Below are 61,435 nucleotides of genomic sequence, written 5' to 3' on the forward strand. Positions count from 1 at the left end.
ATGCATGTCTGATAGTATCTTGAGTGCACATCAGTTTACATAACAGCCCTCATTTTCTTCAGCATGCATGTTGCTCATGTTTCCTCAGCCCTGCATCAGACATGAAAACACACACTGATGAAATGAGTTTGTCATGGTGATTCCTTGAATCAGTTTTAAGACGATTTACAGGAATAGACAATTTTGCCTTCTTTAATAGAAAGTACTTGTTGGAGGACTGCCCTCTGCAGGCTGGTGATCACAATGACAGGACGCCGTCAAACACTGGAGAACAACAACCATAAACTTACATAATTCGGTGCAATAACAACTTATCCAGTTACTACTAAATATGGCATTGGGAACTGTTTCTGAAAAAACAAAATAAAGTTCATGAGAACCATGAAACTATGATGAGCCATCAGATAATTCAGGTACTGCTATGGTCTTAATGACATCTCTGTTCCTCAGGATGCCCAGGACAGCAGAGTCTGTCTTCACTCTTTGAGCTACGTGGCCCTTTTCATGCAACAATGGCACACCCTCTTCTGGAGAGTCAGCTGATGAGGGAAAACAGGAAATTACTAATATGAAAAAAATTACAAATGTGACAGCAATAATGGCAAAGGTCAGCTGCTACTGTATCACATGCTTACAGTCAAAAAGAGGTCTGTTTGGCAGATGGAATCTTTTCAGGGAGAGGCTTTCATTTTTCTCTTGATGGTTGGACAGAGCACTGATCAACACCTGAAGCACACAAAAAGTCCACATGGTAAATGATTTTACATTAGAAATCCAAACATCCACCACTGAATCAGAATCCAAACTCCTGTATAATGTAAAGTGATCAAACCTGGGTGGTCGCACTGACCCCTGTGCTGCTCAGTGCCATGTAGATCCCACATTTATTCCAGGCTGGCACCACTATTGTGGGCATGACAGATGACAGAGGCCTCTTTCCTGGCTGGACTCCATTTCTCTACAGCACAAATGAAAAGCAGATTTAAGTCAATACTTTGTAACTGACTGATTTTATTAGGTGAGATTTTGAATGTTTATGCACCTGGTTGGTTTGGAATTGCCCTCTGGTTTTATTTGGCCAGGAGAAATCAAGCATGAGGCTGTTGAGAATAACACCTGACGGAGTTATGAGTCTGCTTCCGAATGGTCTGCTTAAGGAACTACAAGATCATAAAGACAGGAGATAAGACAGAAGAATGTCAGTGTACCCAGCAGCACATACCACGCATAACCTCCTCGTGTGATCATTTATGTCAGACTGTAGGCAGTAACACCATCACCTTGCCACCGACACCATGAGGTCATCTGGTCCCATGACCGCTACCTGTCCAGCCTGCAGCTCAGGCTGGAGGGAGTGGATAGTGGAGTAGTGCTTGTGCGGAGATGTGTGGGAGTAATCGATCATCTCGGCCTGAATCTTACTTTATCAAAAGCAGGGAGGAAATGAACAGGGAGTTCGCTGAAATGCCTGAGGTAATGATTAGTTAGTTTGGTGTCGTGCAGTAGAGTGGTCAGTCAGTTACAACACAAAACAATGGCACAAAAAATAGAGATGAAAATAAGCAGTTATAGGCAAGTGACACCTAAATATCAAAATATTAAAAATGTCATTTGTGATAGTTTCAAATGATTTAGAGCTGAAACTATTAATCAGCAAAAACATTATTTTGATCATCAGTTCAGTTTCACTTCTCTCTGGTTTCAGTTCCTCTAGTGTGAAGAAGGTTTCATGCTTTTCCTTGTCATATACGATAGTAAACTGAATATTTGGGGCTTTTAGACTGTCGGTCTTGTAAGATATAAAACATTTAGAGACGTCTCTGGGTGTAATGGAAACTTTCTCTACTTTCTGACATTTCATAAAGAAAACTATTTACTTATTTAATTATGAAAACAGTCAGATTTATCAGCAGTGAAATCATCTTTAATTGCATCACTATTTTGATCCCTTAGTGTAGTTTACCTCAGCATGTCAGAGAGCAGCTCAGCCAATGAAGAGTTATATTTAGGGTCACCCAAACCACTGGTCATAGCTAAAGCTCCTTACAGGGCCTATATATATATATATATATATATATATATATATATATATATATATATATATATATATATATATATTTATGTATTTTCATGTATTAGCACTACCTTTTTAACTCGGCCATAATATAAAAAGTCTTGTGATATTAAGGTTAAGGTTGCAATCCTGTACCTCAGCAATCCAGCGGTCTGTTTGATTTTCTGTGTTATTGCTCTCACTGAGACGGAAGCCCTCTAACAAACTGAGAGCTGATATCAGTGCTGCACCAGCAGACGGGGGAGGGGGAACCTGAATTATAAACTCTGAGACAAAAGTAACACAAAATAAATGAAGGTATCAAGAATACATACACATTTGTTTGGTATACTGGGGGAACAAAGTTTAGTCTATACCATTATACAGGCCTTCCAGTGGTTGTTCAACTTCTACAGAGTAGTTAGAGATGTCCTCTCTGCTCAGGACCCCTCCATTTGATTGCACCTTTGTATGAAACCACAGAGACGGCTGGTAAACGACTGAAAGATGTGTGATGTCTTTCCTAAACTCAGAGCAAAATGAGATTTCACACCAGCTTGTTTAATATCTGGGTGTCATTTACCTCATCCACTATCTCTTGTGAGAAGTTCCCATCATAAAAGTTTGACAGATCGGCCTGTAGGACTCCTGCCAGAGTGGGCGTCCTCAGAAATGAACCAGGAAGTAGAGCTTGACCGCCTGGGAAGAACATTTCCCTGAAACGCTGTGGTAGCTGCTCACCTTTTACCTTTGATATAGCCTCAGCTGTAGAAGAAGACAAAGAGTTGCGTCCTGGTATATCATCATCAGGTGACATCATCAGGTTATATTATGTATGTGGTTAACAAGAGGTGGTTTGACTCACCGAGACTGAAAGACACACTGAAACCTTCGATGGCGACGGCAGCTGCTCTGCTGACCACATCCTCCCACGATAGACTGCAGTGATTTTGTGGTAAGACATGTCTGACATGTTTGACATGTTTGACATTGAAAACTAAACACTAGGAAAAAACACCAGTAAACAGAAATCACTTTATCCACACTCTTTTACCTCCCATACAGACGGTGAGCATGATGTAACCCTCTGAGCATACCTGGCACTCCCACTTGTAGACCTGCCTGAGAGCATATTATAGGTGTTTACAAGCTGAACAATGAAATCAACAACATTTAATGCTCCGAACCTTCCCCAGCTTGTCCCCACCTATGTTACCTCAAGCTCTGACACATTTTGCAGCACCGCCTCTGTTAGTGCTTTAGGCGCAGTTCCCTGAAAATTGATCACCTTGGTTTCATTCTTATGGATGTCATGAAGCAGAATCACCCCACCTCTATAGAAAGAACAAGGGATGAATTTCAGATGAGACAGTTGTGGTTATTTTACAGCAAGTATATGAACCACCAGTCAGTTACATACCCACCAATACCTGACCCGTGTGGATGCACAACACCCAGACACAGGGCAGCAGCGATGGCTGCATCCACACTCGATCCGTGATCTTGAAGGACTTTTTGACCGAGCGCAGTGCAGCGCTCATGGTCCGACACCAACGCACCTTTAACAAACACCTGAGAAGCAACAGGGATGAGAATAAATAATGCAGTGGTGTTTTAACTTGTGTTATACGACATGACGTACCATACTTTCCCCCAGATAACAACGCAGGATCAAAGCAACGGTCACTCCAGTGGCAAAGATGATAGACACAGCACACAGAGGCATGAGGCTGGAGCTGTCCTTGTCCGTCTCTGTGAGGCTGGACAGGCTTTGTCCAAACAGATTTGGGCTACCAGAGGCCATTTCCTTCAGAGGGATCTCTTTTGGGAGATGGCTGAGATCTGTGGCAGCAGCAAAGTAACAACATGCAAACCTTTAGCAGTGGAAATGTGATGATTTTGCCAGGCAGATCTTGATTAACGTTTTCAGCCCAGGTCCTCAGGACCCAGAGATACTGCCCGTTTTCTCCCTCAACATCTAATCAGGTGTACACCTGCAGTGCTGCAAATTAGCATCATGGCAGGTTCAAATTGGAAAGAAATCCAGCAGCATCTTGTGTGTTGAGAGCTAGGATTGTAAACCATCACTTCACACTGTACCTGTATCCTCTCACCGTGGTTTTTATTCAGTTCACAGCTGAAGTCACCGCCTGATGAGCCATCAGCCAACTGACATGAATCAGCAAAACTTCTGTAACTACATGTTGATTGCTTGTTAAGTTTTGTTTCAGGAGAAACATCCATCCTCCCTGTATTCACTACAGGGCAAAGTCCATTCAAGAAAACAGGAACCTTCCTTATGGTACACTATTGTGCCACATGAACAGCACTCCTCCCTCAGAATAACATGTGATTGAGCACAGCAGGTGCAATTACCTCCCAACCAATGAGATCTCAACATTTGCACCTGTCAACTGTGGGTAGTTCAGTGTCATTTGGACATTATGATTTGACTCATAAATGAAGCACAAACTGCAAAGTCATACTTTTTATTGCTGTATAAAAGGTTTTAAACCAAGTACATTTAGTAAAGTAAATGCATGTCAATACACAAATCTAATCACTTTGAGGATACATTTTGCATAGGCTGCACTTTTCTCGTCCACATGTATAAATTCACATGCACACAAACAAGAAAACATCTTCCACCCAAATTCATATACAGTACAGGTTATAATGTAGCTGCCTAGTAACTGGCATCAGTTGTCAAGTGTTATAATGAGTTAAATCTAGATCAGATCTATAGCTTAAATCAGCACAAAACTTAAAGTTTGTAAACGGATGGAGTAATGCTTTTTTGGTCGACTCTAATGTGTGTTTGTGTGTGTGTGTGTGTGTGTGTGTGTGTGTGTGTGTGTGTGTGTGTATTATAGTGTGTGTTTATTGTGTATAATGTACACTTAAAGATTATTTCCTGGTTTATAACCAGAGCTTCAATGGCTGAGGTTGCGATGCCCTGGCTGTTGGAGGTGGAAGGAATGGTGTTGGACACCTTGGTGAACACGGTTCTGGCGCTGAATGGCGTTACGGGACATGTGGTGCCGCTCTGCCCAGGCCTTAGCCTTCTGGTTGCAGGTTAACTGTGTCAACTCTGCCAGAGCTTTAGGCTGAGAGAAAGGGTCAGAGATGGCTCCACTGGTGGTGCTGCTGCTTTGAACTGTGGGCTCTGGATCTAATACACTGGAGAGAAACACAAGCAAGTTTGTGAATTTAAAAACCTTGAGAGAAGTGAAGTTAAACGGGTGGGAAATTGAATAAAGTTGCAACAATTTTCAATTTCTTGAAGTTAAAATTCTACCAGGCCTACAGAGAGCAACATCTCTCTTGCCTCCTCACCTTGTATTAGTTTCCATGTTGGCAACTGCATTGCCATGAGGAGCAGAGTTTGATGGTTGGGTGTCAGTCAGCTCTGCATCCTGGTTCTCTGCTGAACTTGTCTCTGTGGACACACGAGGAGACAGTAAGAATGTATAACATTTAGATGCACAGCTCTCTGGTTGAGCAAATAACAGGTCGATTACTGAAAAATGTGGTATGAGCCAAACAGACCTTTAGGAAAAAGATTTTTCAGTTTGATTATGTTTCTGTTTAGATCCTTTCTTGGCTTAAAAGTAGGTCCTCTGTGACGCCATCAAATGTGACATCAACATGATTGTGATGTATAAATAACATTATGTCAATAATAATATGTAATAAGTAAGTCTTTATGATTACTGTGATCTGATTTCAACTGTACCTACCTACAATTACCTACCTACCATTCAAATTGTAATGATGAAAACATCAGTGATCTACAACAAATGCCTGTTTATTTGTATTTATTTTATCATATTACAGATATTCTAAATATAAGAGTTTCTCTGGGAAATTAAGTGTTTTTCAGTTACATGGCTGACCTTGATGACTGACAACAAGCCACTCTTCTTCCACCACTTCTCCAGACTTGACTTTTTCAGGGGTCTCCTCCTCTCCCCCAAACAACAGACGGGTGATGGTTTTGAACATCTTTCCTTTGTGTTCCCTTGGTGTGTTTTGTCCTCCTTCCTTTCTTTGTACAGCAGGACGCTCAGGTGTTTTTAGCTGCTTCAGACAAGAAAAAAACAGTCATGGGCATGATCATAAAGCATCACTGCCTCGCTTCAGTAACTCTTAACTAATCCATCTTTGACTGTTTGGGAGTAGGTGATGCCATGAGACCCTTCCTTTATAATTATGTTTCAAAATTCAGGCAATGTTTGGTCAGCTGACTGGGACGTCCAATGAAATTTCTTCAAACGCATTGGTTTGAATAATGATTCCCAATCCCCCTAGAATTTCATTGTTAGCGTCCATCTGGTTCTTGATATGTGGGGGAGGGGCTCCCTTTATCAAACATCTTGTCAGTGCAAAGCTGGGTCTGCACATTTCAATGGCTCAACGTTGAGCCATTGCTCTACAATTATAACTGACACTGAATTCATTTCCGCAGTGCACACAAACTGTAATGGTGTTATATTGCCACTGTGTTGTGTTTACACTCAGTAGCATGCAATTCGGTGCACATCTCATAAATAATGGGAGAGATAACAGGATTAAAAAATACTACTAATTGTAAATTTAAACGCATTTCATACATCCTGTGTTCAGCATCATAGTGTCCTCAGGGATGAATTAATAACGTTATAATGCTGCAGCTGCAGCTGCAACCAAACTAACTCAGACAGGCAGTGACAACCAGCAGTACACAGCACATCACATTTAGGTTAATACGTGAACAAAATGTGTTCAATATCTATTATAGTAATGCTGACAACCTATTGTTTTGTCTACCGTATGTATTGCTGTAAATTAGCTGCAGCTCCACAGCGTCTTCTTACCTGCCGTCTGTGTCTCTCAGTTTGACTCGCAGACCATAGTGGAGTGTCAAATTTTCACAGATATCTCAAGGTTTTTAAAAGCCCAAAGATTATAACTGCACCACCCAAACAAGGCTGTTGTTTTACATTTCAAATATTCAACCGATCTCTGGAAACAGAGGAGCCGCCCATGTCCCCGCCCCCTACGAACAAAACAACCAATCAGAGGCCGCGGAGTGAGTGTGCGGTTTAGTTTGATTCTCGTCAAAGAGCAAACTGTGCTCTCAAGATAGTTCCCGACAAACTTCTTTGGTTCTTCGCAGCTGCCAGGCACAGGAATGGTAACTACCAAAGTACAACGAGATATTCCTTAATAACGGAGAGTATGTAGTACATAAGTAGTATCAGCCTCAAGATACACAAAAAGCATCAAGGTAAGAAATGAACCTTTCACTGTTTGGCTGTAAGATCATAGTGATTACCAGATGCCACTGTGCAGCGTCTTTTGCACCAGTTTGCCAACAGTTATATGTTGTAAGCTGTACAAATAAAACACCAATTTTTCCCATATACACACTTCTTAATCTTTATCAGAAAAATATATGACACTCCTGCAATACTCTGCTTTGAGTAAGAAATCCTCAAAATGTTATACTGGACACAATACGTCTCCTACATCACTGAAAATCAGTTCTCAGTCTATGTGCACTGGTGGCTTCAAGTTTCCACATCACACGCATTTAATTTGACCATATGGTTTTCAGCAGCTCCAGTGTCAAACTCTGCACACACATCATTCTGCACAATGGTTAAACATCCAAATGAATGAGAGAAGGGGAATTTTAATGATTTTACTGCTGCTGTGATTAAAATGTTTTGTTAAAGTGCTGCAATTTATTATTCATCACAGTATTTTGAAGTTCAGTCCATATTTCATTGTTAATGAGGATGAGGAGAGGACAGTGAGGACGGATTTTTACTGTATCTGTTAGAACTTTTTAAGTCACACTTTGTTTAACCCTCTGAGGTCGAAGGGTATTTTCTCAATTTCTAGCCAACATTATTTCTTAAATTTGCCTTTTAAAAGGTTGCATACATCATAATGCCCAAGTGTTTATATTACAATTTTCAGAACTATCTCAGCTCTTTCTAAAATGAGACCTATTTTTTTGACACTCTTTGAAATATGCAAAAGAATAATTTGTTATTTTATTTGTTAAAACTGAAGCCCAGTTTTTTCGTGTGAAAACATGGATGATGTGGATGAAATGTGTATACCAAAGTCTTAGGTTCTTAGGTTCATAAAAAAAAGTGCAATATATGAATGAAATAGTAGATAAATGTTTAGTAAATGCCTAAAATGAGATTTTGTAAAATCACTGAGTCGAAGCGTTGTCTGTTACTCTGCTTTTAAACAAAATTTAGAGGCCTGCTTAGAGGCCTTCTGCCTTTGGCTTTGATTCATGTACAATCTGAAAGGGAATATGAATGAGTATGAAACGGAAATTTAGGAGTCAAATGATTCTAACAACATTCAAACCATATTTCTAATATCTATTATCGCAAAGATATTAATAGAAACATCCGTTGACCTCGGAGGGCAGATGTAATTTCACATTTGAGACAAGCCTGAAACCCTGCTCTGATTAATTGTGAACATCTGTCATAGACCGCCACCTAGTGTTTCTTAGCATGAACTGGTCATATGTCATTACTCACTTTCTTCCAGAAGATGGTGCAGTTACTCTAATGAGGCTGTTGAAGGCTCTGCAATTGATACAGTGGCAAGTGCATCAGTGTGTCATATTAATAAATGAAGGTGGCAGGTCAAAGGACTGATGAGACCGGGACTCCACCAAATGAATAGTCACTTTGTTAAAACATGGCCCAGTCTTATTTCAACCAAAGAAGAGTCAGTGCCGTCCTCTTAATTAATTTCACTTTAATGAAAGTTACAATTAGGCTACACATGTAACACCGGTAACTGGCTGTGTGATAAAATGGGCACAGGCCAGTGTCATCCTCACATCCAGACATGCAGGTTAAATTAACTGCAGACTTTGAATTAGTCACGTTAGACTAGACTGACGAATAGTCCAATACAATGGAAGGATGAATGAGTGTATGTTTCTCGGCACATATCGGAAACAACATGAAGTCCTAATACCAGTGTTCACACTATGAGCCCCGGTGTTGTTTTAATCACATTTCCATCCATCCACGTCTGGATAATTGGAGCACACGGTGCCACAGTGTGGGGCTATACTTTATGACACTCACGCGGTCAGTTTCTTACAGTAATTAAAGTCATTTGCTACAGTTCCTTCACCTTTTCTTGTCTGCGGGTCAGCGCCGCTGGATTCCCGTCTTTAAACGCTGTGAGACTCATGTTTTTGTTGTTGTAAAGTGTGTGAGCAGAAAGGCTTCTTCCTGCGCATTTGTGCGGTGATACGGGAGGTGGGGAGGGCCCTCGGGGCGAGCACACCCCTACCGCCTGTGTCAGAGTATTTCAGAACAGAGGCCAGCATTTAGTCATTCTTCATGAAAGCTGCACTCTCAGTTGTCTGCTCAAGTCCACCGTAACTTGTGGACCACAGGAGGATATATCTCTGTTCACCACGGATCCGAGGACCACGGTTTGATCTACTTCTTTATTCTTCGGTGAAACTTTTTGCGCCGTGACCACAGGATAGCCTACTTTTTACGCACAGTTATTTGACGCTCAAAAAGGACAATGCCTCGATCTTTCTTGGTCAAGAAGTACTTCGCCAAACAAAAGCCAAACTACAGTGAACTTGAATGTCAGAATGGTGAGTTGAGAAGTTGTTTTATTCTTGAATGGGTTGTGGAGGCATCTTTACATAAGTGCGCAAACCAGGTTAAAAACAACAAAAAAAAGTTCTCTTGAGTGTATTTGTTCGTTTATAGTAAAATGAAACTACATTTTCTAAGTTGAATGTATTTGTGCCTGGTTCAACTACAAACCAGGCACCTCCCCGTTCAAGTCGGGGCCCGTTAGATGCACTTTCCCCCCTTTCTGCAACCAGACAGAGCACCATTCATGTTACAAGCCCTTGTGAATACGTGGGAGGAAACGGCCCATGAAACCCTCCCATGGCTCCAGCTCCATGCTCAGTAAATGTAGAGAAAAACAAGAATTTACAACCAAAATAGGTACAAACAGAGTATCTGTAGTTGTTGAAAGTATGTGAAGTGTCATTCAAATGGAGAACCTGTTGTCTGTTCTTCTATAATTCAATCAAATGTTACTGAATTTTGGTTTACCGTCCCACACCAGCTCTGTGTTTTAACCATCCTCCTCCCTCTCTTCTCAGACATTTCACTGGAGATATATCCTCTTGCTGAGCTCACATCAGGAGACAACACCTCTGCTGCCACCTGCTTCACAACAGGTCTGGTGTGGGACCTGAGTGTCCTGCCCACCCTCTACCTGCCCACCTCCCAAACAGAGCCCTCTGTTGCCCCAGGCCCCCTGGACCTCAGCTCCCCGTCCAGCCTCAGTAGCAGCGCCAGCAGCAGCGGAGAGGAGGATGAAGGACGCACATCAGACCCCCCCAGCCCCGAACCCGTACACACATATGCCCCTCGCCAGCGGATGAAATGCACTGGCGTTATGGCTCACGTCAGTCCCCCGGAGGAGGAGGAGGAGAGAGAGGCCCCCGTCACAGCAGCCAGGCCAGCCTTCCTCTGCAAACACTGCCCCAAAGAGTACACCAGCCTGGGGGCTCTGAAGATGCACATCCGCTCACACACCCTGCCCTGTGTGTGCACCACCTGTGGAAAGGCTTTCTCCAGGCCGTGGCTGCTGCGCGGCCACATCCGCACACACACAGGTAAGATTTGTGTTTACAGAATTTCTACTTTACACACCCTCCCTCGTCTGCTAAGTTTCCAATTCATGACTGAGGAAATCAGTGTACGTGTTGCAGTAAAACAGTGAATCTACATCTGAGTTGCTGTCATTGTGAGTCACCAGGTCACTCCCTCATCACTGGGGCTGTGAAGTAACTGCGAGGGATATCCATGACAATCAGTTTGATGAGCTCAGCACTTGATCAGCAGACATTGTCACATAGGGAAGCCCTGTGTAGACCCTGTGCTCATTGATCACCCATTGTGTTTAATGTCCCAGCAACAATGACTCGTCAGCTAATTATCTTATCACGGCTGGCTGGGGAAGACGACAAAATAGAGGCACATGAGTGACAAAAGGTTTACATGAGGCCCTGAAGGCTCTCCACTATCTGTGAGCATTTAGTACCTGCAGCAACTTGTCAGAATGCTAATCTCATTTGGCTCTTATTGAATCATGCTAATTCAGTCAGGCTCTGACCCCACCAGCCTACCACGTGCTTCTTCATTATCTCCAGAATGTGTGTGTGTGTTCGTGTGTGTGTTTGTCTGTGTCTGTGTGTGTGTTTGTGTGTGTGTGAGGTGTTAATGGGAAGCTCTTGTGAACTCAGAGGCGCCTGACTGTTGTTACTATGACGTCAGTCGTTATAGCCACATCTAAAGAGAGTACCACTGAAGTCATATGACATGTGTTTACACCCATTTCTGTCCAGGTGAGCGTCCGTTCTCCTGCCCCCACTGCAACCGGGCCTTCGCTGACCGCTCCAACCTGCGGGCTCATCTGCAGACCCACGCCGAGGTGAAAAAGTACCAGTGTGGCGTCTGCTCTCGCACCTTCAGCCGCATGTCATTGCTGCAGAAACACAGCTCCTCGGGGTGCTGCTCCACCACGGTGTGAGACTTCATGGAGAGAGACAGAGGGACCCATTCAGAGCTCAGGGCAGTGGAGGGCCGGTGGACACAGAGAGGGGGTCTACACAAGCCCAGCTGGCCTGTTGATGACCCATAAGGCCACAAACAGCGTGAAATGGCCTGCTTTAAGAGACCTGGAGGGAATCAAGCCTCATTATGGATCTGACTTTACAAGCCTCTTAGCTTCTCTGTTCCATGAAAAAAACAGCTGAGGAGCAGATTTTTTCTTCCAAGTCTTGAGGCTGGACCAAATCTGAACTGAGCAATGCTGACACTCACTTGATATCAGCCCCTTTGTTGCTATTGTGCCCATTCCAAAGACCAAATATGTAGTGAACTCAGAGGGGTAAGAGGTGTTCTTTCCTGTCTCTGTCCTGGTGCCGGCCAACTCAGGATCATGGCCTAGACACAGCTGCTGAGAGGTAGGGGTGCGTGGGTGGAATAAATCTCTCAGCGTGCCTCAAAACACACACGCACACACACACATACACATACATACACACACACACACACACACACACACACACAAAAGCAAATGCACACACAGCTGTCCCTGGTACTGTGGTGTAGATAGACGAGGTGCTAACAGGTGCTACAGCCATGACCTTCGCCGGTTGATAGCAGGTGACTTCCGATGCCCTTGGTTTGCTTAAGAAAAAAAGAGGAAGCATGTCATCACAAAAGAATGGCATCAGTTAGTCTTTTCCACCAGTGGGGATCCTTTTAAGCTTCTATTTTGACTACATCCAAACCTTGTCTTTAATCTGATAAGTTTCAGAGATAGGAAAAGCTGTTCTGTCTGTTGTTATTTTCCAAAGAAGCTTCATTTTTGCAGCTCCACTGCAACCTGGATGACAATATAAGCCATGCACTCAAGGTTACCACAGTGTTAATAATACCAGCCAAAGCCATATTTTGTAACTTAAATGAGTTTGTGCCTTCAAATTGTTTTGCTTTTGAAACCAAAACTGCCTTTTTTTTTACCTCAGTTAGAAAACCATTGATTGCAGTATTAGTAGAAATTAGCACCAAACTGTTTGAAAATGCAATAAGGCTGGGACCAAAGATTTTTAAAGTTTACACCATGAAGACATGGTTTCCTCATATGTGATCAAACCCTGTAAATGGACACTACAAAGATGAATTTTTAACTTTACGAAACAATTTATGGCAGTGTTTTATAGTGCAATGTGCAAATGTGTTATTTCAATTTTGTACTATGCTTGTGTGTTCATCTATTTCTTGTAATATGTAATTGATAAATTTTCATTCAATAAAATAATTTATGTTTATTAAAACTTGCCCTGTCATTTGCATTAGTGTAAAAAGTCCACACTGCTACACCTTTATCTCCTTTTTGATATGATGTGGAAATGGGCGCCCTTGATACGTTAGTTATAAAAAGTTCTGGTTGCTCATTAACTGCTCAGCATCATGACATTAGGTGTGGCGCGTGAACTGACCATTGTATTGAAGTAAAATTGCAGATGTGCAGGTGAACACACCATGTGATGGATGGGAACAAATGAATGCACCTGCTTCCAGTTTCCACCTGCCATCTACTTCTCACTGTCACTGTGCAAACACTGCTGGGAATGTGAACGTGAGTGCACGTTTGCATGTACCGTTAAAAGAAATCTTGACTGAAAGTCAACATGTGTTTTCAATCAATCCGAAGATTTAATGTGGATTCATACGTGCTCTCTGTAGCTCTTGAAATGAACCTAAAGTGGAATTCTAGTAAGCTACGTCCATGATTGCAGTGTGTGTGTGTATATTTTTTTCCTCCTCAGGGAGAGTATAACATTCTCCTCTTCCTCCGCCTAGACAGTGAGTCAGAGTCTGCCCAGACTGGAGCTTTAGGTTCCCATGGCTCCTCTTGCTCTCAGTCAGTAAGTCAAGCCACTAGTCAGTCAGTCTGTCAGTGAGTTAGTTGGTGTGCGTGGGCTGAGGCCCAGTCGAGCCAGCACAGAGTGAGGTAAGCTGTTCCACGGCACAGTTCCTTATTTCCCTCTGAGTCAGGGAAATGTGCACACACCATTACCAGCCAGAACCACCACTGTAGGATGTAGCAGTGACTCACCTCACACACTCACTGCTTCAAACATAACGGCTTATACAGATTCTCAAACATCTGTGCACCAACCAGGTCTAATGTGGAACTAATGTGAGAGTTCTTCATTGTGGTTCCTTCTTGGCCATTATGCTCTTGTGTCTTTTACCCAGGATGCTCTTGGATGGATAAAAGCGCCATTAAAATCTCAGCTGTTGGATGTTAGCTCAGTCCTATTTTGATGATGTCAGCTGGTATGTCCAGAAGTGAGGGTGTTAGCTCTGCTGAGACAATAGAAACAAGTCTCTCGTTTACACTTTCCTCTGAAGTTCGCTTGTTGTTTGACCACCTCCGATGATCTTCATCTGTACAGTCTCTCATCACCTCGTTATTGATGAGGTGCCGCGTCTGCAGACTAAGTGAGGGGTTTTAAAAAGAATGTATATTCTTACATATCAACAATTCTGCCCATCTTGAATTCATCTTGCTAGTCTTATGAGGTCAACACTGCAGCAGAGCCACATTTTGCCAGAATAAACTCATACATTTCAAATCTTTGCTGCATCACACGTCGCTGTACTTATTTCTGCCTTTTTATAGAGAAATGAAAACATAACATGCTCCCCTTCTTGTTCCTTGGGGAGAGTGGAGGGTCTGGATCTGAAATCTGAGAGCGTTTTCCTGCTGTGTGCTTTACAGTGCCAGAGCACTCACTGTAATTTACCAAAAGTGGCTGCTATTTATGCCATAAAGCATGTGTTTAACATTCCTGAACCCCACTGTGTTTGTGTATTCCTCGCTCTCTCACTCGCTTGCACTCTCCCACTCACTCTCTGCCTGCTGTATTTCTATTTATGTGTGTGTGTGTGTGTGTGTGTGTGTGTGTGTGTGTGTGTGTCCCTACAGAGCAGCAGCCTTTTCCTTCTTCACAGAAGGATCATCTCTCCCCCTCTGAGACTAGGCCGACAGGAAGTGGGAGTTTACATTGGCCTACTTTACCCAAAAAAGCAGCCCTGGGCCGAGGAGCTGCAGAACTCAAGTGCTGTTTCTGCTGCTGCTGCTGCTGCTGCTGCTGCACTTTGCCAGTGCCAGCGCCATGTCCCATCCCCCCATCAGCTGTCCCACCCATGCTGCTCTTTTAGCCAAGTTTTCGGGGTGGAGTTGGGTGGCCAGGAACTAAAGCGTGGCCTTCGGTGCAGCAGCAGTTTGGTCTCATAGCCTGGGAGACAGGAAGGGGCTGTCAGCATCTCATAAACAGGACTCATCCTGCACTCATGACACACAAGACCTGGAGAGAACACTCCCAGGAACAACCTTCAGACACTTAAACTCCAGACTGTGGTTCAGTCTGGTGCTTGTCAATGACCTACTCAAGATGAACCATAACACAGACACTGAATAGGCATAGGCTGACGTTCACACATGTGACTGTCACCTGAAAGTCAGTTGCCATCTTTACTGACACGGTGCAGTCACTTAATAGTTACCTGATTATCAGCAGTGAACAATCCAAATAAAGCGTGACCGCATCGCCATGTTACTTCTAGGACTGCAGAGCTTTTCATTACCCTCTAATGATTTGATGTTAATCACTTTCTCTGTCCAAGTTTGGTGGGAGTCCTTGTCCCTGGAAGATCTTCTGCACCGTTGTTGTCTGTCTCTGACACAGTTAAGTTCAGAGTACTGATGTAAATGTCAGAATGCAAAGCTAATTCCTCTCCACTGAGCTGCAAACAGGCCAGAGACACAGCCGCTGCATGTGGTAAATAAGGCCAACAGCGGTAACACCACAAGTATGCTTAATGATGGATTTGATCAGGCTGTGGAGTTGCCCCAAGGCTGCATTGGAGAAGTGGTTGGGTGAGTTAAGGGATGGGGGTAAGGGGTGCATATTAAAGAGTAATGAATCACACACTCAGTCACAGGGTCGCCGGCTATGAATGTGCTCTCTGTTGGTTTTCCTGGAGCCTGGAGTTTACTAACTGATGACGCAGGCTGGACTTGATCAGAGACATGTGTTGCTGCGGACTCGATGCCAGTGAGAAGCATAGTGAGAGAGAGGAGAAGGGGGAGAGGTAGAGGGATGGATGGCGCCTGAGTTCTCTGATGGCTGAGGGCTGATGGGACATGAGAGGAGAAGGAGGGAGAAAATAACCCCAACTTCTACCCTGGGACAGGAAACAAGAGATTCTCAGAGAGTATCCTGACCCAGCTTTCTTAACCATCATTACTCCCAAATTCTTGTGTGGCATCTCGCTAGCTGAGGAGCAGTGTGTGTCTGCTGGACACAAAAGCAACCAGAACAAATCTTCTCCTGACCGTAACAAATGATCATAATGCTAATGTGACTATTTTTAACCGAACGGTGCTCTGAGCTAAATGCTAGCGTCACAATAATAATGCTGTTTAGCGGGTATAGATACCATGTTCACCGTCTTAGTTAGGTAACATTTTCTAATGAGCAAAGTATACTGGCCTATTTAAAACTTTGACTTCATAGTGGTGCTTTCACTAGAAAACAACAAATGTCAACCTTATGGTGACACTACAGACTTCATGTAATCCCCATCCAGTTACTGAGATATATCAGTCTGGACCAATGTGGTGGACCGACCATAGAGACACACCGGCCAAAAACATAGAAAGTCACCCTCACATGTTAAGCCTCTACTCGCCTGACAGTGGTGGAAATATCATCTGTTTGCTACGCTGGAATTCACCTGAGCACATTTTCCCAGACAAGGTGCACAAGGACGTTGAGCTGTCGCCGGAGGCTTCGTCAGAGTATTATGAAAGAGGTGATGTAGATTTCTGCCCACCTGTCGGGGCATGTCACAGTGTTACAGTGTGTAAACAGCATCACACTGTACGCTGGGAAACTGATTGTCTCCCCACTGGTTCTTTAGTTTTCAAGTTTTTTAGTTTGTTGAAAGTCACAAACCTGTGTGTGAAAGGGGAGAGCCACCTACTCAGGCAAGCTGGGTCATGCCACGATTAAATGTCTTGCACACATGAATATCACTGACACGAAGGGGATTGCTAATTGAGTCATGATAGAGTGTACACCATGTCATTTCCCATGAAGAGTCTCCCAAGGGCTTGAAGCCACACCAGTATAAGAGATGCATGTTTAGAGCAGCAATAAGAGATTGTCAAAGGCTGAGGTGTCAAGTACTTCCCATTTGTTCCAGCAGAGATCAAAGAAAGTTAAGACATGAGGCAGTGCACCCCAGGAACAGATCAAAACACATAGTAAACACCAACAGTCCACTTCATGTACACAGACACACTCACACACTGATTTACATTCAGCAGCTGTCAAATTGTCATTAATCACCACAGATGCTTTTACACTGTCTCCAACATCCTCTGATGCAAACACACAAACTTAGGTGAACACACAGGCGTACACACCAAGGAGTGCTCTTCTGTGTGGGAGGCCTACGCAGCAGCTGGTTATGATGAAAAACACCCGGCACTCCCACTGACACCCCACAGGCCGTCCCTGTCACTGTGACGCACCGAGGGCTGCTGATTCCCCAAACGGCTCCAAGGCCCCAGAATCTGGAGGAGAGAGATCTATTCATCTGCAGTCCAGCTTTCAAACAACTCCAACTTAACAGAGAGCCAGTTGATTGTGCACAGTTGGTTTCCAAACAATAGACACACACACACACACACACAAACACGCACACACACACACACACACACACACATACACACACACACAAACACGCACACACACACACACACACACACACACACACACACACACACACACACATACAAACACACACAAACAGACACACACACACTCACTCACTCGCACAATCCCAAATCTATGCACGCACACAGACTCATGCGCACAGTCCTGCACATGTTGAAGCCATTATCCTGTTGCTTGTTAAGTCATTACTCTATAGCTTGTTATTTTCTCAAGCAAGAGAAAGCAATCTATCCACAAAGGAGTGCTGAGAGATTTGCCACCCGACTGAGCCTTGGGATATGGGAAGTTACCCTGAAATTTGAGGAATGCGGTGAGGTCTGAAACTTAAGAAACAGAAAAAAAAAATCATCTTCTGGAACAGAGAAGTTTGTTTCCCGGAGTCTCCGAGTTGTAGCTGCAGCCAAGAGTGTTTGAGATATCCACAGGGAGGGAGTATTATAGACATTACTGATGACAGTGCAGAAAAGTTTCAGTCCACCAATGGGACATGGAGGAACTGACATAGTCCGAGAGCTTTGACATATTCATGGTGGATCTCAGACATCTGGTTTCCATTTCCCTCCTCTCCCAAGACAGTGAGTGCTGGCAGCGGGGCTTTTCAATGAAATCGTCTATTCCACTTCCTGTGCTATCAGTTTAGCATAAGTGTGTGCAGCACAAAGGGTAATGAAAGTGATGCTCAGCACATAGGCAGTTATTAAAGTGCACTGCAATGCTTTCCTAGAGGGTTTTTTTTTTTTTTTTTTTTTAGCGCCCCACCCCCCAAACCCTGACGCCACCCTCCGGGTTTATTAGCAGGAACACCCCATGAGCGGCCATTTTCACAGCATCCTCTCCACTCTGCTCCACACTAGCAAAAACCTGCGAGCCAGCACACTCTCACCACGCTGCTAATGAGTGACACATGCCCCCTAGCTCCGCTGCTGACACCTAAGATCAAAGCCCTGGAAGAGAAGGTTCAAACCCAGATCCCTTCATCTCCCTACCCACCTCCTCTTTGTCACCCACGCGATATGTCTGAGGGCAGCCAAATGGTGATACACCTGTCCTTGCTACAGTTAACACGAGCAGTGGCGGAGGTGGCTCTCTTGTGCTTCCATTCACAGGACCAATGTCAGGAGCGAAGTAATGTGTATTCCAGCTGTGGGTGATAAGAGATCAGATAACACCATCCAGATATGTTGCATGTCAAAGTGAGAGACATAGATGAGACGCTGTGCACAGTCAAAACTATTCATCTGCTCTAAATCCTGTGGGTGGATAGATTAAGGCAGGAAACAGAATTGTGGAAACCTGATTGCAAAAGTCTGGATCGACACTGAATCTCTCACTCCATGATCCCTCCAGTCCGCTTCATTAAATCAATTGCTTCACCCATCTCCAGCTGAAATATTGTCCGAGCAGTTTCCATACTGCTGAAGGGCGTCGAGAACAGAGCTGGTAGACAGGAGAGGGAGGAGAGGGGGAGCTAGCCAGGGCAAAGGCAGGAAATCCCAATGCAGCATGAACTATTTTCCTCCATAGTTCCACCAGAACAGCTCTTTGTACCAGTCCCCCGCCCCCCCTCTATCGGGCCTCTGTCTCTGACAACCATCCAGTGCTGTTCTATGAGGCAACCGCACCACTACCACCACCACCACCACTGTGGAAAAAAAACAATCCAAACCTCTGTCACACACACACACACACACACACACACATGTGTGCGCAGTACACTCGTGGGCTGTTACTCAGCAGTGCTGGGGGTTGTGGAGTGGGGATCAAAAGCTTGGGGTTCCCCTCCAACTCAGTCCAAAGTCCCACTGTGGTTAGGCTATAGACAGAGAGGCACCTTACTTTACACAGAGACCCCAAATGCCAAAAACACTCAAGTGTACAAAAGAAGACGCACACAGCTGCACTGAAAACGCTTCCTTTCCTTCTACACAAATTCAACACAGGAGGAAAACGATCTGTAGCAAATCAAGGCCCTTTTTCTTTCTCGTTCTTCTCATCAAACATTCCTTGGCAGGAACTCTCAATCCCCTCACAGTATCACTTGATCATCGAGGACACACATGCTCTTCATGTGACTCCAATGAAGAGATGGCTCTGCAGAGGGATATCGCAACAAAACTCAGTTCTGTCCGGGACTCTCATTTCACAGTGACACACATTCCTTTTCATTAAGACTGAACGGTTGGAGGAATGAGAGAAATTCAGGTCAGTGACACTTGTGAAGAACCAGGAAGGCAAATATCAGCAATTGACTCCCTGCCACTGCAAAATACCCACTGAATATGTGTTTCCATATTGCAACATCAAATCCAGACACAGTGCTGATTTGTTGCAGAGCCAGAACTAGGCCTGTGATTGACTTGAATTTATTTTATGCAGCAATGAGACCCCATGCAAAGACCGAGAGGCCTCCAAAAAGCCCGTAACGGGACAAATTCAAGGCTGTTGAAGAGGCAAGTGTGAGTATATAGTGGGTGGGAGTAGAAAAGGCACCTTGCAACAGCTGGTCTGAATTATCCATGGGGTCGGGGGTAGTCGGCTCGAGGAGGCGGAGGGGAGGCGTGGAGACTCCTGGCGCCAGGATCGGGCCAGCAGGTCAGGGAGGATGACGATTACCAAAATACTAGCAGGCAGCATAGCCCTGCAGAGAGGGGGTGTTCCTGGCTCACACCGCTCACAGTTACAGGATGGGCAGACGAGGGGACGACTGTGGGGGGAGAGTGTGTGTGTGTGTGTGTGTGTGTGTGACAGAAAGAGGGACGCTCCTACTTCCACTTCCTATGAGATAGACCCTTCCTGTCATTGAGAAACACCATGTTAATGACTGTTAGGTGTAATGACCTTTATGAGAGAACACAACCAGACGAGTGTAATAGGGTTTATATGAGCCTGACACTGACTTTATTATATAAATGAATCCTTTTATTTAGTAAAATGTAGCTTTTGTTTTGTTCTTGGTGGAAAACCACACAGTGCAACCAGCTGCTTGCAAGGTGCAGTTCACTCATAAGGCTCCTTTTGTGCCTCCTCTCAGACTGACCTGACCACATGTGTACAAACTGAAATCTGTGACGTTACTGGTGGCATATAGAAGCATGGCTCCCTCTGCTGGTGGAGGTGCAACACTGAACGTGTCCGTGATCATGAAGATGATGAAATATTCATTTCACAGCAGGAAAAATGTTTGTCCTTTGTTCTGTCTATATACAATTAACAAGAAGCCAAAAAACTAAGTTTTATAGTAATTATAAAATGTATTTAATTATTCATTATACATTTACTTCAGTGGGTTAATGCAAAAAGTAATCTTACAGATATAAGTCAAGTTTCTTTAAGGAATCTTCTTATTCTTTAAACAAGGCATTGCTTGTGTCATTGTGATGGGTTTAGTCATTGTGACCAATCCACTTTCATCAACTTTATTAAATTAAACTCAAAAAGCTGAATCGAATAAGCCTTTTTGGTCGATGTAAACAAAACTCAAACAGGATATTGATAGTAATTTTGTTTTCTTCATAGATACAGCACTGCACGTGCTTCACCTAGCCTAATATCACTTTCAACACTACCCGTATAATCCCTAACAAAATAAAACTGTAAAACTGTTATAGTATGAAACTGAACACTGTTAAACATCGTCCAGTGACTGCACTCCGGACGTGGCCTGAGGGGTCTTAACCATCTTATTGCTGATAAGGAGGAGACTTCAAATCAAATCAGTGGGCATCACTGGCACTGGAGACAAAACCTTTCATTACATCTGGATCAACATTTGTCTCAGATCTAAGGTCTAGCTGAACTGAAAAGAAAAACTACAGTGGATACAGCTGTACAGTGTTTTTCAGCATACTGAGGGAAAGCTGGAGTAAACCTCCCAAGATTTAACCACAGACCTCCTCTTTTTCAACAGGCCCTTGGTCTTGTTTGAATCCTAGTTCGGGGTCAAAGGTCACACCCTTATGATATCAATATCAAGTATCCATTTCACATCACTATTCTTTTGTTACAGTAAACCACGTATTCAACTTCAGGTAAAGCTGGAAACAGGACAATTTAACATTCACATAATATATCATCCACAGTCACTCACACCTGCAGAGATGAATCATTGAAACACCACGTATGATTTTCTCTTGAAATGAAAGAAAAAAAATGTATATGTGAAAACTTTTAAGGTGCAACTGCTTTAGCATATTCTATTCAGAACCAGAGGGTTAATAAAAAATAATGGTATAGTGTTGGCTTTTGAGCCAAGTCATTCATATTTTGAAGTCACAGACACTTCTCCTCTCCCAAAACAAGAACACATCATTTACTTTTCTCCTTTTTAAAACTTAAAGTTATTAATTTCCCAAGGTCATGAATACCCTTGTGTTTCAGGATATCAATAAACCAACAATAATACATTAAATGTGAGATGTGCCATAAAGGTTGCCATTTCAAAGGCCTCAGATAAAATGGGGACATGTGATTACAGCCCCGTGGCAGTAGAGGGCAGCATTGATCAGAATCACTTTAGCTTCCACCAAAAGGGCAAATTTGTTGCACAGTTTTAATCCTGTTTTATCTGACATGTAGTCATAATAAATAATGACCTACTCTCTCAGTAGTAAATATTGGCCTCCTCACACAAGTCTTACATTTTAATTCTGCTGATTCAGAGTCGTTCATGTCTGTTCTTGTGTCAACCACAGGTAAGAGGACTCCTTCTGAGACTTCAGCCTCTGATGTTCACACTATTCTGGTACTGCCAATTAGGAGATGACAACAGACTGCTAACACACTGTCGTATTGTGCGCTAAATTCAGTGTGAGAGAAGAGGAGGACTGAGACACACACACACACACTGCCAGCTGCCCAAGTGTCTGGCCTGCTGCCGGGGAGTAGCACTTCTATGAATGGCAGTCTGATCTTTCTGTTACGTCTCGGAGAGCGAAGCAGGAGCGCAAGGCTCTCCCTTAGGACTCTCTTCACCTGCTCCTGCTCCAGCTTCTTACTGCTCAACATCCTGGGGCCCCACATAGCTCCCACTAGCTGTTAAATGTTGGCAGGATAGGAGGTTACAGGAGGCACGGAGGCTGATGCCCTCTGCTGGCTGAAACAAAAACAGAGTCAAGCTACAAATCACTGCGTTGCTGAGTGGTCTGAAGTTCAAATGTTCTATATAATGCACACACGGACAAAAAGAAACTTGAATAATGGACTGTCGTTAATGTTATGACAGAGAATGGCAGGAGCATCAATGGAGGCCACTACAGTAAGTCTGAGCTCTCATGCGGATGAAAGAAACACTACATGTAGTTCACAGTTCTGTGACTATGTTACCGTCATTTTAAAAGAATATTTCTTTCTTTGCTGTTTTGTCTTTGAAAACCTCACTGGTTTATTGGACTGTCGACAGTAAAAACAGAAATACATAAACATGTGGATAAAAAACTCCTGAAGCCAGAATGCTTTGGTAAACCAGGCTTTAACCAGGATCTAAATCCATATTTGATTTTCAGACCCCTACACATTCACATCCACATCACACAGTTTACCATAGTTTTTGTTTACATTGCGTATTTTATTTGACATTATTGAAAGTAGAAGACGGCACCATAAAGTCCACCAGTTACACTGTGTAAGGATCCAGGCATGAAGGTGATGTCACACCACCAACAAAACAACTCAATAAATACCCATACGATCAATAAATACCCTTACGATAAAGAAATACCCTTACCATCCCAGTGGGATCACTCCATGTCAAACATCCAAAACACAAAAATGATCAAGGAACAACTACTATGTATATGTGTGCAGAAAATTATTAATAATTATTTTATCTGTCTCACATCTGATGTTTGCTCCTGCAAAAACAATTTTTTTAGCAAGGTCGTTGCAAGGTCGTGCATGTTGTCTCCATCTCCTCATCTGACCAAACACATCACACAATGTTTACGTTCACATCTTCCCTCTGTATGAGAGACCTGTCCTCTCTCTGATGTCTGCCTGTTCTGTGTTCAGTAGCTGTAGAAAATGTGTTTGAGAAATGATAGAAAAACAGTTTTGCCTCTAAACTAAAACATGTATTAAATTGCACTAAGATGTGAGAAGGAACATGTTACTATTCAAATTTAAAGATGTATCTGTTACCAGTTTTATGACCTTCATATTCCTGGAAACATAAAACTTTGATGATGTTTGGAAGCTGTCTTTAATATCTTGCATGTGAAGGTTTGCGTGATGAGCATGTTAATGAACATGAGTCATACATTCAAAAGAGAAAAGCAGAAAAACAGTTTGTCAGTGGATCAATTGGAGACAACTGGACTTGTTTAAATGAATTCTGAATAAATGAACTATAGACTTGTATACAGTGTTTTGAAAGTTATGATTTCCATTAGCTGATTGTGAAAATGATTGAAACAGAGAAAATGGACACGGCCTGCAGAGACACATTTCTCAACTACTTATTAATACTCACACATTCAGACTTGATGGTAAATTAGAAAGTAAAGGATGAGACTTTCTCACTGCACAGCAAGCTATCAAATCCTATCAGAGCAGGGGTGTCCTTCTCTACCTGATCTACTTGCACTTATTCAGTAGATTTAGTACTTAATACTTACCCCAAGGTCTCCTTCTGCACTGAAGGTCTAGTGTTGTTCCTCACTTGTAAGTCGCTTTGGATAAAAGCATCTCCCACATGAGTAAATGTAAATGTAAAATCATAAACCATGAGGCCTGCAGTTATAAATGTTAAAAAGTCATGAATACAGGTTTGTCCCCACTTCAATAACACATCATCTGTGCACTGCATATTTGTAAGTGCTCTGCAGCATTTATCCATGAGGTGCAGTCATGGAACAACTTGATGGGTTTCGGATGAATTAAGGAGACAGATGAAGTTATATTGGAAGAGTGGTCATCGTTGTCAAGCCTTAATAAATGAATTATTGAACATTTAATAGACTATTATTGGCCTCACTTTGGCTACATAACTCTGAGAGCTGAGCCACAGGTCTCCTCGGGTCTCCGTTCATGTGAGTCTGTCTCAGATCTGTGTCAGTTTGCTTGGATTCTGCCCAGCAACCGACTAATTGAACTCACAATTTGATGGTGTAACACGTGTCGGTTGCGTCTCTCTCTCTCCCTCTCTCCCTGGTTATGAGCAGTTGCCATGGGCAACAGGTAATGCTGTCTCCCGTGGCAGAGGTGTATGCATGAATGCATGTGCACGAGTGTATAAAGGAAATATACGAGGGCTTGGAGCCTGTGTAAACTGTGAAAGAGCTGCCACGCGGCTCGCTGAAATGCCTCTCATTGTGACAGCAGCTCTGTCTAAACAGCAATTATGGTCAGAGGCCGAGCACTGCCACCTGCATCCCTTGAGATCTTTAACAGACCCCCAATGGTACTGACAGTAAATTAGGTGAAGCTATGTCTACCCTGACAGTGAGATGCTGTAGGTCACTAACTGAAGGTCTTTCCAGGCAGCTAGACAGGCTTCCCTTCCAAGTCTATTTAAAGTCAAGCAGAGCAACTGAAGTCATGGCCCGCTGTTTAGAAACAGTGATTTCATTGGAACTTAAATACGAGAGATTAAAAACATGGAGGAGTGTCTTTGTGTGAATCTGTGGTAGAAATGTGTCTGACATCAGTGGTGTGGCAGTAAAACACGAGGTACTTGAAATCTGGTCAGTAATCACCGTGCAGGGAACAACCATCAGTATAAAAAAAAAAATCAACTAGTTTTCACAAATGTGGCAACAATTTTTTTGTTGGATATTTTGTATTACATCATGGTAACTTTATCTACGAAGACCAACAGCAAACAATTTACTCAGAAAGATCTGTGTCAGTCTACAAAGCTGCCCAAGCACAAATAAAAACAGTGTAGCTGTGTTTACGCTACATCTTCATGTCCATCATTACAAATCACACAACAATTCATGTCTCCTTGCTGTGGGTTGTTCATCATTGTGTGTTTAAAGGAGGCCTTTGAGCCCCTGAGTGATGTGACTAAGTGTCTGTGCAGCCTTGTTAACTCTTTGCTTCTGCTTTACTGGGCAGGAGGGGGCTGCAGCGGGGGTCTCACTGGGATCCTGGAGTGCGTCAGATTGTCTGCGAGCCTGTGTTTGGATAAGGCAGCATGCCCATTGTCTCTGATGCCCCAGCTGGGCCGAGGTATGCCTCCATGCTCCTGAAATAGAAGGACAGCTGAGGGCTGCCATGCATACTGAGGGCAGGGCTGGCCGGGCAGGCCGGGCCCACTGACCCAGACCACAACTTAGCACAATGAGAGACAGGGCATTGTCTGGAGCCAGAGGCTAATAGCTGAGGTATCAAACCCCCCGAAAGGCTTGCTAAAAGACTGATTAAGTCTCCTGCATGTTATTGTTGCCTGTGTATGGGTGGATGACAGGGGGGTGGAGTGGGTGTGGAAGAGTAATTGAGGCTTTGGACTGTGTTTGTGCCACGCGTCAGCCCGTCTCCACTCTGATGAACCGATGGCTAAGACCTGAGCCCACACAGTTGCTGCAAGGTATTGTGGGCAGGCACAAGGCGATTACAGAAATATCCACCAGCGATGAATGCTTTGATCCAAAATGAAACGCTGCTTCAACGCCCATTTTTAGGTCACTGCTATAGAGCGAGATAGTTACCTTAATATTCGCTCTGTCAAGCAACAGCTCTCAAAAACAGCAGAAAACCACCTGCAGAAGGAAAGGAGGGAATAAAAGAGACCCACGAGACAATATACAAAAACAAAATGCACATTTTTAAAAGATTTTATGATATTGTGATATAAAAGGATATTAAAAGATGCACAGATTTGGCTTCTCTGAGAGTTTGGATTGACAGAATACATATATTTATATATATAGTACATAGAGTGAGAGAATATTTTTTCCCCTCTTTTGACTCCATTGTTTCTGATGAACAGTCCCACCTGTGCACAGACTGAACATGGAGAGGGATGTATCTGCGTTGTGTGCGATTAAACACGGCTGAGAGAGACTGCAGTCATAATTCCCAATCTCTGTCCATCTCGCTGCCTAAGCCTGCTGGCATTTGGTGCATGATGATCTAAAACAACTGTGACCGACCCCCAGATCAAGTCTTGATGCCCAATATGTCGGCTCCTCACTAGCACATCACCAAACAGTCAGTTGGCCAATCCCCAAGGATGAACTGAGGACTCAGTACCAACATTTCAGGGCTGAGGCCTACAGCTGGACATCAGTTTGATCCTGTTATATAGGAAGGTAATTCAAAGCTGCACAAATGTCCAATAATCAAAACATGAGCATTAATGAGGCTGGCCACATTAGGGTCTAAATGATTTTGAGGAACACTGGGGACGTAAGGAGAGCTGTTGCTGTGAGAAGTCAGCTGTTGCAGTGGGCTGCAGTATAGCAGTGCAGAGAGATGTGCTGGGGGACGACTCCAGCACCGCATGCGCTTCACTATGTGTTTGTGTGTGTGTGTTTACGTGCCGGGGTATGTGAACTTATTTAAAGCCAGCGGCTCTGGGGACTTTGGGATTCATCTCCTCCTCATGTGTTATCAGCATGCCAGCTTTTCAAATGGTGCACCGAGTGACATAGTACATAAACCAGCCTCTGCCTCTGAAGAACCCCTTATCCCAGAATAGCTCAGGCCCGCTCTATCTAACTGATGCCCAAGAAAGTTTCAGCCATCACGGAAACACCTCTCAGTCTGCCACAGGAACAGATAGCAGTGTCAACAAAAATGGCTGCCCCATCTTTTCTTGTTTCTCTGTGTGTGAGTGTGGAGAGACAAGAGCGTAAACTCTTCTTATCATATAACAGGTAGGCCTACCACCTCTTTGTTTGTAAAGGTTACGGCGTCTTCGTTGGCTGTCGATGGTCATCTTCAGTTTATCTACGTGGCGTTTGCAGAATTGGGCGCAGCCAACAGTTAACAGTCAATCTCCGTATCAGGAATGCTGGACTCTGGCTTTGTCTATTCTGAGAAACTCTGGTCCCCTTTCCCTCCCCCCGTGCTGCACTGTCACCCTGCTCTCATACCAGGCACCAACCTCTCCCCTTGCTCTGAAGGTCAGATCTGGTGGAGCCAGAGTGGGAGAGGCATAGCGCCTATGCCAGAATTACTGGATACACAAAATTACAACAGCTACGTGTGACAACATAACACAGTGTGCTGTCAGTGGACAGTTACCAGGATACTTAACATTTTCATCTGAGGCCCAAGGTGTTAAAGCTCTAGATGTTTCTGGCTATGACTACAGAGAAACAATATAAGAAGAAACTAAAAGTACATTTTGAATATTTCATCACAGCTTTAGTCTGATCCGTCACTCATGTGAATTTGTTTTAAATTCATATATGAGGCACTTTATTTCTCTGGTAGGAGCCACACGCCATGTTTCTCGCTATTAATATGATGTTGTGTATTTATAGTAGCATGTTTAATGCCACACAGCTCCTGAAATAATCTCTTCTAAGGTTGCATCCTCTGTGGCCACACACAATAGCAAACATCCCTGTTGGCACTTAACAACACAAAAGCTGCAGGGTTATTACTTAGAGGCCAACATGAGTTCATGAGCATCAAAGTCACCTAAAGTGGAGCGACTTCATTAGTGTTTATCGGGAGGTTGAAGGTGGATAAACACAATAACCCACTTTTAGATATGTACTGAAGAGCACTGGCTCTAACTTTTTTTTTCTTTTATCATGCAAATCATTTAACGGTTTCCCTGTGAAAAATCAAAAAAATGTCCAGGTTTTGTTGCCAGGTGTTGACACAAATCATTGTTCTGGTAGAGGCAATGATGCACTGCCCTTCAAAATCTATGGAGTGAAAAAATTCCCCCCTACGGGGATGCTCCTAATGCAACACTCTCCCACTCCCTCGCAGTGTGTACAGTGCATAAAATAACTGGGATACAAAAATAGCCGGCTTGGGTTTAGCGCAATGACAAAAACGTAGCTTTCCTTTTGTGTCAATTGAGACAGGCGCTCAGCACCAATAGGCGTCGGAGGAGGTGGCATATGCTAATGAGGGACAAATGTCCACTGACCGTGACCTTGAGGAGCACAGTATAAAGCAGGGCACATCTCACCAAGCTGTTATTTCGTTGTGGTCGTCCTGAGGTCAGTGGACAACTTTTAGCCTTGGTTTGGTAGGTCGATCATCACGCATTTTACGCGCGGGTTGGTTCCCCTTTAAAACGTCTTATTGAGTCTTAATTTCACTCTCACCACCGTAGTTCACCTTCGCTGGCACGTGTAGACTTTTTGTTCTCATTTGGTGATAGTGGATTTGCGCTCTTTACGCACGAGAAGTGTTTTCACGGCCACGCATTGTTTTCATCAGTAACGGAGGGCTGAAGTAACAAAAACAACTTTAACAACAAAGTAACAACTACTGACTAACACAAAGCTTTGTTTTCTTACCAAAGGAATTCCACAACTCGACTGTGTCACTGGTGCGTCCGGGTTTTGGGGCCGGAGAGGAGTTGCCACCATGTCTCGCTTTGACACGAAGGAGTTCGGGGAGGCTGCACCGTTTTTACGCAAATCTGAGCTGCAGCTGCTGGCGGCGCACACCGTCGCTTTTGACGGTAGGCCTAATAAGGACACCCCAAAGAAACGGAACCTTATAGGGTACATTACATTAAAAAGATTTATATCATAATCAAATATCGTTTTGGATGGAATATTAAAATTTGTATCAGTCGTCAAATGAGGTAAAAAAAACAGCAGGTGATATCAGATAATGATTCGTCATTACAGCTTCATTATGTCGCACTGTTTTGAAGAGAGAATGAACAGTGTTGAAACTGCATAATGTGTGTAAATAATATCAGTTTATTCAAGATAATTGCTCTGGAGCTGTTGGATTGATTTCTGTTGTTTTTTTAAAACTAAAATGTCACAATTTTCAAATATTTCATTGTAAAATTGTGATTAAAAACTAGTATAAAATATTATTATTATTACAATAAGAAACAGTAAGAGAAATAAGATAAGAGAAATCAACTTAACGACACATAAGCTTATTTGTGTAATACTTTAACTTTGTGATGATTTCATTAATTGGTTCAATTGGACTGTTATATTCTCTGTTGGATTGAGTTTTGGTGATGGCTCAATTTTCCAAAACCCTCCTACTAAATGCTCCTCGCCCCTCTGCTGTGCTGTCAGGTAAGAAGCGAGCCTGGATCCCTGATGAAAAAGAGGCGTACATTGAGATTGAGATCAAGGAGCTCAGAGGTGACAAAGTCATTGTTGATACCAAAGATGGGAGGGTAAGTCATCATCCATCCACCAACATATTTTCTTTGATCACTGTTGTCATTGTCAGGAATGAATGAAAACCTGAAGTACAGACACTTGGACATCTACAGTATGTACAGCACCGTCCCATGAGCCCCTCCTCATGTCTGCCTGTTTGTTTCTCTAGACTCTGACAGTGAAGGAGGGTGACATCCAGCAGATGAATCCTCCTAAATTTGACATGATCGAAGACATGGCCATGCTGACGCACCTCAACGAGGCCTCTGTGCTGTTCAACCTGCGCAGACGCTACTCTGCCTGGATGATCTATGTGAGTATCCCACTGATGGTGTTTCCCCTCTCCCATGTTTCCATGTTGTCCAAAGGGCAAAACTACCCAGATTAAATTACAGAGTTAAACTATGAACTTGAGCAATGTCAACCTGTCCGTGCCAAGATTGATCATTTTGGTTTAATGTGATGTAACAAGGTGAGTTAATCTTGCATCATGTCCTCTGGTCTCCTCAGACCTACTCCGGGCTCTTCTGTGTGACAGTGAATCCATACAAATGGCTGCCTGTCTACACAGCCCCTGTGGTCGCTGTCTACAAAGGCAAACGCCGCTCTGAGGTGCCGCCGCACATCTATTCCATAGCAGACAATGCCTACAATGACATGCTGCGCAGTGAGTGTTTTCATACACTATAAAATAAAATATTATGTTATAAAAGATTACAACAAGCATATAAGCACTGATACATAATCTAAACACATATACTTATTTTCTCCTCGTCAGATCGGGAGAACCAGTCCATGCTCATCACGTAAGTATCAACTGCTTGAAACTCGTATTTTTTGTCTTGTTTCAAGTCACAAACTAGAGAAGAAGCAGACAGTCAGTAACTGTACGAGCTGCCATATAACATGTAGACTCTCCACATGAAGCCAGATTTTTTTCATTAAAGTTTTTGACTTTGGCTGAAATCTATTCCTCACTTTTTTCTCTTTTTCTCTGTTTTGTAACCTGTAGTGATTTTGACTGACACCACCTTTACCAGTTTTGTGAACCGTTTTTTTCTGTACCTGTTTGTATGTACACTTTGTTATTTTTCACACTCCTATAGCGGAGAATCCGGTGCTGGCAAAACTGTCAACACGAAACGTGTCATTCAGTATTTTGCCATTGTGGCAGCTCTTGGGGAAACAACTGCCAAAAAAGGAGTAAGGCTGATGTGGCAACCCATATTTTTGTTTTCCACCATCCTTTTTAAAACTTTTTTTGCTATATTTTATTTCTATTTTCTTCATTTTTCTGGTCCCAGGAATCCTTCAGTGTATTCCCTTTAAACTGTGTCCATACATTTTCCTCACTGTCAAAGTGGTGAATGTGAGAACTGATTATATTCATGTCTAAGTCTTTACCTTCATGTGTTGTGTTGCCATTTCCAGCCACTCTGCTTTGCTTCCTCATTGATTTTTGAATTATTTTTCTTTTCCCCTTTCCATGTCATTTCTTTTTTGTTTGGCTCAAAAAAATTTTTCCATTATCTTCCCCTTTGCTTTGATTTTTGGTTTTTGACTTTTCTATGTTGTTTGACGCTCGTTTTTCCTCCCTTTTTCTCCCCTGCGTTCACCACACTTCATCATATAAAACAAGGTGGCCATTGGGGTTTTTTTTTACCACAGCTTTAACAACCAGTTTCTAATTTTCCAGTCGGTCATAGTGTTTCCCCTTTGGTTTTGAAAACATTATTTGATCACACTTGACATGATGTCACACTCACAGGCTTCTAACCTTCTTCTTTTGCAGCAAGGTCCTGCCACTAAAACAGGGGTGAGTTTTAGCTTTAAGCTAAATAAATGCAGCTGCATTGTGTTTAACAGCAATTTCAAATAAACTGTGAATTGTAAAAAAAAATAGTGTAACTTTACATTTGACTTACTTTTCTCTTCTAGGGGACTCTGGAGGATCAGATCATCGAGGCGAACCCGGCCATGGAGGCGTTTGGTAACGCCAAAACGCTAAGAAACGACAACTCCTCCCGTTTTGTGAGTACCTGGAAATTTCCAGTGTATTGTATGTACATTTAATATTCTAAATATAATGTTGTTTTTTTTTCTCATAAATGTTTCAATCAAATTCCTGCAGGGAAAGTTCATTAGGATCCATTTTGGACCCACCGGCAAACTGGCCTCAGCTGATATAGATATATGTGAGTCGATGGTCCTTTAACACGGTGCATTTCTCATTTCGTTTCATGTCTGATATGAACATGTGGACATGACGCACCTTTCCCTGTCCTACAGATCTTCTGGAAAAATCCAGAGTGATATTTCAGCAGCCCGGTGAGAGGAGCTACCACATCTACTACCAGATCATGTCGCAGAAGAAACCAGAACTGTTAGGTCAGTCACCGCGGCTGCTTGAGATGTTTTTATCTGCACTACTGCAGGACTGTGACATGACCCTGATTTTTCTTTGTTTCAGACATGCTGCTGGTGTCCTCCAACCCATATGACTTCCACTTCTGCTCGCAGGGCGTCACCACTGTGGAGAACCTGGATGACGGACAGGAGCTGATGGCCACTGATGTGAGAACTTTTATCTTTTCCGTACGGAGAGAAATTCTGCTGCATGTGAGAGCAGAACACTGACTGGATCCAGTTGTAAGAAAACTTCTTCTTTCCCTCTCTGCAGCACGCCATGGACATCCTCGGCTTCCTGCCCGATGAGAAGTATGGCTGCTATAAAATTGTTGGAGCCATCATGCAATTTGGCAACATGAAATTCAAGCAAAAGCAGCGCGAGGAGCAGGCGGAGGCCGACGGCACTGAAAGTAAGAACCAGTGACGTGATATCTGCCGCAAAAACAACTACACAGTTAAAAGCAAGTTTGTGATTCTTTTTTTTTTTTTGCCTTGTTTGGTGACCAGGTGCAGACAAGGCCTCGTACCTGATGGGAGTCAGTTCAGCTGACCTCATCAAGGGCCTCCTCCACCCAAGGGTGAAGGTGGGGAACGAGTATGTGGTGAAGGGACAGAACGTAGAACAGGTGAGGAGACGTGACGTCTGATGTCTGCGTTTCTGTTTTGTTATTTCAGGTTTTGGTAATGTGACATATTGTGTTCTTCATCAGAAACACAGACGATATAACTGAACAACAAATCAATCAATATGTCACATAGATAAAAGCAGAAGTGTAGCATGAAAGCTGCTGTACATGTTCAGCTTCGCCTCAGTCTGCTTGACGACTAGTATGCTGATGAGGGACAGCTTCTTAATCCTCGGTCGATCAATACACTCGCCACTCCACGCACACTAGAATCTGGTTTCTAAGCAACAGGGGCTATCCATGTGAATGACAGCTGTTCTCCTCCTGTGTGTGTGTGCGTGTGTGTGTGTGTGTGTGTGTGTGTGTATTTGTGCATGGGTGGTGAAGGTGAACTACGCCGTCGGTGCTCTGGCCAAAGCCACGTATGACCGCATGTTCAAATGGCTTGTGGGGCGCATCAACCGGACCCTGTACACCTCCCTTCCTCGCCAGTACTTCATAGGAGTCCTGGACATCGCCGGATTTGAGATCTTTGATGTAAGTTGATCTATAATACAAATATTTTTCATGTTAATACAGATATTAAAGTTGTCTTTATTAAAAAAAAGATCAGACTGGTTTTCTGGTTTTGGTTTAAAACCAACAGGTTCTCTGTTTGTGTCTCACCCGCTCTCTCTCTCTCTCTCTCTTTCTCTCTCACTCTCTCTCTCTCTCTCTCTCGCAGTGGTGAATTAGCTCCAGAATGAATCTCATGTTTTTCATGCTGTTCACTTCTAATGCTTCCTCTGAACACCTGTTGCGCTTTTATTGCAGCTCAATAGCTTCGAGCAGCTGTGCATCAACTTCACAAACGAGAAACTGCAACAGTTTTTCAACCACCACATGTTCATCCTGGAGCAGGAGGAGTACAAGCGCGAGGGCATCGAGTGGACCTTCATTGACTTCGGGTTGGACCTTCAAGCTTGCATTGATCTCATTGAAAAGGTAAACAAAGTCTTGTGTTCATAACAGGCAAAGTTTAATCACAGAGAAGTATTAGATTAACACGCTGCTCTTCCTCCAGCCACTGGGCATCATGTCCATCCTTGAAGAGGAGTGCATGTTCCCAAAGGCCACAGACAGCAGCTTTAAAGCCAAGATGTATGATAATCACATTGGCAAGTCGCCTAATTTCCAAAAGCCGCGGCCAGACAAGAAACGCAAGTACGAGGCCCATTTTGAGCTGATGCACTACGCTGGAGTGGTGAGTGTGTTCCTCATTAAAGAACTGAGACAGGTCACAACATTAATTGTTACACAGTTCAATAATTTGTGTGTCCCTGCTGTGTTTCACAGGTGCCATATAACATCATTGGCTGGTTGGACAAAAACAAAGACCCACTAAATGAGACGGTGGTTGCATGTTTCCAGAAGTCTGCCAACAAGCTGCTAGCTTCTCTGTACGAGAACTACATCGGCTCAGACTCAGGTAGAGTAAACAGGATTCTGACCGCAGCATGTAGTCCTCCTTAAGATGGTCAAATTAATCACCCAGCTAATTACCTTTCAGCATCTGACCCAAAGCCTGGCACCAAAGAGAAGAGGAAGAAGGCAGCCTCTTTCCAGACGGTGTCTCAGCTTCACAAGGTGAGCCTGACGACACAGTGTAAAATGGCCCATTACTGATGAATGTAGACAATGTGAGAAGTTGTTGGCATCTCTGGACAGCTGGGAAGGAGGCAGTTAAGACTTGCAGTGATGTTTAGGGCAATGATCACATGAACATCACTTTAAGTCTGTGCTGGCTCCTCTCTCCTTCACATCAAGGGTTTCACGTGAGGAACACAAAGAGTTTTACATGAAGGTTCTGTTGCTATTTATTGCAATAAGTTGAGGTTTTAATAGTAGAATAGTCACTTCATTTTTTTATTGACTCATTGAACCTCATTTCTCCTTTACTCCAGGAAAATCTGAACAAGCTGATGACCAACCTTCGCAGCACCCAGCCCCACTTTGTTCGCTGCATCATCCCTAATGAGAGCAAGACTCCAGGTAACACACAGCACAGTCATGACATATCGTCAGGGGCTACGTGATAGGGGCGAGACTAATGTTTGAAACCCGTTCTGCGCAGGGATCATGGATCCATTCTTGGTGCTGCACCAGCTGCGCTGCAACGGAGTGCTGGAGGGCATCAGGATCTGCAGAAAGGGCTTCCCCAACCGCATCCTCTACGCTGAGTTCAAACAACGGTGAGACAAACTACAGACACACAGAGAAGGCAAAACTCACTTTTTTAGATGTCATGGGGGTCATGACGACAATCAGTCCTGAAACGTTCTTTTCGTATATCCAGCTATCGCATCCTGAATCCACATGCCATCCCAGATGATAAGTTTGTGGACAGCAGGAAAGCTGCAGAGAAGCTGCTGGCCTCCCTGGATATCGACCACAACCAGTACAAATTTGGACACACAAAGGTAAGAGGGCAGCAGCTTGTGTGTGACACAGAGCCTGTGGTTTGCGTTGAAACACATTAAATTACCCAACAGTATATAAAGTAGTTAAAATGAGCTCAGACTATACTATACTATTATACACTATAATTTAAAAATGGTGTTCACACATTATTGCATCAGTATTAATAATCAAGTAATAAATGAATTATAATAATATAATATGTTTTTGATACTTACAGTACATTTAGCTGATAGCAATGTGGTATTGCTTCATATAAATACTTCTGTATGACAAAATAACCAGACAGCCCTACAATTGGTCAATGATCTAGAAATGGGAAGCCCAGCCTTAATGACTTTTATCTATTTAAATTAGTATGTGATCATAGATCTTTGAACTTGTGATCCATTCTCAGTTATCATTTATCTGGGGTTATGTGGGTTATGTGTTTTTTATTCTTTAAAGCTGTGTTGTTAACTTTCTTTCCTTTCTTCATGTAGGTGTTCTTCAAGGCCGGCCTGCTGGGTCACCTCGAGGAGCTGAGGGACGAACGTTTGGCCAAAGTCCTGACGCTGCTGCAGGCAGCCGCTCGTGGTAAAATCATGAGGATGGAGCTGCTGAGGATGATGGAAAGAAGGTAAAAGGCTATCATGACTTTTACATTTGTCATCACAATCAGACTATAAAATGTGTTCAGGGGCACAGGGAAACCTTTACGCTTTATACCTCAGGAAGGTGAAGACATGAGTACAAAAAAAAAAGAAAGACCTCCAACACCAGTTGCTTCTGTGAACAGGTTCAATAGCAACACGATCAGCCGCGAGCCTTTCAGCTTGTGATACACTATACCTTAGTGTTCACTCCCTCACTCTAGTATGCGTGGCATGCAAGGGCAGTGTTATCAGCGTGTGTGAGACGTGTGCTTGCCCTTGTATGGTTACCAGGCATGTGTGTGGCCCTTCTGTTAATAAGGGCCCCACTCACACACACACACACACACACACACACACGCACACATACACCACTCTCACAGGTCTCCGTCCATTCTCTCCATCCGCTCCCTCTAAATTAAACAATGCTGACGGTGTCCTCAGAGCCAGGTGGCGACATGTGTCAAGTGGCAGCTGCTCTGGCCCTCCCTAAAAATACAACCCTCGGCCCCCTCCCTGGATGCCCAGTGGCCCCTGGCCCCTTTTGTCCGCGGCGCCTGTACTTCTAAGTGAGTGCATTGATGGAATATGTGGAGGGTGGCAGAGGATTAAAGCCGGCCCTTGGACAGAGGGTTTTAGTTCCTAAATAAACACAGACGCTCACCTTTGAGAGGCACCCGGCATGGAGTCATGTCAAACATGTATCAGCTCCCCCAGCCTCCTTCAGTCACCTTCCACCCTAGCGTGTGCACACTCACTCAAACTCAACCCCTAAACACTGACAGGAAGTCCTTGACCAATCTGCTCAGGGTCCATATTTAGGGCTGTGAGACGCCATCCTACTGAGACTAAATCAATCTAGTAACCCTGTTTGGTCACAGTCTTGAAACATCAAAAGCATCATTAGGTGTATGATTTCATGGCCCGTCCCTCAGTGTATGATTAGACACAAGGGAGTAGATAGTTGCAGGATTGTTGCCAAAAATCAGGCACCAAGGAGTGACTAAACAAGTGACTAAATAAATAAACGGAAGTCCAGGATAAATCTTTGTGACCTTCTCCTGATGTACTTGCTCTCAATTTCCCTTCTTATTTTAAAGTGCTGCAAGGTCTGCAGCAACCTTTTTCGGCTGGTCCTCAACAGAAGGGCAACACTGAGTGACAGAGTTGAGTGATCCTAGTTGCACTATTGGTCGGCTAAATATCATGTGACTGAGATGGAGTTTCCCCATTGGCTAGATATTCTATAGAATAGATAATTTGTTGCTTCTAACTTTCTCTCTGAGTGATCATTTTACAAGTAAATATAGCGGAAATCACAGCACTGTCTTCGTCTTTAATTTATGTGTTTGGTCATTTAGTCAGACGATGTCACTGTTATAAAATCAGGATTTTAGCAGCAGATCAGCTGCTTGAAAATGGCTGGGAAGTTAACATGCAGTTGTAATGGGCCGCTTTTCAGTTACTATTTCCAACTTGTTTGTTGTCTGACAAAAGAAACAGAAACACATGTAAATTCAACTGTATTAAAATACTGTTTTTCAATTACTTTTAAATATCCATTTTAAACAATTTGACCTGTGCAGCTAAAGCAATTTCACCCACTTATAAATTATGTTTACATATATTTAGGTACTTTAACTTTATTTATTACTTGTAGCTGTCTATTCGAGCTGTATCCATTACTCATCTTAACTGTTTAGACCTCTCTGCTCGCTTACTAACTAGTTGTCATGTCACTCTCAAATGCAACCTACAGTAAGGCCCTCAGGTGTTCCAGCTCAATAATATGTAGATGTAATTTTAAACTATGTTTTTTTAAATTAGTTAAGCTACCCCAAAATCGTTCGACAAAACCTTCTTAGCAACTGCAGAGATAACCTGACAAGAATTTTTTAGTGGTAGGAAAAACCTCACTCTGTCTCTCTCTTTTATTTGTTCCCATTTTCAGGGAAGCTCTGATGATCATCCAGTGGAACATCCGGGCCTTCAACGCTGTCAAGCACTGGCCCTGGATGAAGCTCTTCTTCAAAATAAAGCCTCTACTGAAGAGCGCTGCCACAGAGAAAGAGCTGGCCTCTCTGAAGGAGGAGCTGGCGAAGCTGAAGGAGGCTCTGGAGAAATCCGAGGTCAAGCGGAAAGAGTTGGAGGAGAGGCAGGTTAGCCTGATCCAAGAGAAGAATGACCTCTCTCTACAGCTGCAGGCAGTAAGTGACGTACAGTATTCAAACATTCAGCTTGGAGAAATGTAGTGCTTCAATGCACTTAACACTTTTACGTCTTTTACTCTCTATCCCATAGGAGCAGGATAACCTGGCAGATGCTGAGGACCGCTGTGAACTGCTCATCAAAACTAAGATCCAGCTGGAGGCCAAAGTGAAAGAAATCATGGAGAGGCTGGAGGATGAGGAGGAGATGAGCGCTAATGTGCTCGCCAAGAAGCGCAAGCTCGAGGACGAGTGTGCCGAGCTGAAGAAAGACATTGACGATCTGGAGATCACTCTGGCTAAAGTGGAGAAGGAAAAACATGCCACTGAGAACAAGGTGAGGAGAGTAGAAAAGGAGAACAGTGAGTTGCCTCCGCACAGTGCTAAAAGGTCACAAAAAGATCCACTGCACATTTAGTGGCTTGTAATAAAGTGTGTGAGTGGAAAAAGAAAAAAAATATGTCTTTGGTTTCTCATTTTCTAAGTGTCATGTTTCCTTTCTTCGTATGCCTTGCAGGTGAAGAACCTGATTGAGGAAATGGCAGCTCTGGATGAAACCATATTGAAGCTGACCAAGGAGAAGAAGGCTCTACAGGAGGCTCATCAGCAGACCCTGGATGACCTGCAGGCAGAGGAAGACAAAGTCAACACTCTGACCAAAGCCAAGGCAAAGCTGGAGCAACAAGTAGATGATGTGAGTTTTTTTTTTAATCATTTTAAAAAGCAGAGGAAAAAATATACTGTTATTTCATTTAGTCCACATGGGTAACATTATATACATACAATAATATGTAACATTTCTTTACCATCCTAATGTGAATCAGCTCGAGGGCTCACTGGAACAAGAGAAGAAACTGCGTATGGACTTGGAACGGGTCAAACGCAAACTGGAGGGAGATCTGAAACTCTCCTTGGAGTCTGTTATGGACCTGGAGAACGACAAACAGCAACTTGAAGAGAAGCTGAAAAAGTGAGTTATCATATAGCTACAGTAAAAGCATCATAATTTTGTCTTTGAAGGAATTAAGAAGTAATGATTACCAAATATTTTCTACCAGGAAAGACTTTGAAATGAATGAGATGAGCACAAGGATTGAGGATGAGCAAGCCTTGGTGAATCAGCTCCAGAAGAAGATAAAAGAGTTACAGGTGCAAAATAGTCTTTTGACCTCTGATAGAGCCGTTATGAAACGTAATTTTGAAGAAAAAACTGACCACTGTTTTCCTCCAGGCTCGTACAGAGGAGCTGGAGGAAGAACTGGAGGCCGACCGGTCTTGTAGGGCCAAGGTGGAGAAGCAACGCGGGGATGTGGCTCGAGAGCTGGAGGAGCTGAGCGAGCGCCTGGAAGAGGCTGGTGGGGCCACCTCTGCCCAGATCGAGATTAACAAAAAAAGAGAGTCCGATTTTCTGAAGCTGAGGCGAGACCTGGAGGAAGCCATGCTGCACCACGAGGCCACGACAGCGACTTTGCGGAAGAAGCACGCCGACAGCGTCGCAGAGCTGAGCGAGCAGATCGACAGCCTGCAGAGAGTCAAACAGAAGCTGGAGAAGGAGAGGAGCGAGGCCAAGATGGAGGCTGACGATCTGGCCTCCACTGTGGAACAGCTTTCCAAGGGCAAGGTAGATAGATGAACAAGAAACATATTGTGAGATGTAAAGCAGAATGGTGCCTAACAATCCCTAAAAAAAAAAAAAAAAAATTCTTGTCTGCAGGCTACTTCAGAGAAAATGTGCCGCCTGTATGAAGACCAAATGAATGAGGCTAAAGCCAAGGCTGAAGAGCTCCAGAGGCAGCTCAACGAAACCAACACCCAAAGGGCCCGAGCTCAGGCTGAGAGTGGTAAAGACCTTTCATTTTATCATAAATCTCACAAACAGATTGCACAGACTGGTTAGTAAACACAGAAACATTTGTTCTCCTCTCGATATAGCCGAGCTGGGCAGGAAGCTTGAGGAACGCGAATCCATGGTCTCTCAGCTCCAGCGTGCCAAGAACTCCTTCAGCCAGAATGTGGAGGAGCTTAAGAAACAGCTGGAGGAGGAGAATAAGGTCAGCTACCTATCAATGCATCAGTTAGTGGTTATTATCTACAAGGCTGGTTGCTAACTTGTAGAGATTCAGAGTTCCTCCAGTTAAGCTAACTTGTCTCCACCATCATGATTGGTCCTTAAAGGCTAAGAGTGCCCTGGCTCATGCACTGCAGTCATCTCGCCACGACTGTGATCTTCTCCGAGAGCAGTATGATGAGGAGCAGGAGGCCAAGGCTGAGCTGCAGAGAGCTCTGTCCAAGGCCAACGCTGAGGTGGCTCAGTGGAGGACTAAGTATGAAACTGATGCCATCCAGAGGACTGAGGAGCTGGAGGAAGCCAAGTGAGTGAGATGTATTTGGAAAGAATCAGATGGCGCAGAATGAGTTCAGTTGACGGGATGTAAGTCAAATTTGTTTGCCTCTCTTTAGGAAAAAGCTGGTGACACGTCTGCAGGAGGCTGAAGAGACGGTGGAAGCATCCAACGCCAAGTGCTCCTCCCTGGAGAAGACCAAACATCGACTCCAGACAGAGATCGAGGACCTGGTCATTGACCTGGAGCGTTCTAATGCTGCAGCCGCTGCCCTCGACAAGAAGCAACGCAACTTTGACAAGGTACTGGCAAAGAGAAGCTGGGACAGACATGTTTAAAAGTAAATGTGCTTCCTGTTGACATATACTACAGAGGATTGCATTTGCTTCCCCTAAGGGATAAAACCCTAATTTGTCTCTACCCGAGTTGGGTACTGGTACAATTTATAGTATGTCCATCTGTGGCGGTGGGCTCCATTGTAACTCTAATTTCTCCACTGAAGAAGAGATGCACTTTAAAAGCTGTAGATAAGTCTCATTTTGCCCTCCAGGTGCTGGCTGAGTGGAGACAGAAATATGAGGAGTGCCAGTCGGAGCTGGAGACCTCTCAAAAAGAGTCTCGTGGTCTGAGCACAGAGCTCTTCAAACTGAAGAATTCTTATGAGGAGACCCTGGATCATCTGGAGACCATCAAGAGGGAGAACAAAAACCTCCAAGGTACAGCTGACATCTTTAAATCCCAGCTGGAAAGTTGCATTAAAGAAACTTAACATGAACAAATGCACTACTTTTCTATCTCTACTTCCCCAGAGGAGATTGTTGACCTGTCTGATCAAATCAGTCACGGAGCGAAGACCATCCATGAGCTGGAGAAGATGAAGAAGGGTCTGGACATGGAGAAGAGTGAGATTCAAGCTGCACTGGAGGAAGCTGAAGTAAGCAGTTTGTTATCTTCTCTCACTATTTGTGGTCTGTGGGATAATCCTGACTGAGGGTTATATCTTCAAGCATTAAGTGGTCTGGCTGACTGTCTGTCTCAGGGCACTCTGGAGCATGAAGAGAGCAAAACTCTCAGGATCCAGCTTGAGCTAAACCAGATCAAGGCCGACGTTGACAGGAAGCTGGCAGAGAAGGATGAGGAAATTGACAATCTTCGGTGAGCTTTATTTTTTACCCTTTTCGTCCTGGTTTATAGCAGATCTGAGATTCAGTCCACATCAACCACTCCACATACACTGCATCCTTCTAATCTTTCTATTCCCACCACATCACCTTCCAGTCGTAACCACCAGAGAACACTGGAGTCCATGCAGGCCACCTTGGATGCCGAGGCTAAGTCTCGCAACGAGGCAGTGCGTCTGAGGAAGAAGATGGAGGGCGACCTGAATGAGATGGAGGTGCAGCTGAACCACGCCAACAGGCAGGCCTCTGAGTCCCAGAAACTCCTGAGAAACCTGCAGGTTCAGATCAAGGTGAGTCCATACGGCAGCTAACCGGTCAGATTAATTAGTACATACATTTCCACTGTTACATTAAACAAAATATTGTGCTTGTACTTGATCTGTGACTCCAGGACATTCAACTGGAGTTGGATGAGACTATTCACCAGAATGAGGAGCTGAAGGAGCAGGTAGCGGTAACTGAGCGCCGAAACAACCTGCTGGCTGCTGAGGTGGAGGAGCTCAGGGCTCTGCTGGAGCAGAACGATCGTGCGCGCAAGCTAGCTGAACATGAGCTGCTTGAGGCCACCGAGAGGGTCAACCTGTTGCACTCTCAGGTAGGAAGATTCAAAACCACCCTGCAGTGCATTAAATAAAACAAATGAGCTTATCAAAGATTGGTCACATACTTTCAGTAGTTGGGCATGAAGATGGTATTTTGTTTTCCTAGCTAGCTACTCTTAGTGGTTGTTAGTTGAAAATATTCTGCTCTAATCATTGGTATGTTATGCTAGATGCCATGGAATCCTGGCTAGTTTTGGAAATGAAAGATGCCATATTGAAAACAAAATGAATTCATAGTTAAATCATGAAAGACGTCTTTAAACTGATTGTCTTGCTCCAGAACACTGGGCTCATCAACCAGAAGAAGAAGTTGGAGAGCGATCTTTCCATGCTGTCGAATGAGGTTGACGATGCTGTTCAGGAGTGCCGCAATGCAGAGGAGAAGGCCAAAAAGGCCATCACTGATGTAAGATAGTGAATAAACAATATATAAAGTGCAAGAGTTTAAGACCTTAAGCTATAAGACATTTACACTACAAGATATCACATACAGGATGATAGATATCCTGATTACCTACCCTCTTAAATAAACATCTGGCCTGTTGATGATGCTGCGGTTGCTTCCAGTCCAGTTTGGGATAACTTCTGCTCCTTTAACACTGATCTTCCATATTTGTAGGCAGCCATGATGGCAGAGGAGCTGAAGAAAGAGCAGGATACCAGCGCCCATCTGGAAAGGATGAAGAAGAACATGGAGCAAACCATAAAGGACCTGCAGATGCGTCTGGATGAGGCTGAGCAGATCGCTCTCAAGGGTGGCAAGAAGCAGGTTCAGAAGCTGGAGGCCAGGGTAAGAGCTGAAATTTATGAAGTCAATGTCTCATTTGCTAAAACTTGTAACTGGTGAGTTTTTATTATTATTAATAATAATAATAATAATAATAGTAATAATAATAATAATGTAATTGATCTCGCTGGTAGGTGAAAGAACTGGAGACTGAACTGGAGTCTGAGCAAAAGAAGAGTCAGGAGTATCAGAAGGTAGTGCGCAAGTATGAGAGGAGAATCAAAGAGCTGTCCTACCAGGTAAACCACTGTCTGCACAAAGAGCATGATGGGGTATAAAATATGAATGCATGTTTTTTTTTAACAACAACAAAAAAGGATAAGAGCTCCCTTGGGTGTTTGTGCAGGCTGAGGAAGACAAGAAGAACCTGGTCCGTCTGCAGGACCTCATCGACAAGCTGCAGGTCAAGGTGAAGAGTTACAAGAGACAGGCTGAAGAAGCGGTGAGTCAGCACTTTACTATCGGTGTGCTCTTAGTGATAAGTGATCATTTGAGTCACATTATTAATCGCAGCTGGATTGCTGAAGTGGAAAAGTAACTGAAGAGCCTGAGCGTCCCTTCAGTTCACTGCACACTACATATCGCTCTTGGTCTCCTCGTCTCTGCAGGAGGAGCAGGCGAACACCAACTTGTCTAAGTACAGGAAGCTCCAGCATGAGCTCGACGATGCAGAGGAGAGGGCTGATATGGCCGAATCACAGGTCAACAAGCTTCGGGTCCGCACCCGCGACCAAGGCAACAAGGTTGGTAAATACATGTAATACATTTCGTATTACAGTATGATGCAGAATTGTATGACCTTTGGAAGAATTTATTAAAATTAGCCGGCGGGCTTCATAACAAGAACTAATCTTAGAAGAGACTGGATGTAATCCTCTGTTGAAGATGACCTCACATAGCCCTCTCATGTGATCTCTGGTGTGGTCATGAGTAACTCTATGACACTGTGTATGTGGTTGCTAACAAACACCCCTGTCTTGTGTATTTCAGCTTGCTGAGTGATGCGGTGAGGCTGAACGCCGCAGCCAAACATATCACAGCTAGCCAGCTGCAACAGCTGTGCTTGACTGTGTGGACACACCCAAATAAAGACTTTTAAATCTTTAAATATGACTTTTGAGTGTGTTAATATGTGACAAAGATAGAAACCCAACAAAGAAGGTCTAAAGAAGAATTTATTATATTATTAATTTGACAAACAGTTGTTAAATAAGGAAAATGAAGTTAAACACCAGCATTAGAGGAGTACCATGAGGATTAAAGCTGGTTACAGAAGTGGTTATAGCTGAATGTGAAACTGAAACATGAATCTTCTCTGTTTGTTTGATGGTCACACAGGATTAGTAAGACGTGTGCAGAAGTGAATTTTTAACAACCATTTGAGAGTTTCATCACGAACTATCCACTATCAGCATCTCGTAATAGTTTCTTTTCATCATAATTTCCACAGATGCTGTTGATCCTGGTGAAGTGAGATACAATCATATTTGATCAAAAAAGCACCACATGGTCCGAGTTTTGAGTGAGTTCAGAAATGGCTGCAACACGTGTCTAATAATATTCTCATCATGCCAAACATTACATAAATCTACAGTTAACAAAGTCAAAATATCAGGGACCTAAAGTAAAAGTCAAATTGTGTGTTGTATTAAACACTATGCAGCATGTTCTTGGCCAAGAGGATAAGATTTCACCGTTTTCTATACAAACTAATGATTTAATGGAATCTAAGGCCTTCTAGGAGCAAAACACCACATACACAACTGCTGAGAACCAATTCTCCTGTGCATCATACAGAGGGATCAGTCTCAGAAATTCAGATCACAAAGCTACAGAAGTCAGGGATTGTTTATGTAGTTGCTGACAACATTCATGTTTTTATAGCAATAGCTTCATTGACGTCTGTGGTGGATGACTGAAGTGATAAGTGGGATTAAGATCCATGATAATACATGATCAGTACTAACAACGCAACATCACTGCAGAAGTACCCTGTGTCAAATCACATCATGTTAGACATTAGCATTTATCTTGGGCATCCAGCAAGAAAGTGAATGTGTAAGAGAGAAGCACTTGCGAAGTGCAATTGCATTAACTTCACTGCAAAGCACAAAAGATGAACTAATTCAAAGTATGTGCACACCCATCAAGAGATTTTTAAGACATGCTGAATGAAAGCTAGAAAACAAGGAAACATTTCTGGTTAATTAGCTTCAAAGCAAATAAAAGGCTTCAAACGTGTTAAAAGGACGTGTGTTTGCATCCCAAGGCGGCATAGCACTAATAACTCATGGCATCAGGGGCCAACTGTATAAATGCCCATATACATTCACATGAACATGTAGTACGACTCATGACATGTTGGGAGTAAAACTCTACACTTGTCATTTTAAGTGATTTGATCTGTACGGTATCCGGATAGAATATGAGGTAGCTCATTCATTTGTACTTATCACGGGTTCGGCCTGTTTTAATTTGGGACACCAAATATCTGTTCAGCTCCGCATCTTCCATTTCCACTAAACAGCTGCACATTCAGGCCATGGACACATCAACACAGCCGTGCTCTCTGCTTCTTCTCAATCCAAACTAAAGATAGAGTGGTGGCACCGAGCAAAAAGAGCCATCACATGGAAAGATTGTCATTCTCAGATTGTAGTCTGAGATTTTGAGAAATACCAGAGAAAGTGGTAGACTTTAAATCCAATGATGACGGTGATGGGCTGAAGGCTAATTCACATAAAACAAACTTTGTGTGGACTGGAACAATTAAAGTGGTATCTTAACACTAGCACCTGCATAGTTTATTCTCTTCCCAAAGCATCTCTCACAGCACGGATACAAATTCTGTTACAAAATGAAGGTTTTTTTAATTAACAAATGTGTTAAGATATAATAAACAATAAAAACAATTTCATCTGTGCAATGTTTTATTCTACAGTTTATCCAGAGCTAAAAGCCATTGTTTTCAACAACACAAAAATAAATCAGCAAAAATAACCTGGAAAAGAGACGAGTCCCTGGGTGAAGCTTCTGAAGCCACAACAGAGTGGATGGTTTTAGGTGAGAGGAGCCCCGTGTGATTTGTGAAACATGTCAGCCGGCCCACAAGCTACCTAAATGTTCCAAGTAGAGCCAGAAAGCACCAATCAACAACAAGCCACCTAATAAAATAGACCCACAGACAGGTTAAATGAAAATGCTGTTCATTGAGAAGACCCCTGCAAAAACTCCAATTTTACCAGTTTTCTCCACTGGTCAGGAAGTGGAGTGGCATGGAGTCAACAGAGAGTGTGTAGGTAGTGGGAGGTTGAGGCCGCTCCCTCCTGGCAGCCCTGTGACGCACCACTGACCTGCACATCTGGGTGACAGTTTAATCTGTGGCCATTTCCAAACCAAGTCCATGTGAAAAGAATTTTTTTTTCTAACATATAATTTGTTGAATCATACATATTTTTTTCATAGAATTTTGTATAGGTTATATAAAAGGCTCTATCTGAATTTCACCTAAAGCAAACAACCAATGCAGGTGTCATTCCTCAAGTCTTTTAATTGTCTGTTATACGATGTTGGTGATCTGGGATGGGCAAACAGGTTTCCTTTGAAGAAGAGCAGTAACTCAGTGAGAGGACGAACGCCGGGCAAATTATGTCCCCTTACATCTGTGATGACAGCCTCCATGCGTAGGTACAGACAGCAAACAGGTGAGTCTTTACATCCAGAAACGCAGTCACAAAGCACCTGGATGGCTCAGATAAGTAGAGTTGTCACCAGCTTTAGGTGTCCATGCTCCCTGTGACCCTCTGCCCTGTCCCACCCCCAGCGCAGTGAGTGCACATGCTGGAGGTCAATCTTCCAGCAGGTCTCTGTCCAGATCCATGAAGGGCTCATCAATGTAGCTCGCTATGGCACACAGAGAAGTCCTGTCTGAGCCCAGCAGCACTGACACCGTCTCCTTCCAGTAGCTGAAGGGGATACAGGAGCTCTGAGGAGAGAAACCAGAGAGGAATTAGAACAATAAAACTCATTTTAATTTACTGCTCGTCACTTAATTAGCTAGTTAACCACAATATCTGGTGAGCTAGAAGCTTGCATGCAATGGTATGAAGCTGTATGCATGTATGAAATGGTTGGTAGCATCAATTCGTTGTCAACCTAGTCATCTTGTGTAAAGGACAGTTTACATGCTCGGAAAAATCAGCTTTGCTTAGCTGTATGCCTGATATCTAGTGGATCTGATGCTACATATGTATGAAGTGGAGTATTTCACCATTAACAAATAACCGTAATTGAGATTAAATCACAGTGATCAACCTTGTGTTCACATGTGACAACATTTACAGCAATGTAAATTGCCACTACAAACAATAATAATAGTTTAGGGTTGTATATATATACACACACACACTTGAAACATTATGAAACTTTGTTGGTACTGAAGCAGCCATGACTGACATTTTTGGCCACTTGGGGGCAGCGGAACAAGCAAAAACACAGCATTCAAACCACCTTATAAAGTTGTTAGGGAATAACAAGTTAGCCATCAGCTGACTATTTACACATCCTGTAGATATGGAGCAACATTGAATTCATTAGGACTCATGCTTGTGGTCAGTTGGTGAATGTTAAGGCCAATATTAACTCACCTTTAAACCCACATTTTGGTCCTACCAAACCCCTGAGAGAAACATCTGGCTCTTTACCTGCTAAATGCTCCACTGTGTTAACTTGCTAGCCTCTAACTTTGTCTGTTTGCTGTTTGGTACCTGGCAGGTGGTGTACAGTGCATTTATGAGAGCAAGACAAATACTGCATTAGCAAAAAGCCTCTAACAGTATAAAAAGTGTTTGTTAAAGTTGACTGAGATAATACGTGTAGTAAATGTTCAGTTCAAGGGGGCTGGAGAAAAGTACACTAAATCTTATTCATTAAACATATATTCACAATATCAGTCACTACTTATGTTTTTGAGATCATTTACATGTATACAGAATTTGTCTTTCAAGACCTATTCTATGGTTTTTTGTGTACAGCCACTTTGTCACTGCATAGACACGGTATCAGTTGTGGTTGCTCATTGATTTGCATCAACAAGAACAGCCGATGATGATGAACACTGAAAAGCAAAACTAAACGTTTTTTTTTTTCCACCAATCAGTTTCCTTCAGTGGAAAAAGAGGTACTTCGTGATTTGTTGAAAGATTTCCAAATCTGCAAGACAACTCTTACCGATACTGAACACAACACAGCATTTTTTAAATCACCTGTCTCTTGGAATTTTTTGGAACATTTTAGCCAGTGTTGCTGTTTAAAGTTGTTAAACAAACTGGTTTTACAGCCTAGTCACACAAATGTCACTATGACACAGTACTGTAATCACTTTAGGTCTTTGTTTTTCCCAGCATGCATATCCATGATTTCAAAACACTGAACCTTAACAGTAGAGAATGAGAGGAGACTCTCAGTTGCTGCTTGTGTGATGCAGCTGATGTAGACTTTGGTGAGATGAAGATATTTGCTTAAATTTCAAGTTTATGCAGGAAAGAGCGAGAGCTACTCACATTCTCCAGACAGGTGCTATCTTTGTCCTTGTTGAGGTAGTGGCGCTGCCAGAAGCGCAGTAGGTTGTGGAAGTTGTTGAGCAGGCAGCCCGGGTACTTCTCAGCATATTCCTTCTCCCGTAGGGCGTTGAGGTAGAAGGGCAGTTTAGCCTTTCTTCTGGCCAGCATCAAGATCACCAAACTGGTGTTTAAACAGCTCACATTCTCCTGCAGGGAAAAAGGATGGGGTGGATACAAAAAGGAACAAGAATGAGTTAGAAAGTGTTTTGGACGACAACCCTAACAGATACAAATTAAACAAATGTTATTATTAGCTGACATTAATTTAAGTTTAGACTAAAATTGTCTTTCATTCATCTGGTTAAATTTTTGAGACAAAGAATTCCTTATTCTGCAATGATTTGAGTTTCTCTGTACTCTTGTGACAAAATGAAAATTAAACAAGACCTGTGTGAGAGTCTGTACGTTGATGATCGTGATCAGTCGAAAGAGGAAGGAAAGCCTGTTCTCAACTCTGGCCATGTAGGACAGCAGGCAGCACTCAGACAGTACCTCCACCACTGGGGGGGGGGGGGGGGGGGGGGGGGGCAAAACACTGAAATCAATGTTTTAACTCTTGCAGGAATAGCACTTCCACTTTAAATGACTTGTTAAGCAACAACTGTGTTTTCAGATGTATCCATGTTAGTATGGACATGGCCTAACATTATCTGTCAACTTAGGTGGGGTTGGTCAGAATATTGTATCACTGGTCTACATGTGTAACTTGCCATTCTGGTTTACCTTTGACATCTTCAGTCTGGCTCTCAAAGCGGTCCAATGACAGGACAATGCAGCGCACCAGCATGTTAGAGTCCACCAAAGAGCTGTTGATCTGCGTCAGGAAGGTCTGAAACTACAGAGGAGACACCAAGATATATCATTAGACAGTCTTGTTCATGCAACACACAAATTGAGAAAAGAATGTAAGCATATACAAAACCTTTTTATAGGGCATATAAGGTGTACAATTATACCTTCTCTGGAGTGTTGACATATTTGTTGAATCTTTTGAAGGCATCAATGTTGAACTTCATGAGCTCTCCCAGAAGATCAAAGTAGCTCTGTAGGACATCTCGGGAGGTACAGCCACTATCTATGATACAGAACAGGATGTGCTGTCGAGGGATGGAAGCAGACAGTGAAGTGAATCAAGAGAAGTCAAAAATGAAGGAGATCTTTGTGATGATATGGACTACGGAATGAGAAAAGCAATCTGTGGTTGTACATACCTCTAGTAATCCCCTCTTCAGGAGGAACATTTGGTCTGCATAGGAGGTGGCTCCTCTGAGAAAACTTTCCACTGCCCTCGCCTGCCAGAATCTACATATGCAACAGAAAGAGTCAGCAAAACTACAAAAAGCAGAACTACACAGACAAATCTTGAGAAATCTTTTTTCAAAAGAAGCAGTCTTTTGCTCCATGATAGGGGTGTTCGACTTTTTCCAAATAGGTTGACACTTAAAATATCAACATCTTCATCTCCCTCTTGATCTTTGAAATGCACAATGCTGACCTGAAGGAGGAGTCTGGAGGCTCCCTCTTCATGACAGCGAGGAGGCGTGTGAGGAGGCCTTTCTTCCCATCACACACTAGGCTTCTGTCTGTGTTGACCAGAGCTTCCACCTCAGGGATGTTAGCCTTCATGGATATGGCACTCAGTTCATTCAGCTCCTGGCTATTCAGCAGGAGGTACTTGTTCCTGAAAGACAGGAAACATATTTAAAAAAAACAAACTCTGCTAATGTAAAACGTAAAACAAGAAGTTAGATCCAAGGCGACTCAATTAAGGGTCACTTACTCATGGTGATCACTGAAACTCTGGAGTAGCCGCAAAAACTGGATTTTGAAGGAAATTTCCTGTATGATGACAATAAAGAAAGTTAATGGCTATGTTAAATTTAATTACCCAGAGCCAGTTTCCAAATAGTGTGATGTTAAAAGTTCATACTGGACTACAGTCGCAGTTCTCATTCTGGCCGTGCACCACATGATTTGAAGCAGTGTATTTCCTCCAGATTAGCTTGTCAAAAAGGTTATTGAGCCCTGGGATGAGACGAAACTCAGCCAGCATCTTGTGCACCTGTACGCAGAGACACAATACAGTAGTCAAAAAACTACACTCTGCTTAGAGCCAACACTCTCACTTAAACCTCAAATGGAGGAGATGTGTTGTTAAGTACCTGGTTCCTCTGTCGGCCCATGAGAAGGACACATAGCACATAGAGCACTTCCACTTTATACATGATTTCATGGACGATCTTCATGGACTGGGGCAGTCGATGTCTCAGCGGGCTGGTGGCCAAGGAACTCTCATCTGATGACTCTGAAAGTCAGGGGAAAAAAGTTATCTCAGACAAAGTTTGTAAGATTTAAGTAAGCTGAATAAAAAGCAGCACAAGTGGCTGTGGTGTCACCTGTACTGCTTTGTTCAGCGTCCTCAGTAGCCATCTGCATAAGGGCATCCAGCACCAGAGCATTGTCCAGCCATGTGTACCAGTCCTCCAGCTCCTGCAGGAAGTTCGCTCCTGTGGCCTCAGACACCTTTCTAGTGGCCAGCTTACACAGCCGTTCAATGAACCCAGGGATGTTCAGCAGGGTTACTGCAAAGAATAACATTTGACAGTTCACAATTTACTGATCCATATGTTACATAGTCTGTTTGGGCTCTGTTCCTCAAAGACAACTTACCCTGGTTGACCTCTGCCCGTGAGGGGCTAGCATTGCGTTTCTGCTGGGCATTTTTGGCGAGCAGGGTGTGCTTGTCATCGTTCCCTACATCAGGTTCTGAGATGGTGACAGACAGGATGCGGCAGAAGTTGGCCAGCTGTTGTTGGTCAAAGCTTTGGACCAGGCCTGACAGGTTGGGGATGCCTTCTAACTGGATCATCTCCTTAAAAATGCAAACACATGAACTGTTACCAATCTGAAAGCAGACTGGAATCAGAAATACAACATTGTCACACTTAACAAGATGTGAGATTAACCCTGAATTTGTTACCTGCTAAAAATGTAGTAGTTTTTACCATATCTAAGTAAATCAGTTTATGGATCTATCAAAAAGTAACTTCAATATATTGCCACAGGGAAAAGCACTGTCTGAAGATTACTTCTTTAGGTCCAGTAAATTATCCCTGTAAGTTATGCCTGTGCATACATCATCTTCTCTAGGACCTTTAATCCACACAAGGAAAGCAAATAGATTGTAATGCTTTAAGAGGCTATTTAAAAACAGTCACAAAGGAGGATGTGTGTTTTTTTTCATACACTAAATTCTCCATTGCTGAGAAAACAGTTTTGAAAACAATAGATGCCTTTGCAAGTTGCTAGACTTTATTGTAACCACTAACTTTTCTATGCAAGCTCATGATGAATACAATGATTACATGATACAATGATACATGATTGCAATGCCCTTCTATGTTGCTACATTCCTTATAACAAATGTAAGAGGCCTTAAAGCAGCATGATACTTCTGCCATGGTGTTGCAGAGGTTTAAAATGTCAACTGTCGTAAAACTATTGCAAATGATACAGACATGTTGTGCATAGCACCTTATCAGTCAGGCAGTGTGCATTATATGCCTTAAACATTCCTAGTAACATTCTCTCACTTCATTATATAAAGTGAGGAGGTGGTTAGCACTGGCAATACCTTAAAATACCACAAAATATTAATTTACTGTGTCTGCCATAATTACTAAGCGGAAAAACTTCCCTCACTGAACTGCTCCTGATCATCTTTGCAAAGTCGCCTACTTTTTTGCAATCACCCTGAGGCTCTGATGTATAAATAATTAAGTTACCAATGGATGATTAAGTAATTGTAATTTTTGAGGAGAAGCACAAGCTATAATTAGAGGGTCGTAAGAGTCTACATGTAGGCACCAGAGAAACCTTGTTGGTAGAAGCATTTAGAAGATTTTATAACATGACCAGAATCAGGAATAATTGCGTCTGGCTTAAAAAATAAAAAAATAAAAAGAAAGCAAAAGAAGATTTGCGCAGCCGTCTGGTAAATTGTAGCACTGACACAAAAGAAAGGTAATCAGAGACAGAGACACAAATTTTAAAATGTTGATTGATATTAGGAGAATTTAAAGTGGAGCACAGCATGAGTCTGAAATTAAGGCACTGTTGTGCCATTAGGGTGTTAGCAGTTCTGCTGGGCATAATGTTTTGGCATTAGAGGTGTCTGCACATGGACAAGAGCCATCAGACAGCAATATACATTTATCTTCAGAACAAAGATTAAAAGGTCATTATTTCCACAGAAAAATTAATTAAGATTAAATATTAATTAGACTGATTTTTCAGAAACAGTAGCACAGAAAATTGATGTTTTCTGCCAAATCTCACTGAATAAAATGACTTCACAGACCCTTTAACTCTTGAGTTAAGAAGGGTAATAAACAATGATTAATGCTGATGCTGAAGATTTGATCCAAGTATAACTCTGACCTTTTTGACTCCAAGAATATCTTCAATTAGAGTAGCAGTCTGTAGGAAGGTCTTCTTGTTTGTCATCAGGGTGAAGAGAAACAGAACAAAGTCATCCCTCGCTGCCAGGCTCTTCGTGACCCCCTCCGTCTATGAATTGAAAGAAGAAAATTTGCCCATTCATATCTGTAAAAACTGCCCTGTTTTGAGACAATATAACTGCACAAACCAACTGCAGAGAAAATACTTCTAGCTTTATACATGTGCTAAGTTGAAGCAAGGTATGATGCACCTCTGACATTTCTCTGGTACGTAACAAAATGTAATAGGATACTTACACATATACAACAGTTGTAGAGAACACTAAGGCAGTCCTTAACCAAGTCATCATTCACTGTTGTAACAGAAACACAGGCGTCTAAATTCAGTTCAATCATCTTCATGTAAAAACATATTAACTTCCCAATAAAAGCAGACATGTGCACAGATGTAATGTCAGCCTACTTACTTTTGGGTTTTTTCTTCTGCATAGTTAGTGTAGGTCTCATCAAGATCTCCACAAGCAGCTTCAGGAGAACAGTAAAATGAACATTTAATATGTTTTTTATGTCTCAGTATGAGTTGTTCTACACATTACAACTGATTCTCCAAAGGGAACAAACTTCAGTGTCTCTGAGTCAAACTTACATCAACTCCACCAAAGAGGTCAAAGGTGTATGTGTTGGGGAAGGTGGATTCCTGAGCGGTCTTCCTGTCCTCTGTGACAAAAGACATGGCCTCCATGGAGAGATGGGATGATAATACCTGACAAAAACCATTGTTCACATGTAATTTACATCACCCAGGCTCCAAAGGGAAACATTCACCATCAAGTGACGAAAAGCAGTAATTCCACAGCATCATTGTTGGATGGACTAATGCTGTGAGACTACCTTAAGAAAGTTGTGGGCATGGGAGAGGTCACTGTTGGGATGGCTGCTCTCGTAGAGCTTCTGCAGCAGAGTAGGGATGCCATTCCACTTGGCCCGTTTATCTCTCTCCTGGAGCAGGCCTCCTGGGAGCTATGACATATAATTAGAGTCAAACTTAAACAGTGTGATATACACAGTGAAAATGCATGTTTATTTGTAATAAGGCTTCAGCAAGGTTTTAAAGGAATATTTTTGCTTGTACTAGTGGATGTCAGGACGCAATCCTGAGATCAACTTAAACTTTATTTAATTTAAAGAGAACAGAAACTAAAAGCAGTTTCAGCAGAGTTTTATTACATCCCTGTTATACCTAAAACCATGTGACTTGAGAGTCCTAGCCTGGCTAATAGTCAGTGAGTGCACATGTATTGTGGACCAAGGCCATAAAGTGCAGCAGAATCTTAAAGTTGACCCTACAGTTTACTGGACGCCAACAGAGTGTTCTAATCATAGGTGTGCTGTGTTGAATTTTTTCCCTCATTAGGAATAAAATCTTGTGGGGCATTCTGAATTGAGGTTTCTGCAAAGGTCACAGAAGAGGGTGTTTTCTATATTTACCAAATAGATTTATTGCCTCTGCAAGTAATGAATGCACGCACACATTTTCTGTCTTACTGTTGAAACCCTTTTAAAATACAAGGCTGTGACAATTGTATGAATTTAGAGAAACGCTTATGGAAAATTCCATAATACGTAACCCAAACAATTCAATGTAAAAATGCTGAGATAATTTTATCTTTCTGCAAGGAACAAACATTTTGTAAAATGTGGCATTCACAAGAAGCTCACTCAGATGTTCCATAGCTTCTATTCATTCTAAATGGTGAATAATAAATGCTGATTCCGTAATTCACGCATCAGAGGCCAAAAACCAACTGTCAACCATTTTAAATTTGAAAATTATAATACTGACAGTCAATGCAGCGCCTAGGTGCTACAAATTGCCCGCATGGGGCAAGTTTGTTATATTCAGCTGTAATTAACATTAAAAGATAATCTGTAGAAACTTTGGGTCCACAGTGAATTCCTCTCACACTTTGATGCAAACAGGACAGAAAAAATAACCTAGGAATGTTTTTGTGTTGTCTGTTACAGCTTTTGGCCCACTGATGACACCTGACGACCTACACTCCTGAATGCCTTCACTGACATCAAAAAACCACCATTAATGTGATGTGATTTGTTAATAGCACCGACATGATACCAGTGTACAGTATATCATGGTAGCTGGCCCAACAGTCTCTGATCAACCTGGGGAAAGTGGTCGCATTCAACAGGACATTATAAGAGGATATTGTCATATAATAGACGCTTTCTGTTTGTGTCACCAATGAGAGGCACTACCTTAAGCTACCTCGAAAACTGCAAGTCAGCAAGGAAGGTAAAAGGCAAGACACTGACACGCAGAAATAATGCAGGGGCACTGGAATAAATTGTTTTATTGGCTTTGCAATTCAACGGTTTAATGGTGGGTGTGTAGCATAGCAAGTGAAAGGAGATACACGGCGAATAAATGAGTCAAATGCACAGGAGCGACGTCAACATGCATAAGGACTAGGAAAAAAACATAACAGCTGACGTAAACTAGCGTTATAATCAAAACTAACCGGACCAATATGTTCTCCAAAGGTACATATGTCACGTAAATGTTTGTTTGTGTGAAAATAAAAATAAACCCGCTAACATTCCCTTGTCCAAACAGCTGTTGTGGCGTATCCATTTATGGAAACGATAGTTATTGTGGTTAGTGTGTCGTTACGTAATCACCTGAGCTGTTCAGCTGGCTTAGCTAGCTAGCTGACGTTACCCTATTTGCTAACATTAGCAAACGTTACTGCCGTTGATTAACACTGGGTGATTTAAGCCCTTCCAAAATTAAACTATGGGCTCTCCAGTGACACTGGAACTCCAATGCCCGATATAAACAACATTATCCCGTCAAACTTTCAGTTCAACGTGTATTTATGTCGTATTTCACCTGGCCTATAATGCTAAGCTAACGTGGAGCTAACAACAAAGACCCATTTGAAGCGGAGCTTGCTTCATACACTTGTAGTACTAACGTTATTTTGCTTGTCACTGAGCAAATACTGTTTTACAGAACTCAATGATGTCAAAGTTTAAGGTTTACGTTTTAAAAAACACCCTGTCGTGTCGTAGCTAGCTGTAAAGCCAAAGCTGACAAGATAGACTACATGTCCAGTCAAGTCTCCAGGACAACGTCTTCGTTTTCAGGCTAGATTCCAAGCGCAAGTCCCTGGCCTCACTCGATCAACTTTCTGATGTGTTTATTGGCGTAACATGCATCGTTTCTCTTACCTGTGTCCCTCGACTGTAACCCTGGCCAGTAATCTTACTGGCCGTGAACTTTGTGACAATATTATTGTTGCAATTTCTTCGTTTTCCTCCAGTACAAGGGGACTCGGACCCCAGAAGCGTCGCCATTATTTCTTCTTCCTGAACTGAACTGTTCGGGCAGGAAGTGGAAAGCTTTGATGAATTATTGGAGGTAATTAAGCGGCACCTGCTGGCAGAAAAGCACACTCTGCAAGAATCCAATGGCTTCAATCATATTTACATTTGATATAAATGGTTTATAATGATAAAATACATCATAATACCAAAAAAATACGGGACAGATTCTCTCGTTTTTAGGTGGTTTTATATGTGTTGCTCATTCATCACATATCTGACGTATTTTATTGGATTCCAATAACATACCAATGATAACAATAACATTACAGTAATATTAACATACAACATTACATTCAAACAGCATGTACAAATTAGGTTGTAAATGAATACATTCAATGTTTGAAAACAAATGAGAACAAATGTCTCACTGTCTTTTAATTTTCAGCTCACATAGCCACTGTGTGTCACTTTGAACACAGAAAACAGTCTCTTGCTGACATACAGTATGTCACAACCCCAAGCATTGTAGTGTCTCAGCTCTCCTGCCACTACAGGGCAGTGTAGGAAGACTACATTTGGGCGTACAGACGACCCCTTCTATTGGCTTGCCCAAAATGCAGATGATTCAGGTCAGTATTTGACTGCTCTCCATCCGTCTGACTTCATTCTTTCACATTGATCCACTGTCTTTCCTCAAGTGTCCCAGCTGTGATCGTTGCCCTCTGTCATTTGCAGGTAAGAGCTGATGGCTTCCCTCAGCCCCTCGCTCACCAGAGAGTTGTCCGACTCTGTTCTCTTCCTCCTGAAGATCACCGACCTGAGAGGAGACAGAATGAATAAGGTGATTATAGTGTTGGTGATTTAAAAAAAAAAAAAGTGCCTCAATTTCACTGTTCCCACAAAGTCCCAAACATTGGTGACATTTCTGTTTTAACTGCTGTGTAAACATGGACAGAATTTGCTCTGAAAATTAGTGAACGCCATTGCGTGCGGGATGAGTCATCAAATGTATGAAACCGTTTTACAGGAAGAGAAAATACATGGATTTTGATGTAAAAATACTCCAACATTTTTTTTTTTGACATATATATTTGGCATATGATGAGATAAATGAACTATTAACATGGGGACACAGTATTAAAACTGGGAAAAAAAAATATTTTTCATTTCACAAGGCCTTTAAATAACTACCATCTATTGTAGGCTACATTTTTCAAACTTTATTTATCTGAGGTAGGTTCGCTGCTCGCTACTCACACAGCTACAGATTCTCAAACTTGGCAGATACCCAGTGCAGCTACAGTCTAATCTGTGGGCATATCTGTTGGTGTTGTGTACACACCCTTCACAATCAGTTTACTCAACACTGAAACAAATTATCGTAGAGTTGAATCAACATCTTTGTGACACAGTGTCAACAAAAACTGAAAATGGTTAGCTTCACTAAGAAAGGATTTATACATTTTTTTTAACCATGACACCATGAGGGGCTCATGCAGTAGGCTACTCTACACCAAGTAACAGAGTGCCATCTTGTGGCAGCCATTAGTAGTAGCAAGGCTAGAGAGAGTGTGCCACACCTGCTTATGTCCTTCCAGTTGATAGTAGGCCTCCTGATGGCTGTGGGCACAGGCCTGGCCTCTCTTGCGTTATCTAAACCGTCGATGAAGCAAGGCGTTGTCAGCCGACCGGACAATCCATCTGATAACTCTGGAAAAGGAGGAAACATTTTAATATAACTAACTCTTATAGGGTTTGAGGTGAGAAAACAGCTTTATATCCTCAGTACAAACCTGAATAGTGTTCCACCAGGTGATGCAGGGAGGGGAAGGTGATTCCTGGAGATATGTAGACCCAGCCATTTTGGAGGTGAGAGATACGATAGTGCTTCACACAGTCTTGGTACAAGGAGTTGTTTTTCCTCAGGACAGACAGCGAGTAACAATCTAAAGACAGAAACAGCACACAGATGCAGCATTTAAACTTAATGGCTCTTAGTCATTAACCCACGCAAGTCATTTTTCTAAGGCAAATTAAGCCATCCCCATAAATAAACCTAATTAAAATGACCTGTCACTCTCACAAGAAAATTCTTGAAGAAGTGGAAAGTGCTTTAGAAACCATGAAAATTATGTAGCTCCATTAACACCCACTCCACATAATAGTTTAAGGCTCATTTCATTTTTGTATTAAAGAAAGAAAGAATAAAGAAACAAACAAAAAGAAAGAAAGAAAGAAAGAAAGAAAGAAAGAAAGCAAGAAAGAAAGAAAGAAAGAAAATGAAAGAAAGAAATACAGAAAAAAATACAGAAAGAAACCTTTATTCTAACCTCTGTTTGTCTCTGACTCTCGGATCAAGAAGGATCCACTCTGGTTATTGGGCTGCATGAGCAGCTCCACTGCTTTGTACCTGCTGATGCCTGTGAAAAGCCACCTGAACAGAGAGAAGAGGACACAGGAGACATTTAGATGTATGGGACAATAAAACAGAGTGACAAAAAAATATTTTCATGTTGTTTTTAGGTTTGGAAAATCCACTGTAACAATTTCAGAGTACATTCCCCACTGGAGGAGGACTGAAACTGCAGGAGGCAGAGGCTGATGTCATGTCACTGAAGAGAACAGATGTCTTGTTCCAACATATGTCTCCACTGAGGTAAAGTTCACAGGGACAGAAACTACTCCCACCTGTCAGGGAACTCCCCGCCATTCTATTCACACATGCATAAGTCTTCTGGTTTCACACACACACACTCACACACACACACACATACACACACACACACACACACAACACACACACACACACCACACACACACACACACACACACATACACACACACACACACACACACACACACACACACACACACACACACACACACACACACACACACACACACAGAGTACTGAGACAGACATCTTAACATGTGTCTTCGTGACTGTAACTTACCTGTGTGTCACCTTGGCGGTGTAGCTGGTGGGAATGTAGCTCTCATGTCCTGTGGTTGTGGATCTCACCATCAGAAAATCCCCATCGCTATTGGAAAAAATAATCAATCATCAGTAATTGTGTCTGTCTAGGTGAAAACAAGGGTGAAGGTGAAACATTAGTAGCTGCATCACATACTCTGATACGATGGTGAGCCTTTCCCCAATGTGCATGGTCACTTCTCTGTGACCAAAGGATGGGTAGTTATAGAGGGATACAATAATGCTTTCCATTGTGGCTGCAGAGGAAAAGAAGCAGATGAATATTATAAACCAAATTTGTTTTGTTTTTTTTACATTTTTCTTATTTTTATTTTGTGTCTTGAGGATTGAACCTACTTGTTGATGCAGGTTCAGGTGGATTTTCAAGGATTGCTAGGTTTGATTGACATCTGATGGGGCAGGTTCCCATGTTCTTTGGCTTCTTGCCGACTTGAAATGGCTATTGTGATAGAAAAAAAGAGAGACACAAAAAAGGTGAAATATGGACCAATAGAAGAAAATGTTATGTTTTCAAAGGCCCTCATCGTCACTTATTCATTATTTGATTGTTCAGTTCTTTCATTATGACTGCCATCAGCGAAACAGTTCACAAGTGCTGCACACTATTTGTTACCTGGCAGCAAAACCTAGATGATGCAGGAAGGCGGCTAACCACAACAAGAGGAACGGATATCATGTGATAAATTTCCATGCAACCTGTTTGTGAGGAATGAAGTCTATACTCAAACTACATGTGAAAGCTGTATTAGAAATAATGGAAAGATGAGATTTAATTATCATGATGCACTCGACTTTTTCATATAGCCCAGTTAATAAGATATTTTGAATAATGTAAAACACACTTTAAACAATGGCTGATTTCTCCATTTATCTATTATCATTTCGATTCAAAAGATATTTCATCTTTTTATTTCATGTAATAAAAGTATTAGGCAGTAAGATTGCATATGGAGGTAAAAGTCATTATCAAGCAAAATTATTTTAGCTATTACGGGTTATTAAGCAAAAGATTTTCATCAGAGCAGGTAACATACTCACCTCCTTCAGTTTCTGTATCAAAAATGTTTGCGCAGAAATTATATTCTCCAAAAATAATGGGCTAGATCCTTCTCGGAGCAACTAGTGAACTACAAGTCGTCTTGATGACAAATGATCATCTGCCTGAGGAGATGAGGCTTCCTGTGTGTGTCTTTATGTATTTCACACAACTGCAGCTTCCTGTGACGCTAAAGACCATGACATCCTGACTCAGAACAGCTCATGCTGTTCTCTCTGATGCAGGCTGTTTTCATGCAGGGTTAAATGTGCATCACTTGTTTATGGAATTAACTGTATATCTGCGTAAGCCGAATTTACATATACATGTACGTGCTCTTTGTGGCACGTACATGTGGTGGGTTGAAGTGGTGATATTATGTCACAATGACAATGTTTGTGCAAAAATGCTTACACTAGACAAGGCGACATTTATCTGCCTATAGATTTTTCTGCAGAACCATGATGCCTCTGACCACATTTTCCCCATCAGCCTGGCACCCTGCATTCAGTCTTTCTCGGTCATGTTAATGTTTTGCCATTGATGTCACAAGTTCATCCATCATGCTGGCACTGCAGAGTCAAGCTAACAGAGCAGCAGTGGAGCAATATGACAAGCAACAGTGGGGCTTTGTACACAAAAATCATTTGGGTGTGAAAAAGTCAAGGAAAATAAATAATTTATGTACATCATGCACGGCAGGAATTGTACAATTTCTAGTTTCTGTCGTTGCAGGCAGCGACGTTCATGCTCACATATACTAATAAGACTTTGATACGGCCACAGCAATGTCATTATCTCCTCTGATTCTCATCTTTAAAAAGACGTACTGTTGGTTTCTTTAGAAGCAATTCAGAAACAATTCTGCTTAGGGTGGAAACTAACAGATCAGATTTGTGCTGAACCACTGAAAAGGGCCTGTAAGCACAGGTGGAAAGAACATATGAAGAATTCATTTTTCCATATTTTTCTCAAATATTGCAAATTTCCGATTTACATCTGTATTATCCACC

At 42.6% G+C, this 61,435-nt stretch overlaps 5 protein-coding genes across 6 annotated transcripts; 2 read left to right on the forward strand and 3 right to left on the reverse strand.

Annotated features, from left to right (window-relative positions):
* Positions 1-387: 387 nt before the first annotated feature.
* Positions 388-3,857, reverse strand: LOC130177031 (glutathione hydrolase 7-like). The gene is made up of 13 exons (XM_056388442.1): positions 3,696-3,857; positions 3,474-3,625; positions 3,270-3,387; positions 3,108-3,175; positions 2,919-2,992; positions 2,637-2,818; positions 2,257-2,326; positions 1,964-2,039; positions 1,281-1,421; positions 1,043-1,160; positions 833-958; positions 636-726; positions 388-539 (listed from the first exon to the last, which is right to left on the reverse strand). The coding sequence occupies exons 1-13, from the start codon at positions 3,855-3,857 to the stop codon at positions 388-390; spliced, it is 1,530 nt and encodes a 509-aa protein (XP_056244417.1).
* Positions 3,858-9,402: 5,545 nt separating this feature from the next.
* On the forward strand, positions 9,403-12,971 carry snai1a (snail family zinc finger 1a). The gene is made up of 3 exons (XM_056365389.1): positions 9,403-9,698; positions 10,224-10,742; positions 11,475-12,971. Exons 1-3 carry the CDS (start codon positions 9,623-9,625, stop codon positions 11,657-11,659), a joined length of 780 nt encoding a protein of 259 aa, XP_056221364.1. The 5' UTR covers positions 9,403-9,622; the 3' UTR covers positions 11,660-12,971.
* A 15,945-nt stretch (positions 12,972-28,916) lies between these two features.
* Positions 28,917-44,073, forward strand: myh7ba (myosin, heavy chain 7B, cardiac muscle, beta a). 2 transcript variants are annotated; one of them, XM_056387070.1, is made up of 42 exons: positions 28,917-29,049; positions 29,633-29,736; positions 29,892-30,035; positions 30,233-30,389; positions 30,501-30,528; positions 30,829-30,925; positions 31,661-31,753; positions 31,854-31,917; positions 32,012-32,110; positions 32,193-32,296; positions 32,403-32,541; positions 32,639-32,757; positions 33,145-33,294; positions 33,571-33,741; positions 33,821-34,000; positions 34,093-34,225; positions 34,307-34,383; positions 34,701-34,788; positions 34,871-34,988; positions 35,093-35,216; positions 35,697-35,833; positions 37,798-38,053; positions 38,148-38,390; positions 38,571-38,747; positions 38,878-39,023; positions 39,112-39,202; positions 39,285-39,674; positions 39,768-39,894; positions 39,986-40,104; positions 40,229-40,425; positions 40,514-40,697; positions 40,946-41,111; positions 41,205-41,329; positions 41,435-41,550; positions 41,674-41,866; positions 41,968-42,171; positions 42,459-42,584; positions 42,798-42,968; positions 43,100-43,204; positions 43,312-43,407; positions 43,574-43,708; positions 43,956-44,073. In XM_056387070.1, exons 1-42 carry the CDS (start codon positions 28,953-28,955, stop codon positions 43,965-43,967), a joined length of 5,802 nt encoding a protein of 1,933 aa, XP_056243045.1. In that variant the 5' UTR covers positions 28,917-28,952; the 3' UTR covers positions 43,968-44,073. The 2 variants fall into 2 exon arrangements, with proteins under 2 accessions (XP_056243045.1, XP_056243037.1); XM_056387062.1 differs by lacking the exons at positions 28,917-29,049; positions 29,633-29,736; positions 29,892-30,035; positions 30,829-30,925 and adding an exon at positions 31,515-31,538 and having other exon boundaries at positions 30,303-30,389.
* Positions 44,074-44,122: 49 nt separating this feature from the next.
* Positions 44,123-56,453, reverse strand: trpc4apa (transient receptor potential cation channel, subfamily C, member 4 associated protein a). Its single transcript, XM_056387085.1, has 18 exons — positions 56,296-56,453; positions 53,938-54,066; positions 53,693-53,809; positions 53,514-53,571; positions 53,344-53,399; positions 53,027-53,155; positions 51,257-51,458; positions 50,983-51,168; positions 50,749-50,891; positions 50,517-50,648; positions 50,367-50,425; positions 50,082-50,267; positions 49,798-49,888; positions 49,543-49,683; positions 49,310-49,421; positions 48,974-49,086; positions 48,527-48,733; positions 44,123-46,950 (listed from the first exon to the last, which is right to left on the reverse strand). The coding sequence occupies exons 1-18, from the start codon at positions 56,419-56,421 to the stop codon at positions 46,813-46,815; spliced, it is 2,325 nt and encodes a 774-aa protein (XP_056243060.1). The 5' UTR covers positions 56,422-56,453; the 3' UTR covers positions 44,123-46,812.
* A 163-nt stretch (positions 56,454-56,616) lies between these two features.
* On the reverse strand, positions 56,617-60,578 carry sla2a (Src like adaptor 2a). The gene is made up of 8 exons (XM_056387096.1): positions 60,425-60,578; positions 59,723-59,825; positions 59,523-59,622; positions 59,346-59,432; positions 58,722-58,825; positions 58,185-58,337; positions 57,972-58,101; positions 56,617-57,208 (listed from the first exon to the last, which is right to left on the reverse strand). Exons 2-8 carry the CDS (start codon positions 59,793-59,795, stop codon positions 57,085-57,087), a joined length of 771 nt encoding a protein of 256 aa, XP_056243071.1. The 5' UTR covers positions 59,796-59,825; positions 60,425-60,578; the 3' UTR covers positions 56,617-57,084.
* Between the last annotated feature and the right edge of the window lie 857 nt (positions 60,579-61,435).

The sequence above is a fragment of the Seriola aureovittata genome, chromosome 2 (genome assembly GCF_021018895.1).
Source record: "Seriola aureovittata isolate HTS-2021-v1 ecotype China chromosome 2, ASM2101889v1, whole genome shotgun sequence".
In the NCBI taxonomy this organism is placed as follows: domain Eukaryota; kingdom Metazoa; phylum Chordata; class Actinopteri; order Carangiformes; family Carangidae; genus Seriola; species Seriola aureovittata.

What these genes read in the sequence shown, in the direction of transcription:
- LOC130177031 (XM_056388442.1), bottom strand. Translation starts at nt 3,857, where the DNA reads ATGGCCTCTGGTAGCCCAAATCTGTTTGGACAAAGCCTGTCCAGCCTC. An exon ending in CACGGGTCAGGTATTGGTGG is followed by an intron (nt 3,388 to 3,473) that starts GTATGTAACTGA and finishes TTCTTTCTATAG; the next exon opens with AGGTGGGGTGATTCTGCTTC. An exon ending in CTGCTCTCTGACATGCTGAG is followed by an intron (nt 1,422 to 1,963) that starts GTAAACTACACT and finishes CTTTTGATAAAG; the next exon opens with TAAGATTCAGGCCGAGATGA.
- snai1a (XM_056365389.1), top strand. Translation starts at nt 9,623, where the DNA reads ATGCCTCGATCTTTCTTGGTCAAGAAGTACTTCGCCAAACAAAAGCCA. An exon ending in TGAACTTGAATGTCAGAATG is followed by an intron (nt 9,699 to 10,223) that starts GTGAGTTGAGAA and finishes CTCTCTTCTCAG; the next exon opens with ACATTTCACTGGAGATATAT. An exon ending in CCACATCCGCACACACACAG is followed by an intron (nt 10,743 to 11,474) that starts GTAAGATTTGTG and finishes ATTTCTGTCCAG; the next exon opens with GTGAGCGTCCGTTCTCCTGC.
- myh7ba (XM_056387070.1), top strand. Translation starts at nt 28,953, where the DNA reads ATGTCTCGCTTTGACACGAAGGAGTTCGGGGAGGCTGCACCGTTTTTA. An exon ending in TTGATACCAAAGATGGGAGG is followed by an intron (nt 29,737 to 29,891) that starts GTAAGTCATCAT and finishes TTGTTTCTCTAG; the next exon opens with ACTCTGACAGTGAAGGAGGG. An exon ending in GAGGAGCTGGAGGAAGCCAA is followed by an intron (nt 40,426 to 40,513) that starts GTGAGTGAGATG and finishes GCCTCTCTTTAG; the next exon opens with GAAAAAGCTGGTGACACGTC.
- trpc4apa (XM_056387085.1), bottom strand. Translation starts at nt 56,421, where the DNA reads ATGGCGACGCTTCTGGGGTCCGAGTCCCCTTGTACTGGAGGAAAACGA. An exon ending in ACCTCTTTGGTGGAGTTGAT is followed by an intron (nt 53,572 to 53,692) that starts GTAAGTTTGACT and finishes GTTCTCCTGAAG; the next exon opens with CTGCTTGTGGAGATCTTGAT. An exon ending in GCAGAAGAAAAAACCCAAAA is followed by an intron (nt 53,400 to 53,513) that starts GTAAGTAGGCTG and finishes CTGTTACAACAG; the next exon opens with TGAATGATGACTTGGTTAAG.
- sla2a (XM_056387096.1), bottom strand. Translation starts at nt 59,795, where the DNA reads ATGGGAACCTGCCCCATCAGATGTCAATCAAACCTAGCAATCCTTGAA. An exon ending in AGGCTCACCATCGTATCAGA is followed by an intron (nt 59,433 to 59,522) that starts GTATGTGATGCA and finishes TTTTTCCAATAG; the next exon opens with CGATGGGGATTTTCTGATGG. An exon ending in ACCGCCAAGGTGACACACAG is followed by an intron (nt 58,826 to 59,345) that starts GTAAGTTACAGT and finishes CTCTCTGTTCAG; the next exon opens with GTGGCTTTTCACAGGCATCA.